The 60,948-nt window shown below is 35.7% G+C and overlaps 4 protein-coding genes across 5 annotated transcripts; 1 reads left to right on the plus strand and 3 right to left on the minus strand.

Moving 5' to 3' along the window:
- The first annotated feature begins 12,716 nt into the window (after positions 1–12,716).
- LOC103440685 (pleiotropic drug resistance protein 1-like) lies at positions 12,717–20,318 on the plus strand. Its single transcript, XM_008379376.3, has 23 exons — positions 12,717–13,218; positions 13,773–13,893; positions 14,005–14,093; positions 14,212–14,296; positions 14,398–14,557; positions 14,669–14,745; positions 15,298–15,351; positions 15,438–15,528; positions 15,626–15,927; positions 16,012–16,293; positions 16,384–16,700; positions 16,783–16,943; positions 17,023–17,126; positions 17,217–17,373; positions 17,449–17,636; positions 17,737–18,069; positions 18,192–18,482; positions 18,568–18,651; positions 18,741–18,874; positions 19,019–19,246; positions 19,336–19,507; positions 19,587–19,841; positions 19,935–20,318. The coding sequence occupies exons 1-23, from the start codon at positions 12,881–12,883 to the stop codon at positions 20,190–20,192; spliced, it is 4,281 nt and encodes a 1,426-aa protein (XP_008377598.1). The 5' UTR covers positions 12,717–12,880; the 3' UTR covers positions 20,193–20,318.
- A 1,936-nt stretch (positions 20,319–22,254) lies between these two features.
- On the minus strand, positions 22,255–26,208 carry LOC103440684 (uncharacterized). The gene has a single exon (XM_008379375.4). It carries the CDS (start codon positions 25,627–25,629, stop codon positions 22,408–22,410), a length of 3,222 nt encoding a protein of 1,073 aa, XP_008377597.2. The 5' UTR covers positions 25,630–26,208; the 3' UTR covers positions 22,255–22,407.
- A 2,435-nt stretch (positions 26,209–28,643) lies between these two features.
- Positions 28,644–32,103, minus strand: LOC103440682 (heat shock 70 kDa protein, mitochondrial-like). Its single transcript, XM_008379374.4, has 6 exons — positions 31,875–32,103; positions 31,140–31,204; positions 30,939–31,017; positions 30,266–30,832; positions 29,562–30,182; positions 28,644–29,459 (listed from the first exon to the last, which is right to left on the minus strand). Exons 1-6 carry the CDS (start codon positions 31,947–31,949, stop codon positions 28,827–28,829), a joined length of 2,040 nt encoding a protein of 679 aa, XP_008377596.1. The 5' UTR covers positions 31,950–32,103; the 3' UTR covers positions 28,644–28,826.
- A 2,745-nt stretch (positions 32,104–34,848) lies between these two features.
- On the minus strand, positions 34,849–52,461 carry LOC103440681 (uncharacterized). Of its 2 annotated transcripts, none has more exons than XM_008379372.4 (31): positions 52,216–52,461; positions 51,981–52,103; positions 51,705–51,862; positions 51,541–51,585; positions 51,264–51,342; positions 51,084–51,157; positions 50,630–50,736; positions 49,935–50,117; positions 49,151–49,354; positions 48,675–48,876; positions 48,500–48,574; positions 48,068–48,414; positions 47,552–47,744; positions 47,178–47,430; positions 46,753–47,092; positions 45,889–46,069; positions 45,630–45,776; positions 45,279–45,540; positions 44,430–44,906; positions 43,109–43,572; positions 42,031–42,167; positions 41,764–41,945; positions 41,280–41,666; positions 40,816–40,941; positions 40,563–40,628; positions 38,646–40,447; positions 38,291–38,570; positions 37,372–37,656; positions 36,123–36,644; positions 35,802–35,934; positions 34,849–35,385 (listed from the first exon to the last, which is right to left on the minus strand). In XM_008379372.4, exons 1-31 carry the CDS (start codon positions 52,282–52,284, stop codon positions 35,117–35,119), a joined length of 8,172 nt encoding a protein of 2,723 aa, XP_008377594.3. In that variant the 5' UTR covers positions 52,285–52,461; the 3' UTR covers positions 34,849–35,116. The 2 variants fall into 2 exon arrangements, with proteins under 2 accessions (XP_008377594.3, XP_070673202.1); XM_070817101.1 differs by having other exon boundaries at positions 47,178–47,433.
- Between the last annotated feature and the right edge of the window lie 8,487 nt (positions 52,462–60,948).

Genomic DNA, 60,948 nt, shown 5'->3' on the forward strand with positions numbered 1-60,948 from the left:
TTTGTGTTATCTAAAAAGATTGAATTTGATGAAGGTCCCAATCTTGAAGGTCTCTACTCTTTTTATAGGCGACGGAGAAGAAAAAACCTTAATCATCTCACTAAGATGGAGCAGAAGCAGATCGGTCATCTGGTGCTAGTAATAACTGCAAGTCCTAGTTGGTGGCCTTCTGCTGTCTTTTGAAGTAGTTCGCACGAGCCCATTTGTAACATCAGCTTGTCGAATGATATGTTCGCTAGCATTTAAGGGGGCAAAATATCTCCAGGCCTTAGTCGTCTATGCATCTCAGATAGGAATATGTCCAAGAGAAGTGAGGTGATCGTCTCGGCCTAGTTTTGGGCTTTGAAGTTGGTGGGCCGAAGTATGTGACATTTGTGTATTTAAGTATTTTGACTTTGAAGATGGTCAATATTATTTATTTCATTAATGTACCTAAATATATTCTCAGCATAAATTTTCATGCATTCATGTGCATATATATATTACAATTAATTCAAAATTTGATCATAAATTTTATGTTTGTATGTATTATACCGCCAGATGTAAAAACTGAAAGCCAGTTGGAAATTGTTTGTCGAGGAATGCACTCAATCAAGCCGGTCATCAAAGCTTATGGGCTAAAGAAAGGAAAAAAACATGGCAACTATGGGTCTCCCACAACAAAGAATGAGAAGGGTTACTTTGAAGCAGTGATCAAAATGTACAACACAATCGAGAAACAAAACGTATCTGAAATCATCTCAAAGGCTAAGATTGAACCGGATGGGCGGAAATTGAAAATGCCAGCTAAGATTGAACCGGATGGGCGGAAATTGAAAATGCCATACGCAAAGGTACAAACAATAAGGCACCAAAACTCAAGTGCGAGTTCAACAACGAGTAATACTACATTTACCATATTTTTCAAGCACATTTGTACCACTTTTGTAATAGATGTAGGGTGCACCAATACATGTAAGTCCTATCTTTATTAGAAAGATGATACAAATATGACATAAAAAATATGATAAGAGTAGCATTTTTGTTCAACAACTAAGACTGGAATGACTGAATTGGCTGAGGTCACTCTTTGTATTGATCACAACAGAAAGCAGTTGACAGACTGCCCCCACCCATCCAAACAATCATCCCGATATTTATGCCCCGCCAAATTATCTAGTATTAACGCCTAGGTAGTACTCCTACTTAGATATTTATGCTCTGCCAAAGGTTATTGTATATGGGAGGGATGAAGAAGGTCACGTGTTGTTTCGCGGTTTAATCTGTTGTTTTTTAATGGAACACTTTGGATGCGGTTTCTAATTATTAATACTCTTAATTGAAAGCTTATCTATTTTTAGTTTTGATCGAAATCTCTGACATTAATGTAATAATGTAAGTTATAGTTTTTAAATTAAAAATTAAAAATTGAAATGTGTATTTGTTTATATTAATGAGATTTTAAATAAAACCCATAATTTGTGGGATTAAAAATAATAAAATATAAATTATACTCTCTATTATATTGTGTGTATATACATATATATATAAGTACATTCATCAAATTAACAAAAAAAAAAGTATTGTACCAAAACATGGGTACATTCTTCAAAAACCACAGGAAAAAAAAAGAAAGTAGGCTTAATAACATTAGTAAATTTCTTCGATTAAATTTGACATGGATACATTCTCAAATTAACGAAAAAGAATGTACCCATATAATTTTAAAAAATGGATTAAAAAAATTTGAGTGGATTTTATATTGAAAAATTGGGTACATTTTATATTAAAAAAGGGTACATTTTACATATAACAAATTGGTATATTTAAGAATGGTACATTTATGATTAAAAAAATTAAAAATTATATGAATGGGTACATTTAAGATTAAAAAATTAAGAATCTTTATATAAAAAAAAATAAACTAATGGGTACAAACTTATTCTAATTTATTATTATTATTTTTTTTTTTGGAAATGTTTGAATCAAAAATTAATTAGGAGTTTAATAGAGGTGTGAGTATTAAAACCCTAAATCAATTACTAATTTTTATTTAAAAAAATTATGTAATTAACATGTAAATTCATTATCACATTAATGCTAGGAACTTCAATCAAAATTTGAAAACTAATAAGGTTTCAGTCAATGAACATTAGTAATTAAGGACCAAATACTAATTTTTTCTTTTTTAATTATATTTTTTATAAATTAAAGTTAATAGTGTTAATTATTTGATTAAGGGGGTAGACACATATCAAGTAATTAGAAAGAAGATATGGATGAGACACTAAAACAAGGACAACACACCCACGACCGATTGACTGATGAGGACCTAAAAAAATATTTAATAATAGTAGGTTGGACGCAAAAAAGTAAGAGGAGCCCTAGGATTACATTGGATTGTGAAACGAATACACAATATGCAAAGACAGATGTTAAGGATGATGATAAAAAAAATTATGGAACGAAAAAGAGTAGATGCCCTTTCCAATAAAAGGATAAGAAGTTACCAACTAATGATGATTGGATATTAGTAATAATTATTGGAGTGTATAATCACACAACAACATGGTATTTGGAGGGTCATTTATTTGTTGTTAGATTATCGTCGAATGAGGCTTCGTTGTTAAGATAATAGCATTTTAATTTTTTAGGAATATAGTGGGTGAAAAAAATAGCATATTAGAGGTTATTTTATGAATATTTGTGGATGGGAAATAACATTTTAATTTTTTTAACATTTTATGGTGGGTGAAATTATATTTTGGCAGGAAAATAAGACAATGTGGTAGATCTAGCAACTCTCTAAAAAATGATCTCAATTTTTGACAAAAAAAAAAAATTGAATGAGAACGATTTTTTTTTTCAATAAGAGAATGTACGACTTGGTAATTACAAAATTGTACTACATATGTCCTGTCATCTCTGACAAATAATGGTTTCAACGTTAATGAAAAACTTCTGGTACTGTTCATTTTAACGAAAAATCACATTTTTACACTAAAATCTCAATCCTGGTATTATTCACTTTACCTTTTATTTTGTCTTTATCATTAAAACTCAAAGTTTTCAAGTTCTTTTCATTAGTTTTCTTTAATTAAAATTTGTTTAATAATATATCAAGAATTTTAGCATATTGTATACACTAAAAGAAACAATACTAGTTAATATTGGACTAGGATTCTCCACCCTCCTCTTTCCATCATCTTCCATCTCCTCCTCTCACATTCTCTATTTTGTCTTTCTTTTCCTATAAAAAATTAATATAAGATGTTGACGTAGTTTAACTGTAACCGTTCAAATAAGAGGGGAGGGAAGGGGAGAAAAAAAAAAGAGAAGAGAATCCTACTCCATTAATATTTCCTAACTTTTTTGAGAAACAACATTCTAATTTTTCGAGAAGAGAGAACTTAACTGTCGTAAGGTATCTTCATATTCTAGCCAACTAGGTTTACACTATAAAATATTTTTCATTATTTGTAAACTGATTATAGGACCACTCTAAAGAAAATTAAAGGACAGTTTTGATGGATGGGTTAGGAATTAGGACCACCAATTAATTATAAGTAAATCTTTTATTATTAAGAGCCAAGGATTGTCGTTATATTCTTGTGCGGGCAATGAAAACATTCCAGGGATTAGTTAGTATAATTGCAATAGCTTATATAAGATATATGAGCAATCAGAAATAATATGTAATAATGAAATTTTTTTCTTGAAATGTCATATAAATGTATACACTTTTATCAATTTCTTATATGAACTAAAATTTTAAACAATTTGTCATATGAAATAAAATTTTAAACAATTTGTCATACTAACTTGGCTTTTTAGCCAAAATACTCCCTGAGATTTGCATAACTCCTCACTTTGGTCTCTGAGATTTGAAATCCATAGAAATGGTCCCTGAGATTGTCCATCATCAATCATTTTGATCCTTGGGTGAAAATTTTATGTTAAGTAAGGATGAAAATGACAAAATTACCCTCAATTTAATAAACAATAGGCCAAAATGATTTGACCAAAGTTGAGGGTATTTTTGTCATTTTATCCTTATTTTATGGAGATTTTTCATGAAATGACCAAAATGTTTGATTGTTGACAAACTTAGGGACCAATTCTATTGATTTCAAATCTCATGGACTAAAATGAGGAGTTATGCAAATCTCAGTGACTATTTTGACTAAAAAGCCTACTAACTTTTCAAAATCATTAATTTGTCATCTCATTTTAACTCTATTAAGTTTTTCATCCAAAATAAATCACGTACTTTGCACATGATTTGTGTTCAAGGTGATTTTAAACATTTCAACCTTAAAAATATCACTCAACTTTATCATAGACTAAAATGACTCTATATTTTTTAAGATCACAAATGGACCTGAAATTATTCCACATCATCACGATAGTCCCTAAAGTTAAAAATCGATTAGTGTAGTCCTTGAAAATAGATGTCGCAAATAAATGTGGTTCTTCAGTCACAATTCTGCCAAAAAAATCTATTATATATTAATATGGCACATAAATGAGTCCCACAAGATTTACGGGTTTTGTATCACAAATGGTCCCTAAATTAACCCACATCATCAAGATGGTCATTGGAATTGAAAATTGACCACTGTAATCCCTGAAAATATGTGTTGCAAATCAATATGGTCCTGCTCGTACAATTTTGTCAAAAATACTTTGTTATGTTTTGATGTGGGTTTAATAATTTAATAATTAATTAAAAATTGTCAAAATACTTTTATGCACAATGAGATTATCTCAAGGCAGAGCTTGTCGTTCTCCACGTCACAAAGATCATCAGGAGAGCGCCTAACAAGCTTTCCAAGATTTAAGGTTTTGAGGTTGTTAATCGCTCAAATGTCAAAGTTTTTTTTCAAAGAAGAGACGGGGAAGTCAACCATAGATGGTGGTAGAGGAGTGTGGATTGGGATCGGAGGTGATTGCGAGACTGCAATTCTAGGTTGAAAGCTTTTTTAATTAATCATTAAACCTATTTCGAACTTATTTTTAATTTAATTAGAATTGCGGAACCCATTTATGGGTCACATCAGCATATAATAGAATTTTTTATAAAATTATGATGGAAGAACCCTATTTCTAAGACTATACTAATCGATTTTCAATTTTAGATATCATATAGGTCAATTTCAGTGTATGATTAATGTTTGCGATATGTTTTCCATCAAAACAAGTGTTTGTAATTTTTTTCATGTCTAATATAATAATGGGAACTTTAACGAAAAGCTCCCGATACTGTTCACTTTAACGAAAAACCACATTTTTACACTAAAAAGTCAATCCTGGTACTATTCACTTTACCCATTATTTTGTCTTTATTGTTAAAACTCAAAGTTTTCAAACCATTTTCATTAGTTTTTCCTATAATATATTAGATTAGGAGGAGTGGGAAATGACATAGGACCTCTGGTATACATGATGCTCTTAATAAATTGAGATATAAATGTTTTGCAATTAACGGAAGTTTCGAAAATATGAAACAAATGATTTATTGGATAATTATACAAGGCTTATTATATTAACACCCTACATTTACTTTTTCAATTAAAAATTATATAAATGCACCCCATAAACTTCCTCATAATACCCTCACACCCCACATTCTCAACATACACCTTACATTTTCTACATACACCTCACATTCTCTATACACCCCACATTTTCATACAAATGCTAGTTTTTATATCTCATTTCGTTTTCTTTTTTGGACATAAATTTTGCAGAGTTGCTGCTTTCCATGGGGCAGAAAATAAGATTGAATTGTTCCTCCAAATTTGTGGGTAAATTATAAGATGTATGGACCTGTAAATATCTTAAAGGCTCTCTGTCCAGGAGGGAGGATTACATTCTTTAAAGTGCATCCATTTTCATCTGTCTAAGCTTGTGTGTTATTTTTCTATTAACAAAGATTTCATAATTCTGATTGGAAATCTTTCTTCTTCTACTTTTGTCATCTTTTTTAGGTGTGTTATTGTGCCATTGTGTTCCCAATTTAACTAGTATATATGGCTGAAAAGACCAGATTATTTGGTTCTATTTCAATATTTAATATTCGTCAATACTTGTCATTTTCTCGAGATGTATTCTCTAAATGATTCTCGCACACTTTTAGTTTACCTCATGTGAAGCTTCTGAAACATCGATTTCGTGTTCCATTCGTCAAAAATAACTTTTCTCAAGCAACATGTTGTAGTTTCGTTAGTTAGGGTTTTGTTCAACAACGGAAGGTGGAAAGGAGTTTTGATAGTTGAAGAAGATAAATCATACATTAAGTGATTTTGGGTGTATTTAGAATCTAATAAGGTTGAAATTGTCATTCCACATTAGAGAACACAAGTCATTTAATATTAAATTTTAATGTGGGGTGCATTCAACATTATTTGGGGTGCTAATAAAAAAAGCCTTATACAATTCTTAGCTTTTACTTTTTTATTTTTCGTTTTTGTTTTGTGATACCATTGCCTTTACTTTCGCATCCCTCTAATCATTATTCCTCCACTTTTCACTGCCTCTCATATCTTCCACATGTTTGTCATCTATTTTTCACACATTTTGACACTCATTTTACAGGTTTTACTTTGTAAAGTATTTCAACGATTTGAACTGTTTATATCTTAGAACATCATTGATAGATCATCCTTGCAAATATTAGACAAATCTAAAATTATTAACACATTCATTTGTAATGAAGAAAATAGACGAATAGAGTTCTATAAAAAACACTAAATTAAATTATATGATTTCAGATATAAGTAATTTTTTTATAGACATAATTTTTAAAGTAAGACATAAAAAAAGACGGTTGAATCATTAAAATATATTGAGGAATAAACTCCACAAAAACGTGTGTAAAAAGTTATGTCCACAAATAAAACCTTATACATGACATCAAAAGAACACTACAACTTTATGTAGATTTCATGCATCCGGCAGAAAAAACCTTATATGACCGATATTTGTGGTCCAAAAACAGGTTAGGACCACTCTCATTTTCGTATTTCGTATTTGCATGCGTTTGTTTTGTTTGCAAATCAAAGATTTAGCTTTTGGATGAATATGTAAGAGCAGGTGGAACATTATTGGATCCTAATCGAATCGTAAGGGCCTGATTTTCTTCTGCATTTTATGTTTTGTTGTCAATTATTATGATAAAAATAATATGTATCGTAGGTCTAGGATTGGATGTAATGCCAAAATCCTTTGAATAACATCAATAAAAAATCTAAAATATTGATAGTACAAATAAATAATTAAATATAAGGGTCCTTCAGCCATGTAATGCTCATAAGTATTTATATGATCCCTTATATTAATTATGATAGATTAAGTTATCAACTTAAATAATTCTTGTTACATAGAAACACAATAATTCTACAAAGTGATTAAATTCAAAAAAAAAAAAATTCTTGTGTGAAAAACCTTATGTCTTCTTCTCCTACCGTCTCAATCCTCTGTATCCCCTTCCTCTCTCCATCCCCTGCTCTCTCAATTGTTCATCCCCCCTTCTATCTTTTGAGTATTTTGTTTTTTCCTTTTCGTGTATGAAAACAGGAGAGGCAATTTTTTCACCGTCGTCGGAAAATTTCATTATGAGAAAAGGGTTCATGTATTCAAGAAGAAGGGAATCCAATTTTGCGAAACCACACAATCTCAAAAAAAAAAATTGTGCTTTGTAACTAACTGGGTTTGAATATTAATAATAAAATATTAGATTAAATTTGATGTGTAAAGTTACTAGGGTTTTATGCAATTGGATTACTGGGTTTAGATATTCGATGAGGAGACTAGGTTTTGCAGATGGAAGGGATTCGACATGACATGAAACCTTCTTCTCCTTTTTTTTTTATTAATTAGTATTTTATTTCTGTCTAACAAGAATTATTTAAGTTGATTGTTTAATCTACCGTAAGATTAACTTGAAAACTTTAGAAGAGCAGCTCTCATGTGTGAAGTACTAGTGTAAGAGAGAATTGCTTCCACCAGATAATAGATTAATGTAAAGGAATCCTAATTCTTCTCTTACTAGAAAACCATAATACATAAAATTCCAAAAATAACCTAGCATAAGAAGTAATCAAATTGCTAGGTTACTAACATTTTCAACACCACCCTTTAAACTCATGACTATGCAAAAAAAAAATTTAATAAAATAATAATAAAATCCGCATACGAGTTGTTGATGCCGGTTCCAATGTGATCCAAAATTTAATCCAAACCAATGCCTATGACAAGTTCTAATGTTTCTAGTGTTGATGCCGATGCCAATGCAAAATTTCAATGCCAATGTAATTGCAAATACCAGGCGAACTTCCAGTTCTTGTGCTAATGTGAACTCCTAACAACAATGTCAATGTGAACTTCCAATGCCAATACCAATGCACTAGGTGTTCTCATTGTTCTAAAAATCTCTGCCTAGGTGTTTGAAAATTAAAAAATGGCACCTAGACTTGCTGAGGCACCCGCCTAGGCACCCACCTAGCCCACCCAAACCCACTTAGGTTGCGACTCACTTAAACATAAAATAGATAACTTTCATTTTGCATTTTTTTTTTCAATAAATTATAAGAGACTTGTTGAATACTTAAATGAACACACATTATATGCTTATTCCCAATGTTTTCATTATGTTCCAATACTTCATAATATATATATAGGGATAGGATCAAGGAACAAATATTTTTACAAATACTTTTACACTCTTTTTAAGCCTTTTGATTACATGGCATCCAATGGTTCTTATTTATTCATTAAATGACATGGATGCTTATGTGGATTTTAACTAATATTAAAGATAAAAAAACTAAAAAAAATTAAATTAAATCTAGAAAATTAAAAATATAATTAAAAAAGAAAGATAATTTAACTGAAATTGGTGCTCCCATTCCCATTTCGATCAAGACTTGGATTCAGACTTTGAACCCGAATAAAAAAATCATGAAACTTCTTCTTTTCCGATGAGGAAGCTTGATAGAATCTCTTCTTTCATTTTATCAAAAATAAACCCTAATAATAACAAAACAAGATATTTTTTCAATTTAAAAAAAAAAAAACGTGATACCAGGCATAGGTAATACCCAACGTAAACAAGGATTGATTTTTTATTTTTATCAAAAATAAACCCTAATTATAACAAAACAACATACTCTTTTCCTTCCTTGGAGCTTTTATCGTACTTATCATCTTGTTTTTGAATTGGTCTGATAAAAACATGCTCGAGTTTATATTTATAGACGGTTTTTTAGACAAGTAATTTTGAAAAATAATCATTCAAATATTCAAGTACCTTCCAAGAAAACAAAACTGAATCCCCATAGCTCAACAACCGAAACACAATTCAAACTGAAATAACATGAACAAGGGTAATATATTCAACTTCATGTAATTGCCATAGGATCATGTATTACCCTTGATGAATAATTGTGCCTTGTATGACGAATATATGAAGTCAAAAGCTTCACTTAAACTGTTCATATTACCCTTGTATGACGAATATCTGATAATAATTGTGCCTTTTTTTCTTCAAGTGTAATATATTCAACTTCGTATCAATCTAGGGTTTCTTCCCCCTTTTAATTATATTTTTAATTTTCCAGATTTTTTTTTCCAGTTTTATTTTATCTTTAATATTTGTTAAAATCCACATAAGCATCCATGTCATTTAATGAATAAATAAGAACCATTGGATGTCATGTAATCAAAAGGTTTAAAAAGAATGTAAAAGTATATGTAAAAATATTTGTCCCTTGATCATATCTCATATATATCATTCTATTTTGTAGTTTATGATGAAATTATATATATTTTAAGTCTAGACAGACACTTATTTACACGGAATATAATAGATTTACTTAAATCCACCTAGTCCGTCTAGACGCATGTCTGGCAGCCAAGGCACTAGGTCCCAACCCGCCGCCGGACTAGCACCTAACGTTGTTATTAGGTGAATTTAGGAAACCTCGGTGATACAAGATGAATTTCATTGATGACGAACTAAAGAACTAGGGGTTGACAAAGGGCCTTCTCTTAAATATACAATATACATAGATAATATATGAATTGAGTAAGATTATACCTATAGATTCTCTTTAGTTTATCTGTGTTTTTTTCTTAATTTGTTCATTTGTATATCGAACTAAGCCCATAACGTGTGGCCCAATCGACATGGGCTGCACCGGAGTTGGATCCAATATAACTGTTTTGGCCCGGTGATATGTATGCTACACTAAGACAACTGCCACTCAACCGTAGTGTGTGTTGTTTTTTGACTCTTTTTATGGAGAGCAACTTCCATGAAATGGGTCATGTGGTGATGAACCATGTTTTATATAAGTCGTTCTCCATTTTATGGAGTTTGAGCACATGAATTATACAAAAGCTTAGGTCTCAACCGCTAGCATAACTAAGACGTACTATTGCTTATTTATATGATTTTTTTTTTCTGGCGTACTTAAGGAGAATGCGGCATGAGCACTTTCCACAAGGTCACCCATCCTAAGAGTTTAAGACTATTTATGTCCAAATCCGCTTAACTACAGAATTGTGATGAGATCTGATGCATCTGAGTTTGGTACGAGACTTTAGTTGGAAAGAGCCTGAAATATGTTCAAGTCTTAGAATCCTTCTTGTTTTGGTTGTTCCAGGCCCAAAGTTCTTATTAGTTTGGTCTTGTTTGGACTTGAGCCCATTGTTCACCAAAGAATACATTAATTATGGCCCATAAATGAAGTGCATGGTGGAACCAAACATGAAAGAAGAGTAAATTGTAGCAGTGGTTCCTCAACTTTAATCAAATTGGAGCAACGGTCTCTCAACTAAAAATCCATTAACATTGGTCCCTCAACTCATCAAAATGTGTAGCTATGGTCCTTTTCGTCAACTTCATCAGAATTTTGTTAAAATGAGTTATTTTGGAAGGACCATTGCTACAATTGGGGTCCCCCAACTCATCAAAACATGTAGCTATGGTCCTCTTCATCAACTTTGTCAGAATTTTGTCAAAATGAGTTATGTTGGAAGGACCATTGCTACAATTGGGTTAAAATTGAGGGACCACTGCTCCAAATAGGTTAAAGTTGAGTGACCAATGATAATGAATTTTTAGTTGATGAACCATGGTTGCACATTTTGATAAATTGAGAGATCAATGGTAATGGATTTTTAGTTGAGGGACCATTGCTCCAATTGAGTTAAAGTTAAGGGATCATTGCTACAATTTACTCCATGAAACAAAGAAATAGAAAGAGTGAGATATAACCTTGGCTGCACGGTAGGGTTTCTTGCATACTACACTTGGATATTCTTTTCATTTATAGTTGCACTTCAACCATTGGATAAAACCCAATGGCTAATAGATATATTGGGAATTGACAAAAAAAAAATAGATATATTGGGTGATAGATATTCTCTTACAAGAAAGTCCAACAATGTAAAATGTTTGTGTTGCAACACCAAATTTAATTAAGAGAAATTTTATTTGAACCCAGTTGTCTTATCTCTACACCCAATTAAAACATTTTTTCTATTAAACTTCCAAGTTAGCCCTTAAATAAATAACAATAAAAAAATAAATATTGGTGTTTTTATCTCTGCACCTAATAACTCAAAACCTAGCACATCACTGCACTCCTCCATTGTTTTCGGCGAAACCCACCAAAGCAACAACAAAAAATTCTATCAAGATCACAAACGACCATGGGCTCCAAAATTTTCGATTAGGATTATTTATTGGAAATTTTAGGGGTAAATTATCAAGACCATATCCAATAATATAATCGAAATTCAAGTCATGTAAATGTAGTTTCATCCACGGCACAATTTGGAGAACCCAAAAAAGAAAATAAGCAAAAGCTGCAAATCAAAACCATTTTTGTGAAGGAGAAGCTAGGGGAAGCCATACCTGCCCCAGTGAACGAGCTTCCGTGGAGAAAAGCAGCAGATGCAACACTAGAGCAGCTGCTTCTGCTTGGAAAAAAAACATTCATATGGTCATATGTTACTTTGGGCACCCTCAGCTTCTTATCAGACATCATATTTTCCATCTCCATAAACTATAAATTGGCGCTACCATTTGGTCTGTTTGTTGGGTGCTTCTTGACTGATGTTTTGAAGGAGACATTGTAGGAAGTGCTTTCCAGGTCGGAGGAGAATGCCAGTGGGGTAGCAGTTTGTTTCGCGGAAAATAATGGAGGGGTGGAGTGGTGCGCTAGGTTTTGGGTTATTGGGTGTAGAGATAGAAACATCAATTTTTATTTTCTTATTTATTTATTTAAGGTTAAACTTGAAAGTTTAGTGGATAAAACTTTTTAGTTGGGTGTAGAGATAAGATAACTGGATCCAAATAAAATTTTCCTTTAATTAATGATCGAGATTCATGTATTGTCTGACAAAAGAACATTTTATGCATCTCAACGCAGTTTAAAGCATTGTATATGTTTGATTAAATGCTTGAATTATATCCTCTCTCTTCTTTTTTCACCAAAAAGGAGGACGATGCTTGAATGTTTTTTAATTTTTTTTTTCCTGGTTTAAAATCATGCATCCACAAAAGAAGGTGGCACCATTTCTGAAAAAAAGCAAAAAGAATAGTTCCCTCTGTATATGGTCACCACATATATCTACAACGCGAGAGAAAAGGCGATGACATCTCGATCCCCCTAGTTTTGTTCCTATTTCCATCAACCGTGGCAACATATATATTCTAACAAGAAAATCTTCTGAAAGTCTTTGGTGTAAAAGCTTTTCTCTCTGCTGGATATAAATGAATCTCACATGCAGTATCTGTATATGTATACTTAATCGTCTTAGGGTTGTTGATACATTAGAGTTTTAACCTTTTTCCTTGCATATTAAAGAATAGATTATAGTTGAGGTTGCAATGGACACAAGAAATCATATTTACGAAGCAAGTCAGAGTTTTCGAGCAAACAGTTCTTCGGTTTGGAGGGACACTGGTATGGAAGTTTTCTCGAGGCCGTCCATGACTTCCAACCATGAAGATGAAGAAGAAGACCTCAAGTGGGCTGCACTTGAAAGACTTCCCACATTCAACCGTTTAAAGAAAGGTTTGCTCACTTCTTCAAGCGGCGAGGCAAGTGAAGTTGATGTCCGTAAACTTGGGTTTCAAGAAAGGAATAATTTAATTCAGAGGCTTGTGAAAGATACCGAAACCCAGAACGAGAAGTTCTTAATGAGGCTGAGAGAGCGACTCGATAGGTAATTAATGTACTAACATATTTATATATCAGTCATACTACAATGCGGTTAACTACAGTTTAAAAAGGTGTAGTCAAGTTTATCGACTGCCTAAGTATCAATAATATCGAATACATATAAGAACTTTAACAAAGTGCAGTTTACCGCACTACAAATGGTTGCTATGGCTACATTGTTTATATTTGGTTGCTCTTCAAGAGAGTATCGAAAAAATGTACCAGTTTCAAGGGATACAAAGCGGAATTTTCCCTTTCAACTATCGTATTACTAATAAACCATTATTCAATGATTCCCTTTAGAATTACTCTTGTTATCAATTAGCGCTGAAGGAATCACATGAATAGAACCACATTATGGGGATGTCAGCTGTTTTGAGAATATCTCACATGTTAGATGGAATACTGCATCAAAAGTTCAAAATTAATTGAACTTCTCCACCCATTGTCAATTGCTTTTGGGTAGATGCTGACATTCTAATGAACCGATTAATTGGTTTTGTATTGTGTTGGATACTTGAACTCTTTAACACCTTTAACTTGTTGGAAATATGTCAGAGCTGGAGTGGAAATTCCAGCACTGGAGGTAAGATACGAGCATGTCAAAGTTGATGCAGAAGCTCATGTAGGAACAAGGGCGTTGCCTTCATTCTTTAACTTTTACATTAATTTTTTTGAGGTAAACCTGCAATCGAATCAAGATTACGTCTTTCTTGCTGTTCGAATTAAACCTGGATTTTCTTAATTCTTCCTCCTGCTTATGTTGCCCTTCAATCTTGTTTTTCTTCAGGGCATCTTGTCTAGTCTCCACTTGCTTAAGAGTAGGAAGAAACACGTGTCTATCCTCCGTGATCTTAGTGGAATCATTAGGCCTAGCAGGTAAAAATGCAAAGACTCTGATCATCTATACCTGAAATTAATGACATGTTATAGCGATTACTTGGTTCCCAAATTTTGTTATTAACTTTTGTTTGGGGGGCTGATGCAAATTTTGCAGAATAACATTGCTTTTAGGTCCTCCAAGTTCTGGAAGGACCTCGTTATTGCTGGCTCTTGCCGGGAAGCTTTCGCCAGATGTAGAGGTAAGTTAATATTGCTACATATAGAGCTTTAGCTGTTCGCGCTGTATTCAGTTAAGTAGCTTCAGAACTAGAATCCATAAGTTTTTGAACTTTACGTACAGTTCTCAGGGAAGGTGACATACAATGGCCTTGACATGAATGAATCTGCACCTTGGAGAGCTTCTGCCTACATCAGTCAGCATGATATCCATAATCCTGAAATGACTGTAAGAGAAACCTTGTCCTTCTCTTCTAGATGCCAGGGGGTCGGACATCGTCATGGTTAGTTTTTTTTTTATGAGTACAGATTCTATTTATCAGAATTCAGATCACTATATCTACTATTTCTAACTTATTCGCAGGATGACTAATTGTTAATATGGCCATCTACAGAATGGTTAGCAGAACTGTCAAGGAGAGAGAAAGCAGCAAATATTCAGCCTGATCCTGATATTGATGTCTTCATGAAGGTAAAAAACTGAAGCTAGATATATTATGTGATTTTCGGGCTAATAAGGATGTCCTCATTGAAAAAATTTATGGACATTCTATTTCCAGAATGTGATTTCAACGATCGTTACCATTCAGTTTTTAGAGTCTTTTTCAAGGATTTTCCCATCCAAAAATTGGCTACATCGATCAGTAATTGTTTAGCTGTTTGATTATCCGTAATTTCTTTTCTGTAATCTGATAAACAATGTTTTCCGCACATTTTGGATGACGGTACAGTATTTTTGTACAGAGATACGCTTGAATAAGGACCTAAGATAAGATATAAACGTTCCAATGAAATGGATTATGTTGTGGCCCTAGGAAGGATGTCCATAACCTAGACTAATGGGACTGGTTGTGACAATCTCATGATTCCATATTTCAAGCTAAAATACGTATGTCAAGATATGTAGCTTGTGTAAATCTTCTCCATTCTTAAAGTCACCAAGATTAAAACCAACTTTTGGTGATTTTGCAATCTTAAGGTGGTATTGTAAATGCCAAGCTTGAGTTGGTTTCAAATATTTCAGGCATCAGCTTTACAAGGCCAGAAGGCAAATGTTTTCACAGATTATGTTCTGAAGGTATCATCTCCACATCACAATCCATTACTATTCATTGGTTTCAAAAATTTATCAGGTTAGTCATTAACTTCGCTTTCCACTCGCAGATTTTAGGACTAGACATATGTGCAGAAACCATGGTCGGGGATGGAATGCTAAGGGGTATTTCGGGTGGTCAAAAGAAGCGTGTCACAACCGGTATTTAGGCACAAGCTTTTATTTCAAGTGATGTGTTGTACTTGTATGTCTCCTGGACCTAGTAATTGTCTGAATAACTCTACCGATTACATTGCAGGTGAGATGCTGGTTGGACCGGCAAAGGTTCTGTTCATGGATGAGATTTCTACTGGTTTGGACAGCTCAACAACTTATCAAATTGTGAACTCACTTAGGCAATCCATGCACATTCTCAACGGAACTGCTGTTATTGCTCTACTCCAGCCGCCACCAGAAACTTATAACCTTTTTGATGACATTATACTCCTCTCCGATGGTCAAATTGTGTACCAGGGGCCCCGTGAACACGTGCTAGAGTTTTTTGAGTCCTTAGGCTTCAAATGTCCTGAAAGAAAAGGCGTGGCCGATTTTCTGCAGGAAGTAAGCTTAGATTTACATGATTGATCTCTTACCTATGTGAGCCCATCTCCTTTATGTTTTCGCATAATTGAATTGTTGTTGTAGGTGACTTCAGAGAAAGATCAGGAGCAATATTGGGCTCATAGGGATAAGGCTTACAAATTTGTCACGGTCAAGGAATTCACTGATACATTTCAGTCTTTCCATGTTGGGAAGAAAATAAAAGAGGACCTTTCGGTTCCATTTGACAAGAGTGACAAGGGTGCAGAACTTTTGGCTCCCCAAAAATATGGTGTTGGAAAGAAAGAACTGCTTAAAGCCTGCATGTCAAGAGAATACTTGCTAATGAAGAGGAACTCATTCGTCTATGTATTCAAGTTTGTACAGGTTAATCAGAATTCTACTTTATTATATTTAGTTTTAGTTATACAGTTTTGTGCGTCTATAATATTCTCTTAATCTTCTTTATTCTAATAGCTTATAGTGATGGCATTCATTACAATGACACTCTTCATACGGACAAGGATGCATCGAGATTCAATAACAGATGGAGGCATTTTCACTGGTGCCTTATTTTTCTGTATGATAATGGTCATGTTCAACGGAATGTCTGAGCTCAGTTTGACCATTGCCAAGCTTTCTGTTTTTTACAAGCAAAGGGACCTCATGTTTTTCCCTGCCTGGGCGTATGCACTTCCCGGATGGTTGATCAAGGTTCCCCTCTCATTCGTGGAAGTTGCAATTTGGGTTTTCATGACGTACTACGTCATTGGTTTCGATCCAAATGTGCATAGGTAATGCTTGGATTTGTAACTGTGTTGGAAATTTTCGTTTACATTTTTTCAATTTCTGTTCTGTTAATCTATGTGTGTGCAGGTTGTTTAGACAATACTTTATATTCATACTTGTCCATCAAATGGCTTCTGGATTATTCCGACTTATTGCAGCACTTGGTAGGAATATGGTTATTGCTACCACAGGCGGATCATTTGCACTACTAGTACTCTTTGTAAACGGTGGCTTTGTTCTTTCAAGAGGTATGGTACATACAAGTTTGACACAAAATTAGACTTGCGAAGCAAGACAATCCTCGTAATGCACATTTCTTTGCTGCAGTGGATATAAAGAAATGGTGGATATGGGCTTACTGGATATCACCAATGATGTATGCGCAGAATGCAGTGGAAGTAAACGAGTTCCTAGGGAATAGCTGGAAACATGTAAACTATTGACTTAGCCATGTATAAAAATTAAAGGTTTTTTGTTTGTCTCGTAATCTCTCTGAAGTTTGGATTGCTTTCGCATGAAAGGTTCTTCCAAACACAGAACAGCCATTGGGAATTTTGGTTTTGAAGTCTAGAGGATTCTTTACAGAACAACGTTGGTATTGGATAGGAGTTGGGGGCCTGATTGGATTTATAATATTATTCAACTTGGCTTATGTCTTGGCCCTCACTTATCTCGACTGTGAGTACCTTACTTTGAATTAATAAATTGAAATGTGAGAGCTCATGTTTTCACATTGTTCAAATAATTGTACAGCTTATGACAAGGCTCAGAGTAGTCAATTGGACGAATCTCAAGAAAATGAACAAGCTCAAAAAACTGCAAATGAAGGGAACAAAGCTAGCGCTGAGATAAACTCCAGTAAGAAAAAAGGAATGACTCTTCCATTTCAACAACAATCTCTCACCTTTAATGACATTGTGTACTCTGTTGACATGCCACCGGTAATTAACAAATTTTCATGTTTACGATTCAGATAGCAAGTTGTTTTTACTTTTAAAATAGCACATTTACAAAACACAGTTGGTTTAATTGAACTTGCAGGAAATGAAGAATCAGGGTGTCAGTGAGGATAAGCTGGTGCTTTTGAAGGGTGTGAGCGGTGCTTTCAGGCCTGGCGTCCTCACCGCTTTGATGGGTGTCAGTGGTGCTGGTAAAACTACTCTCATGGATGTGCTAGCTGGTAGGAAAACTGGGGGTTATATTGACGGTGACATCAAAATTTCTGGATATCCCAAAAAGCAAGAAACCTTTGCTCGTATTTCAGGATACTGTGAACAAAATGACATCCATTCTCCTCATGTTACTGTCTATGAGTCTTTGCTTTTTTCTGCTTGGCTCCGCCTACCCTCTGAAGTCAATTCTACAACAAGAAAGGTTGCATTCTGGAAACCTCGTCCTTGCTCTTTTATCCAGCTAATAAAGGATGGTTTTATAACTTTGACTAAAAGTTCTAGTGTTCAAAAGCTATAGCAATTCTAAATTTTAACTGATGGCAGATGTTTGTGGAGGAGGTGATGGAGCTTGTGGAACTAAAACCTTTGCGGAAAGCGCTAGTTGGCTTGCCAGGTGTGAATGGTCTCTCGACTGAGCAACGGAAGAGGCTCACCATTGCTGTTGAACTAGTGGCAAACCCTTCCATAATATTCATGGACGAGCCAACTTCGGGGCTAGATGCTAGAGCTGCTGCAATTGTCATGAGAACAGTTAGGAACACAGTGGACACTGGAAGAACAGTTGTCTGCACCATTCATCAGCCAAGCATCGACATATTTGAATCTTTTGATGAGGTGAGAAATGTTGGTACATCACTAATACTAAAGCTATATGTTCGCACAATTATCTGACAGTAATACATTCAACAAAATGTTCCAGTTATTGTTGATGAAGCGTGGAGGAGAAGAAATATATGTAGGGCCTTTAGGTCACCATTCTTGTGATTTGATCAAGTATTTTGAGGTATGTGATAACGATAATCTGCAGTGGAACAACGCGTTTTAGTTTTAATCTACATGCTTTTAGTGACGTAGATGATGCATTATGTCTAGGACATTGAAGGAGTCAGTAAAATTAAAGGTGATTACAACCCTGCAACTTGGATGTTGGAAGTTAGCTCTTATGCACAAGAACAAGCTTTGGGAGTTGATTTCTCCAAAGTGTACAAAAATTCTGAACTGTATCGGTAGGTATTATCGTAAATGCATCATCAGACTTTATGGCATAAAACACATCTTACTGTTTGAAATTCTGTATTTATCTTAGCCTTCATGGTAATGCAATTGAAATATAGTAATGAAGTAGTACAACTGTCCGGCGTGTGTCTCAGGAGAAACAAAGAACTTATTAGGCAACTGAGCACGCCTCCTCCCGATTGCAGCGATCTCCATTTCCCTTCTCAATACTCTCAATCATTTTATGCTCAATGCATAGCATGCTTTTGGAAACAAAGATTGTCATATTGGCGCAATCCACCATACACTGCTGTAAGATTTTTGTTCACAGCTATCATAGCCATCATGTTTGGCACAATGTTCTGGGACCTGGGCTCCAAAACGTAAGCTGCATCTATCGTTTATCAACAAAAGTTCAACCTCTTGTAATTCCAATCAACATATAAACACATTTCCATCCTCCCCATTGTAGGAAAAAGCAGCAAGACCTGTTTAATGCAATGGGCTGTATGTATTGTGCTGTTCAATTCATTGGAATCCAAAATGCTGGTAGTGTGCAGCCAGTCGTTTCAGTTGAACGAACGGTTTTCTACAGAGAAAAAGCTGCTGGAATGTATTCACCCTTAGCGTATGCCTTTGCACAGGTAGTCGATTTACACAATTTTCATAATTCTTCTACAATGAGTTAATATTTTATGTAAGCAACTTCAATGTTCTATGCAGATTATAATTGAGCTCCCGTACATTTTTATCCAAACTCTGGTTTACGCTGTCATCGTGTACTCCATGATGGGACATCAATGGACTGCTGCTAAATTCTTTTGGTATTTGTTCTTCATGTACTTCACATTGTTATATTTCACCTTTTATGGGATGATGGCCGTGGCTGTGACGCCAAATTTCCACATTGCTACTATAATTTCCTCCGCATTTTATGGAGTGTGGAACCTCTTTTCCGGATTTATTGTCCCGCGAACTGTAAGTATTGTTTTCAAATGCCACCTTTATTTTGGTCATTTCGCGCATAGACACTAATGGAAGTGTTACTTTGTACTTTCTGGTTCGTAACAGAGAATGCCCGTGTGGTGGAGATGGTACTATTATATATGTCCAGTTTCTTGGACCTTATATGGACTAGTTATATCACAGTATGGAGATATGGACGACATGCTTGACAATGGTGTAACAGTTAAACAGTTTTTGAAAAGTTATTTCGGCTTCGAACACAAGTTTCTAGGACCAGTTGCAGGTATTGTTACAGCGTTTGTTATTCTCTTCGGACTTATTTTTGCCGTTTCCATCAAGGTTTTCAATTTCCAGAAGAGATAGAAATTTATTTACGTTGGATGTCACTGAACTCGTAGATACGATGAAAGTTATCATCAATCTGTAATTTTGCATACCATTTGTAGCATGTATACCTTCGAAATATAAATGGTATTATCAGTTTGTGCATCTTGTATTACCACTGATCTCATTCTTGTACGAAGTATTTACCAAAGCACGAGGTTTTGCAGTTCTTGGATTGGCTCGATTTCTTGCATTACAAGATTTCTCTATCTCCAGGGTTTACTGCAAATTATGAAACTTCAAACCATTTGGATTATCTTCGCGTATCTTCACGGTTAAGATTGATTAAGGGAATTACGATGACTTGATATGTACCTTGTTTTAGTAATCTAAAATTGTTCTTCGCGAATAATACAAAGAAACATCTATCGATTTGAAAATTAAACGCCAGAATAGAGAAGGCAAAGATGAATCCGAAGAGCATTGTAACCCCAACACGCACTGCTGCAACAACTCCCACAAAATCATGTCTGAAACCAAAGTAATGTCTCAGGAATTGTTCACAGCTTGACGGCCATTACTGAGCACATCGTTCAGATCTCCAAACTGTGATGCGATCAATCCATACAAGGTCCAAGCCACCGACTGTGGGATGATGAATCCTGAAAAGAGGTTCCACGTTGAATAAAATGCAGAGGAAACAATCGCAGCAATATGATGGTTTGGCGTCACAGCCACAGTCATCATGCCGTAAAATGTGAAGTACAGCATTTTGTATCCCGAGGAAGAGAACGGCAGCATACAGAGAACCCATTTCATTGAACAAATCTTGTTGCCTTTTTCTGCATCAAATAACACAAAGCAAATTTGAACACAGGAAAAATGGAGAAAAAAGAAAGAAGAAGAAAAGGCTAATGAGTTTTTCCAACTCATTTCTTTATTTCCTTGTTCCAACTTACGTTTTGGAGCCGAGGTTCCAGAACATTGACCACAACATCAATGCTACGACAGTTGCCAAGAGAAATCTCACTGCATTGTATAAAGGTTGCGCCGATATGACCAATGTTGTTTCCATAAGCAAGCAATGGACTGGACGAGGAATGGTTGCGAGTATTGAGTAGGGAAATACAGGTCCCATGAAGAAGGAGCGGGTGTGCTGAATTCAAGTAATTATTTCCTGCAGAGAACGAACCATATAGAGGGAATTGCATGTCCATCTGAATTGGTATTGAAATTGTTCAAAACCATACCGCTTGGTTTATACCTCTTGATTAAGAGACACCACTTCGTATGAAACATGTCTCTTCAATTTGAATTGATATTCAAACTACTAGAACATGTTTCTAATATAATAGAAAGGTTAGGGAGCAGAGCTTGCTGTCTACTTCGCCAGCCTTCACTGTCCCGTTCTGTAACTTCCCTTCTTTCGTCCATCCCCGAGGCTGTAAAAAGAGAGAAAGGGGCGGCTATCCAACGGGAGACGTTTTGGTTGTATGCCACGAGATCCCTATGGACAAGGGGACAAGTGAATCATTGCTTTTTGGGTGCGGGCAGCCCTCTACCATCCATCCCATCGCATTCCATCGTATCATATTGTACTTAAGTGTTTTATGAGTTAGATATGGAGTATCAACCCTTAATACCAAAAGGACACAACTCCACCTTCGAAAAGGAGTGAGAATTTGAAATCTAAAGAGTAGACCGACCGATCGCCCTTGTCCAGGTGCACTGTTTTGTGCTTTAATGCCTAGGCCGACTCGTTAGCCAGAAAAGGCCGACCAGTCACCCGTGTCTGAAGTTCCAGACAGAGGCCACAGCCTTTATTTGACCGGTTGTTCGTTTTACCTCAAATGTAATCCAAAAAACAAGTCACAAGGTTGGTTAGTAACAAGTAACAACCATACCTTGAAGTCTACTGTATATTACATTGTCCTGAGTAATACAAATTAGGGTTTTGGTCTTGAGACAAAATGGTGAACGCGGCCGGCCTGGGTGAAGAAAAAATCGAACACCAAACTTCGAGTGCAAGAGTAGACGCTTTTAACAAAGAAAAAAAAGGCACACAGAATCTAAAGCAGCAGCACAAGACAGAACAGGTAAATTGGAGAATTTGTGTCTTATCATTATTCTTTTAGAAGCCAACATGAACATGCCAAAGTGAGAACAAACTTCAAAGTAACATCAACCGTGCATATATTTTTACAACACCACCTTTTTCTGTATGTAATCTTAAAGGGTTTTACACATTACGATTCTACTCACCATCATCATTCTCTTTCTCTTTCTCGTGTCTAGCATTACCATTGACACTCGAAACAAGCTCAGCTTCAAATGCCATGGAACTTGAAGGCAACCTCTCATACATTCTCGAACCCAAAGGAAGAAGCCTATATTGCCCCACGGTAAGAGTCTGGCTGATCCTCTCGTAACTCCACCTCTGCTGAGCATAGACTATACCTGCAAGTATGATTGCTGTAACCGGTATGGCAATATCCCCAAACTTGGAGTAAAAATCCATAGTCGGGTTGACAAGCTCGTAGTCCTCTGCAAAGTAAGGATTGAGAGCAGGAGCTCTAATATAATCATAAATGTGAGGGAAGATTCTGACCAATGTGATTGCAAAGAAATAGAACTTTCTGAGCGGTTTGCAATCCATCTGCCACACAAGGTTGCCAATGATTTGTGGGAGAAGGAAAAAATCTTGAACAAGACCGACATACTCCTCTAGCTCAGTTTCCCACTCCCACAGTGCATGAGAATTTGCTCTAGCTATTCTATAGCTTTTTGTCCGAATATATCTTCTGCTAGTTGTCATACTATGAATGATTAAAACAATGATATAGCCAATAAAATGTATTGCAAAGGTAGTCAGAAGCACCCGTTTATCACTAGGTACACGATGTGGCTCAAGAGGAGTTTGCGTAAGTAATCTGATTCGAGATTTCCACACCTTCTGACAAAGCCTTAAAGTGAGTAAAAGTGAAACCATCACCAGAAACTTTACCGTGTAATCAAGTATATGGAACCACTGATTGTTCTCAAGGTCATACGAAGATGTTGCATTGGAGTCGGAAGATATCCTCTTGAAGAGCGCTTCAGCATCAGTGACCAGAGGAATGCTGTACCCAATGGCTTGGATACCTAGCATGACCAGAGACATGTAAGGAACAGTATCCACATTATGCCTGATGTAAAACAGTTGGCTTAAAATGCCAGAAATTGCCAGGGAAAGAGTCAAAATCCGGAGGATTCCCTCAATGCCTCGACGAGAGAGGATGCTTTCCCGCTGTTTTCTGTACATAATTGGAAGAGTTCTGAGCTTGACTGTACTAAAGAAAAGGGGGTCATCTTCATTCCTTTGACTGGCTACGGAAATACTTGCTGTTGGATTGCCTAACCATAGAGATGTAGTGGGAGGATACGACACAACCACCTCAATTAAACAATCAAGCCCAGCCTCAAGATCCATGCTCTCATACAAGATCTTCCACGAGGCTCGAACATCCCTGCAGCCAACTAGATACATCTTTCCCACATGTGGGTCATAAAGACCCTCCAGAAAGAGAACTGAAAAATTGCTGAAACCTTTCCCAGTGATGGTGAGTTGTGCAGATATATTCATAAGGAGCTGCTTTTCAGTGTATTCAGCCTTCGTGTGGTAAGGAGTCCCCTCTTCTGCAGTTGAACTGTTTTGTGGAGACCAAAAGCGCCCAAACAAGGGACCGACTGACAGAATCTCCATCTGAATATCTATTCTTGGAGAGTGAAGATCTCGGATTGGATCGAGAAATGCAGACTCGTGAAGGGTTAGGTCTTCCGAGAGAAGAGAAAGACTGACTTGAAAAGATTCTGTATCTTCCAGTTTGGGAAAATTCAGCAGTGATTTTTTTATGACAGTTCCAACACTAAAGGCCTCATTTTTTTCCAAGATAATAGCAGCTGAATCAAGTTTTGTGTACCTGTAGTTTGGACTGGAGGTTCTGAAGTAATTCCACAGCTCTGTAGGTTGCACTAGCTTTTCAAAGGAGAGAGGAAAATACAATGCACCACTGTTATTGATGCTGGATAAACTTCCATAAATAATGCTTCGTTGCTTTATGGAAAAAGAGACTGGTATGTACAGGCAGATTCGACTATTGCATTGACCTCCTTGAACATCAGCAAGTCCAAGGCAACCAGCCATGCAAAGCTGCCCACTGGTAGACTTCCATATTCCTTCCGCTGCAACAGTCATGTTGTTAAGCCCAGATCTCTTTGCCGCAGTATACTCATTCTCTAGCGGGGAAACAGCTCTAAACACAGCTGAAACCGTTGCTGAACTGGCATTTCCTGCGGCATTTTTTTGTTCACACTTGATATCCTGCATAAAAATTTTAACACCTTTAAAGCTTCCATTTGATGCCCTAATCTCTTTATCTGCCACAAATGGACCCAGCTTGCTGCAAAAATCACCCGGGAAATTACATCTCCAGTTTGGCAAGACAGTGAAAGCTTGTTCCCGTGTAACTTCTTGGAGGATTTCACAAAACGAAGGACCTTTGTAAATGCTAATGCCACCATATATCAAGTTATCATTAGAAGGGTACGGATCACATGCTCTTGACACGATCTTTTCAGCTCCAAACTCATACGTTGCGGACTTTCCCAACTGTGATGAAATGTGAACCGTATCAAAGTACTTTGAGTTTGACTTTGAATTTAAGCTTCTTAATTCTCCTTGGATAACCCTATTTGTCAATGAGAAAGTCGCTGGATAATGAAGAATTAGTAGAATCTGATCATCTTCGGAAAGAGGAGGTTGGTCGTAATTTTCATCAGAAGCCTTCAACCACTCCCAGGGATTAGCAGAATCAGTCTCCCGGGACGGCAACATTGTACTCCCCAACAAACACATTACTCTTTCCCCACCATTTTTCTTGGATTCAGTGTAAATCCCTTGGAAGGAAACTGTGAGCTGAGAATGGCCGGGCCATATTTGAAATTTTGGATTTCCTTCGTACCTATAATCCGCAAAGCTACCGCCTTTAGTAATGCCCAAAACCATGACCCCACTAACACTCACTGACTTCTTGGATCGATGGGCACGATCAACATCCATAACCCAAAATGAAACCAAGTTCGATGACGTACGATTAATATCCTCCACCAAGCTCATTTCAAATTCTCTATCATCAAATGGGATAATTGGAGCATCACCCACCTCCTGCCTCCAGTCCCCATTGACAAAAAAGAGCTCAGTTTTTATGCTATAAATTCGATTATCTTCAGCTTTCAGTTCAGAAGCAGAAGAAAGAACAAAACGACATTCTTTCTTCACTTCATCGATCCGATCATAGCTGTAAGTAACAGGGCTTCCACTTCTTCCATTTGTAAATTCGAATCCTGGTTCTGATTGTTCTGAATAAGTGAGCCCCAAACTAAACAGCAACCCATAAACGCTCCAAACCACAACAACCAAACATGCAAACTTCATCATCTCAAACTTTCTACAATTCCTATCACTTTCTTCAAGGTTTCTCAGCCGCCCAGAGCCTTAAACTACTCAAATTTGAAAACCCAAGTCTTCAAATCTCAAATTTCTACTCAGTTTCCACAAATTTCATCCATCCACAGAGGTCAAGTCAATGAACAATATAACACAATATCCTTGAAAGGGTACTCAATCTTAAGCCTATACTTTCATGGATAGTGTTTGAATCCAACCGAAATTTTAAAGTAAGGAACACAAACCTGAATCTGTCCACTCTTGCATGGATTACTGTGAAGAAGATGAACCCCACTTGCCGAAACTTGGATCTAGAGAGAGAGAGAGAGAGAGAGAGAGAGAGAGAGCAAGCAGAGTTGATTGGATCTAGAGAGATGGAGAAAGTGAGACGGTTGAGTGAATCTGAAGCTGAACTGGTTTCTGGTGGAACACCAAACAGTGAATGTTTTTCTCAAGTTTTTGGCTTTTCGTGATTTTTTTTTCCGCATGAACTTGAAGATATTTCTCTCTTTCTAGAAATAACGGTCAACTCCTTTAAACAAACGATTGAACTCCAGACGTTCCCTAAATTTTTTTTTTTTTTTTTTTTCTGACAAAACGATGGCGATTTTACATAGAATATTATTTTACATTTGTTACAAAAATCGCAACTGGCCTTTTATTACAAGGAATCTTAATGAAAAGAGTTTGGGCTAAGTTTATTTTAACAAAAAATCATGTTATAACTTTATTTAATGAAAAAGAATCAAAATTTAATGAAAAATCCTTAAATTTTAATAAAAATGATAAAAAAAACTTAATTTTTAATGAAAAAGACACAATTAAAAAAAAATAAAAATCTTACGCGCGTGCATGACCTTTACACTATTTATGAAATTAAAAGATATTATACTATTTATTGGTCCAATTCATAAATAGTGCCTAGTTTTTTGTCCACTTTCATAAGTAGTGTCTAGTTATTGATCATGTTTCATAAATAATGTATAGTATATGGTACAGTTTCATTAATAGTATCTCTTTCTTGGTTCGGTTTCATAAATAATGTTTAGTTATTGGTCCACTTTCATAAATAGTATCTAGTTATTGGCCATGTTTCATAAATATTGTTTAGTTCTTACTCTAGTTTCATAAATAGTGTATAGTACAGTTTCATATATAGTTTCCACCTATTGGTTTAGTTTTGGAAATAATGCCTAATTCTTGTTTTTGTTTCATAAATAGTGTATACTTATTGATCCTGTTTCATAAATAGTGTATACTTATTGGTCTAGTTTCATTAATAGTGTTTACTTATTTGTGAAATTTTATAAATAGTGTTTCATTCTTGATTCAGTTTCATAAGGTTTGAAACTTAGACTCTTTTTGGTCCTGTAAAAGCACCCATTGCGTCGAAAACGATGAACCCAAAAGTGACTCTTTAGATTAAAACCTTTAGAAGATTATGTTCTCAGTAATTATATTTAAAAAGCTGTTTTCAATTACCAAATTAAAATTTCCTCACTTTTTTCATATACCTACACTAATAAATGTAGCTCTCGATCCAATTTCTTGAGTTTGAGTGTCATCTTGGAGAAACTTTTCCGTGTGCCCGTAACACAAATGCTATACCATGTGTTATTATATAAGTGGGGTGGAAAATTTTATTTTTTATGTTATTAATTTTTTAACATAAGAATCTCGCAACTTGTATGGATTGTATCATCCCGTATTCTGGGCACATGGAAAAGTTTTTCGTCCTCATGACTACTATTAGAAAACAACACCACAAAAATAAAACAAAAGAATGTAATTCAATTCAAAGTATTTTTCTTATTCTATTCAACAACAAAACAAACAAACAAACAAACAAACAAAAAACTACTAATAATGTAGCTGACGATGGGACAAAAGGTAGGAGAAAAAAAGTGGACTGTTTGAATTTGGTTTTTTTTTTTGGGGGGGGGGGGGGTGAGGTATGCGCCCAACGCAATGGGATTTCTTAAGTTTTTTTTTAGTCTTTTGTCCTTGTTATTAAAATAAAGTTAGTTGGTGGTTTTTTATTAAAATGTAAAGATTTGAAGTCCTTTTCATTAATTTTTCTAATTGTGAAAATGTGTTGTGTTCTTTTATGACGGCATAAGTTCAAACTATGTCGGTAACTAACTAACGTTATCGCTTGACTCAAAAAAAAAATATTTATTACAAAAATCTATTATCTCTCTCTTTCCATTTTCCCACTACCATTTAAATTCGTTAAAAATGCATCTTCTATAATTCTTTTGTTATTTTTTAAGTAAGCTCATAGTTGCCAGTCAAAATTCTAATTAAGATATTAATATTAGTGCACTGACTATAACAAAAATGGTTTATACCAAAAGAGTAATATGACAGCTTGCTAACAAATATGATTTATACCAAAATTACAAGTTTAGGAAGATTGTAGAATTAAATCTAAAAAACACTACAAGTGGTGGACTGTCTTTGTTGTTAATCTTAAAACCACTACGTTCTGAGTTCAAACCCAGTTTATAGCAAGATTATTATTATTTTGCATTTTTTTAAGTGATGAAAAAAGATTAGGAAAAAATAAATAAAAGATTAACGCGTGTGTGGCTCAAACAAACTCTGAGTCGCGTGCATTGTTAGTTGGGAAAAAGGGCAAGTAAGATTGCAAGAGAAGCAAAAGTCACCATCTCTGGATTTATTCATCTACCTTACTATTTTGCTAATTTCTTCTTCTCTTGGAAAAGTTTATTGAGTTGCCTTTCTATTGGGTTAGTTTGTTCTGTTGTTTAAGATTGTATTCGATAAGTAACTAGATTCAGCGATGAAACAAATGGACATTATCCTTCAAATTTTATCTCGACCAATCTTACTATTTACGTAGAAATGAAAAAGGAAACCAAACTAGTCTATTTTTTCGTTCAACATACTGCTAAATCCAATCCATCCAATCTTTGACAGCAAACGAAGCGTCTAGAGATTTTTAGACAATGACTGAATAATTCCCACAAATCAGTGAACCATTCACGACTAAAAAATTTCAATTACTAATTTAAAAATAAAATTCAATCGATAATGTATTGAAAGTGGCATATGACTAAGGCAAGTAGATGATACTCAATAGTCTAATTACATGAAAGTCGTCTTTTATCCCACCTTCATAACTGAGACAAGTTAAAAATAGTTACTGCTTCACTACTCACTACTCACTTCTTCATCTCTTGGTACTCTGCCTCAGGAACTCCGTCTCCTCCGTCCTGTGAGCCTCCAGACGAAGAGTCACCACTGCCTCCGGAACCCTTCGACATATGCTCACCGATCTTGGACACGGCTTTGTTTGCAATGTCAAGCTTCGACTTAATCTCATCAGCACTGTCCCCTCCGATTGCCGTCCTCAAGTCAGCAACTGCATCCTCAATTTCTTTAGCGATTTCGCTCGGAACTTTGTCACGGTACTCGTTCAAACTCTTCTCAATGCTGTAGATGCTGGTGTCCGCGCTGTTTTTTATATCAACGAGAGCTTTCCTCTCCTGATCCTTTTGAGCATGAAGCTCGGCGTCCTTGATCATTCTCTGAATTTCCTCCTCCGTAGGCCCTGCGCTTGAGCGGATGGTAACCTGTTGCTCCTTACCAGTGGCCTTGTCCCTTGCAGAAACAGTTACTATACCGTTGGCATCAATGTCAAATGTAACTTCAATCTGAGGCAGTCCCCTCGGTGCTGGAGGGATGCCTTGAAGGTCAAACTCTCCGAGAAGCTTGTTGTCAGCAGCCATTTCTCTCTCCCCTTGTAGCACCTTGATACCGACCTGAGTTTGGTTGTCAGCAGCTGTCGAAAATACCTGCACAATTCCATAACAAAAGGTAAAATAAGATGCAAACAGTTCAGCAACACGCACAGTTAAGTAATTTATGTAAGTATAAACATTTTCTTCAAGACTGACCTGACTCTTCTTTGTTGGAATTGTAGTGTTTCTAGCAATCAGCTTGGCAAATATACCACCCAGTGTTTCAATACCAAGTGATAGAGGAGTAACATCAAGAAGAAGCAACTCCTTAACATCACCGCGAAGAATACCACCTTGGATGGCAGCTCCCAAAGCAACTGCCTCATCTGGATTGACTCCTTTGCTTGGGCTCTTTCCAAATATTTCTGCAACTACCTCTTGCACTTTAGGAACACGAGTCATTCCTCCAACAAGAAGGACCTCATCCACATCCTTAATAGACGTGTTGGCATCCCTCAAACAATTCTTGCACGGTACCTTTGTCCTCTCAATCAGGTGATTAACCAGGCTTTCAAACTTTGATCGGGTCAGCGTGATGTTCAGATGCTTAGCGCCCGAAGCATCAGCTGTGATGAACGGAAGGTTTATCTCAGTTTGAGATGAAGATGAAAGTTCAATCTTAGCTTTCTCAGCTGCCTCCCGAAGCCTCTGCAAGGCAAGCCTATCCTTTGTAAGTTCAATCCCCTCAGTTCTCTTGAATTCACTCACTAAGAAGTCCAGCAAAGCATTGTCGAAATCCTCTCCTCCCAAGAATGTATCACCATTTGTTGCTTTCACCTACATAAGAGAGAGTTCTTACTAGGTCTTCCAAAATAAAGGAAAAGAAGACAGGATCTAACAGTATGGCAAACCGTGCATACCTCAAAAACACCATTGGATATCTCCAGAATGGATACGTCAAATGTCCCACCACCAAGATCAAATACAGCAATTAGGCCTTCCTTGCTGGTCATACCATAGGAAAGAGCAGCAGCAGTTGGCTCGTTTATGATTCTCTCTACAGTTAGCCCTGCAATTCTTCCAGCATCCTTTGTGGCCTGTCTCTGAGCATCATTGAAATAAGCTGGAACCGTGATCACAGCTCTAGAAACAGACTTTCCAAGGTAAGCCTCAGCAGTTTCTTTCATCTTTGTCAGAACAAAAGCTCCAATCTGGCCTGGAGCGTACTGCTGTCCATTGACTTCAACCCATGCTTCTCCATTTGGAGCTTTGACAATCTTGTATGGAACCATCTTCATTTCCTTTTGTGTTTGGGCATCGTTAAAGTGTCTCCCAATCAGACGCTTGGTTCCAGAAACTGTGTTCGTTGGGTTTGTCACAGCCTGACGTTTTGCTGGAGTACCAACAAGAAGTTCTCCTTTCTGGTTCATGGCAACTACTGATGGTGTGGTCCGAGCTCCTTCAGAGTTCTCGATAACTTTGGGATTCTGTGATAATCCACAATTAATCATCAAATACAAAAACACGCAACCAAAAGAATACTTAAACAAGTAATTCAACCATCACAAATACGAGAACATAATGAAGGGTTACCTTGCCCTCCATCACCGCAACACATGAGTTGGTTGTGCCCAAATCGATCCCAATTATATCGTTCCCAGCAGGTCTAGAACTGTTTCAAGCAGAACATGTTATTAATAAGCTAAATAGACTGGGAAAAAATCCAAATTAAAAACCGAAAAAAAAATCTGCTATAGTAAAACTAAAAATCGACTATCCAAAATTCCAAATTACCTGAAGGGTCTTGCTAAGCTTGCCCACTTCTGGCTCAAAGGTGATGGCTTGGCAATGCTAGTAAACTTTTGCACCGAAAAAGAAAACAAACAAACAAACAAACAGATAATTAAGCTTCTTAATGTTAATTGTTCAATTCATATTGCGTTATCCTATAAAACTTCAAATCAATGAATTCCACAATGTAAAAAACACAAACCCCCAAAATACTATCTTTTTTCTTTAGAACTTAACAATAACTAGCAACTTATAAAAACCCATTTCATCAAAGTAGCACATATTTGTCAAAATGTAGTGTCAAGATACAATTAAGGTGAAGATCATACTAGTCTCTCGGCACGCGCTGACGCACACGTAAAACCAAAACCACATCTTGACCAACTGATCTTATTAATCAGACACTTTCAAGCTATACAATAATTTGTACAAAACAAAAAGAAGAATTCCATCAAATGTTCAATTAAATATAATTAAAAACCACTATTTTCAAACAGCCCTCTTTCACTGCCAAAATATCAATCATGTCAGACAACAGTATGAATTCAGAAAAAGACAGAAAATCAAATATCTACCAAATTTAAGAGCTCATAGCTATCAAACAACCCGAAACAAAAATCAATTTACAATTAAATAACCACAAGCGACAGAGAGAGATGAAATACATAGATATTCATCGTCCCAGAAAACGAAGTAAAAACCAAAAGATTGAAAATTTAATGAGAATGTGCGACGTACGGAACGGTAGGCGGAGAGGGAGGCCGACGCGACGTCGCTGCGCCGGAAGTTACGGAGCAAAGCAATGGCTGCCATGGCTCTGATTCGAGCAGCAACAGAGAAACAATGAGAGAGAAGGAGAGAGAGCGAGAAGAACAGAGGGTTTGCAGTGAGTGTTGGGATTGTGTAGGGTTTAGGGTTTTGCGGTATATATGAGGCGGAGAGATGAGCAGGGCCGGAAGGACGACGGCCCAAGAAAACTCGCTTTTCTTGCTGCGAAAGTTAATTGACTTGACCGAAAAGAAATTTAATAAATTAAATATTTTATATCAATAATCAGTATTACGGTCTAGTAGTATTCTCTTCACTTATAAGTAAGAGGTTTTAAGTTCGATTCTTACCCAAAAGTGAGTCTGAACCACATTATTGCTAGCCCATTGTGAGGCTAAGGGCTGGTTTGGTATTGCTGTGCTTTGAAAAAAAGATGCTTCTACTGTGATGTGAGAATAAGCAGCTGTGAAATAAAGCAGCAGAGTGTTTAGTAAATTTTTTTGTAAAAGTGCTTTTGAAAAAAAAAGCAGTATTATAGTGTTTGGTAAACTTTTATATAAAACAGATGTGAAAAAAAACCAGTTTTTCAAAGCTGGGTTTTGCAGCTTCTTATTTTTGGCTTTTTTCACCCAAAACTGTGAAAAAAAACTGAAGCTGAATGTTTACCAAACACAAAAACAGCTCCCAGCTTTTTTCATAATCACATCAGTACCAAACCAAGCCTAAGTCCACCCCCCTAACGCTATTTATTTACTAAAATTCACCAACTTTACATAGTTTAAGAGCTCGTTTGGATGTACTTTTAAAATGACTATAAACGTTTTTGATGAAAATATTTTTAGATACAATCCTTAGTAAAAATGTTAGTAAATCCTACAAAAGCACTTAAATTGCTTTATGGAAAAAGCAAATAACTGGTGTTTCTTGTAAAAAACACTTAAAGTGCTTTTGAAACCCCAAAACTTTTTCTCTAAAAACGTTTTCAATCATTTTAAAAGCACATCCAAAAAAGCTATTGCTCATTTTTCGTGTATTCAACAAAAACAACTGAAGATTTTGAAGATTTTCAATTACGAATTATGTAACCTCTAGATTCACTTGACAACTACTAAATATTATGAGTAGCCAAACACAAATTGGAGCCCCTTTTTTTCACCCTTGCTTATAAAAAAAGTTAAGCAGTCCCAAACTAGTACTTAGTAAGTTTCCTTTTATGGTTTATTACTCTTATCTCTCCGTCTTCTTCGTTAATTCCGTCGACCAAATCATAAAACTCACCCAAAGAATACCTAAACTGGTATTCGACTTATTGCATTCTGCCGCAAAATCCGAAGTTTTAATTTGTTCCACTTTTCCCACTATTTGCGTCTAAACCAAGAAATGTTTCTTAAATTCAAATAATTGTATAATATCTCTATAAAATCGAACTTCTCTTCAATATTAAATGTGATATGAGTTGCCAACACCAAAAGGAAGCAACAACTAAAAGCTTGGGTCTTTCGCTTTGTTTTGAGTTGGGTTATGAGAATCGTGGTGCGCTAAAGAGACAGAGAGATGCGGGGCCTCCTAAGTCACTTCAGTTCCCAAACAAAACACTTTCATTACATTTTTCTTTTGTCCTTCCATGTAATTTTGCAATAACATAAACTTTTCTTTAAAACTTTCATTAAAAAGTGGGTCGAATGATAAGATAATAGGATGGGCATAGTAGCACTCTAAAATGAAGGAGAGAATACAAAACTATGAGGATTTTTATCACAAAAAGTTCTTAAAATTAATCAAACTTTTCACTTTAGTTTGTCATTTACAAACAATTATTCAAAATAAGGGATGATAATTAGTCGAAGTGGTGGTGGGCAATGGTGGATTCAAGATTCTAACATCGGGTAATCCTAATCAAGGAACGTTAATCAAGGAACGTTAAGTGCTAGTCCGACGGCGAGCTGGGCGCCTATGCGCCTAAACATGGTCTAGGCAAAGGACTAGATGGATTTAATGAAACTTAGTATGTGTCATACAAGTAATTGCCTATTTACACTTACAAAAAAACTATACTTGTATTGAGAATTTGGGATTATTATTTTAATTATGTTTATTATCCGGCATATAACATACAAAAATATCACAATTATTGCTTTAGTATTTTAGTAAATTTGATGGTATGAGATTATCCAAATCGTACTACCGGTACGTCAATCCCCAGAAATCCCATATTTATTGTCCTTGATTAATCCTGCCTCTACCTTTTTATTGTCTTTGATTAATTCTGCCTCTTGGATTTTGATCATTTTATTATTTTATAATTTTTAAAATCTTGGATTGTTTTTTTTATCATTTCTTCAAATGAGTTTGTTTTATTTGCTCTGATTTGTATGTAAAGTCAAAAGGATTGGTGAAATTTTTTGTGTATGTAGTGGGGATTTCAGGTTTCAGTGTGTTTTTTTTTTTTGTATGAGTTTGCACTTGCTTTCTTTCCTTTCCTTTTTTTTTTCTTTTTGGGGATCTGTGGAAAAATAGTAGATCTGTTTTTGGCTTAAAATTTAATGAATTTAATTAACTATTGAAATTATTGAATTTGGTATTTCTATATTATATTGGAGTTACAATAGGTTTGTATGCTCTGTTCGGTATTGAGATTCGAGATGCAAACTGAAAAACTTATTTTAACATGTGGATTCACTTGCTTTGTTTGATTTATGAAATTGTGGTTACAATTTCCAAACCCATAGCGGAGCACGGGTATTCTTACTAATTCGTAACTATTTTATTTGTTACTATTCTTCCTTAATTTTTCATAGAATTAGAATTTTTTTTAAATAAATAATGATTTACTTCATAAATCACATGACGCTATATTATTAGACTTGTGAGACGACGTGTGGCACCAAATTTTGGTGACGGCACTTTCAGGGATTATTTGTAATAAAAAGTAAAGACTCAGAAGTATAAATACTGCCAGTTCATCGTGTCTCCTCACCTTAAAATGTTATTTACATCAAGTTCGGACTTGACAAAAAATAACGAGGGAAAAAGGAAACAAAAATAAGTGCCACCAAGCCTCTCAACATTTCTCATGAAATCTACCTTAAGCAAAACTGTTAATACCGTAACCAACCGCCTAACCACCGAAGCCGACAGAGTCACCGGAGTTAGGGCCGGAGTTAGGGCCGCCTACGTGCTCGTCCAAGAAGTGCATCGGTTTTTTGCAACATTTACTTCGGCTTCGAATGTGTCCACCTCCCCATTTTCATCGACATTATTTTCCTTTTCTTGTTGGCACGATGCTTCTCTGCTATCCTCAGTTTCCTCTTAGCATTCCGCATGGGATCAACGACAGCCATGCGCTTTTCTTCGTTTTTCCTCTTATCCCTTTTCGCCTTGAGATTCTTCCTGATGTCACCGTAAACTAGTACAAACTTTTGGGTGCCTAGTTTCTTTCGTATGCTGTCTGTAACTTCTTGTGCTAACTGCTTCGTATTTTCTGGTACACAAAGGAAAGCAACTTGTCAGATAGCAAATGAAAAACAATAGGAACATGGGGTTCAGCCAATATGCCGTAAATGAAACTAACTTCAGGTTTCCATGATACTAAACCCCTCGAGGATTCGACCAGAACACTACTTGAAACAATGGGGTAATTTGGTTTAGGTCACAGAATATTTTCAATGTTAAGATTGGGCCAATCAACATTTTGTGTTTTCCAAAGGAAAATGAAGATAAATTTTAGCAAGTGGTATAGGGGAAATGATCATTGCAGATATGACATGCAAAGAGCCCGAGCGCAAGCTATTTACTGAGGCATCGGAGCCAATAGCTTTCAGGATATGCAGGAGCAACTTTCTTACTTATATGCAACAAAACTGGGCATTGGGAAATAGCATGAGACAAAAAACTCACCATGAATCACTCTCCCAGAAAATCCTTCGCCAACTTTATACAACGGCAGCAGGATTTCATAGGCATAAAGCCGGCAGTCTTCCTCACTTAAATAGGAAGAAACTTTTTGAAAACTATCAAAGACAATTTTCATCTGCATAGAACAATCACAATTACATTATAAAATATTTGATCGGAACAGAAAACACATGCGAATGACAATATTAACCTTAGTAATAGCTATTGTAGAAAATATAGACAAATAAAAAATGCTTTTAGTATGCTAATAAACATTCCCAAATACCACAAAAAAAATTAGGAAATCAGTCCTTTTGTACAAACCTGAATTGCCTCCATTTGAAGGGCAGTCTTGCCCATTTTTTTGAGCAGGTTAGAGACGAGCAAGTATCGGATATTCTTAGAGGCGCTTTCATCATTTGGGTCGCATATACCAGAGGTAAGGGATAAAAACATGCTCCTTCCTTTTCTAGCATCGAGCAACTCAAAAGCTCGAAGAAAATGGGCTTGCTCATGCTGTTCAAGGTTGGACCAGAATTGATGTGGATCAGCACACTCTGTTTGTCCAATCAATGAATGCACATGACAAACACTGAACGCAAGATTTTCAGTAATCAGATTGCTGGCAGCATCATCATTGAGCTGTGTCTTCATTTGGCAGCAGAGAGATGCAGCTATCATGAAAAGTCTACTTGGTCTAATAAGATAGTAAATTCCAAATGGTTTTCCATCGTCTTTAGAGGCGGCTTTGGCAGCATCAAAGTACAAAGCTACAAGGCGACTGGAAATGCAGCGTAACCACATGTGTGGATGCAGAAGTAATTCACAAATTGCTGCCCATATATCCTAAATTTTTGCAAAAGAATGGACTTGTGAGAGAAAAAGATTACAACAACTTCAATGTCCAGAGAATAAGTTAAGATTTATATACCATGAGCATCTTTTATGATAATTTACGATGAATGATAGTATGTTTGACAAACTTGAACCATCCTGTTTCTGATTACCAAAATATGAATTTGCACTTCGTTTGAGGGACTTTTGATAAACCATATTAGATACCACCAACATTAATCACATGGAATATGACAGAAAATTAACATTTTCATGGTAAAAAATATCCGAAGACATTAAAACCATATTCTGAGATGGTTATATATGTATGAGAGATTATGTAGGATTTTATTTTTTCTTTCTTTCGAACTAAGGAGATTCTTAGATTTCTAAGTGACACTGACAAGATCCACAGGCAGCATAGACAGTCCAAGATTTCTCCTACATCTAGAAACTAAAAGTAATAGGATTATGATTGCTCCCACTATAGAATCTCTTTCTAGAAATGAAACTTAAGTGAATCTTGCTTTCTTTATGTAAAGAACATGGAAATGAAACTTATCAATTCACAGATCGCCTTCCCCCCCCCCCCCCCTCTTCTAACTAAAAAAGAAAACAAAAAATAACAGGCAAGAACCTTGTGCAACAGTAACAGTGTATCACATACAACTATACCATATGAAAAATTTAGGGAAAAAAAATAAAATGAAATGTTTATGATGTTTGTCTAATAACATACCTCAAGATCCCTATCAAAGCATAAACTATGAAACTGATGCAGCATTTTCTCCAGCATAACTAACGAATAATATGCCTCCTTCCACAAAGGAATGCTAGTTTCATTAGAAAAGTCTAGTTGCTCATCAGTGACTGTATCAATGGCAGACAGTAAGATACTCTTAGTCGCTGGCAATATTCTGTTGATATGCTTAAGAAATTCTTTCTCCACGTCTTCAACTGGCAATAATTTATTGACATGCTTCTGAAATTCTTTATCCATGACTTCAACCAGAAGTCCCAAAACCTGCCAAATACACAAGGGCATTAAGCAAGAGCAATGCTGCACACCCCACCAAAAGTAGACTTACTGCTATCAGGATTGGGAGACAATCTCCTCAACTATAGGATTATAATGTTTGACGCTATAACATGAGATAGCACAGACAGATATAAGGATGATGCAGATCAAATTTTTGTACACAGTAATGAATCCCTTCCCTCAGCAAAACACATGCAGTCTTCATACAAAACCTCAATCAAATTGACGGTCATTTCTACATTCTTTTCCTACTCAACCAATTCCAGAAGGAAAAGTTTAAGAGAGCTTTGGGGTATAGGACAGAGAATTGGGCATATTGTATCAGTTAGGCTCCCCCCACACACCAACCACTTTCTTATAAAAGTTCTAGTAACATTAACATACTGAAATCTTGCCAGAGAAATACATCTGAAACAATAGTGTTTCAAGGTTACTATTCTAGATAACACCATTGCATATACCTATTCTGTGGTAATTAATTCAATAAACTAATTGTTCTCTACAATTGGCGGGGAATTAATATGATGAGACAGTTCACAGAAGAAGAGCAAGAAATCGTAGCATTCAAATGAGTAGACTAAATAACTTTAAATTTGAAAAGTTAACGTGAAAACTTTACCTGTGCTGCAGCGCTCCATAGTTGCTGCTTCCCACCCAAATACCAAGATAGGCTGTACTCAAGAATGGAACGAAATGAATGTGAGCTTATATAGCCAATGAGACATTTTATAGCAACTCCAGCCAAGGAACGAACTTCATTATCTTGATCATTAGCCAAGCAAATCACCAAATGGACAAAAAAGGTCTGTGACTGCTCATCTACAACGTTTTGTGGAAATTTAACAATAATTGTGTGGAGCATCTCAAGCACAGTTTTCCTTCCACTTGAATGCTCATACCTGCAACAAGAGTCAAGCCATCATCAAAACACAAATAAGGAAAGACAGTCTTCCAAGTCACTATTAGGCACTCACCTCAGATTTGACAGCAGAAAATCCAAATGTTGTTGCAAACGTTTTGTGGAGAGACGATATTCAAGTAAGAATTGCAATAAAATCTTGCTACACTTGTGACGAATTGGTTCTACTTGACTTGTTACCATCAAATTTGCAACTCTTGTTACAAGATCATATATCTCAGGAACAACTAGCCTGCGGTTAACAATTGCCTTTAGAAGTGAAAGAGCAACAAAGGAGGGATTCCTCTCGAGATCAACAAACAATGGAAGCTGAATTAGCAGATGTAGCTGGTCGGAGGAAAGAGTGATTTTGGTGCCGCGCAGAAGTTCTGTTAACAACCTCAGGCATGACTCCATTTGAGAACTTCCAGTATTACCCGTACTTCCAGCAATACCAAACAGCGCGGCTTTAATACTATCTGCCTGAGATTCGATGGCAGGTAAAGGCAACCTGACCAGTCGAGTGAGGCATCTAAGTGATGCAGATACGACATCTTCATACTTGGATTTCAAGCACTTCCCTAACAGTAAGACAAAAGGATCCAACATCGACAACATTTGTACATCAGCTTTTCCCAATTTCACATTCTTTATGCGTTTCAGCAATATCCCAAGAGCAAAAACTGAAATAAGATGAGAACATACTGATTTACCACCTGAGACACCCCCCGAGGAAATATCTTTTCCAGTCATAACATTTCGCCGACGTCCATTTACCCATGTAATAAACAAATTCTCACTCTGACCATTTTCTTCTTTTATTCCATCTTCAATCAGGCCATGTATGAATATAAATAGGTCTGTCTGGTCAACAGTTGGATTGCATTCAATACCAGCACCTATGTGAGTTAACATACTTTCCAATTTTGTCTTGGTTTTTGGTGTCAAATGTTTCTCGAATTGAGCTGTAACAGGTGACAGAAGCTTCAACGCGTGGCTTTTGAATGTTATGCTTTGAGAAATCAATTTCAGGGTTTCAAAAGACTTCTGTTTCTTAGTTTCTTTCATCTTGGAAGCAATCTTTTCAACATCTTTTTCCTCAGCAACATCTCCAAGAACATCATTCTGTACAATATAAAGGAGATCTTCCAAACAATAGTCCAATTTTCCACTAATTGGAGTAACAAGAAACTTTGACAAAATAAAGTTTAGTGTGTAACCGAGCACATGTAACTCATATCCCCGTTTCAAGGTAGCTCGCAAAACCTTGACTATAAAATGCAAGTATTCCAGCCCCAACTCCTTCAAACAAGCAGCCAAAGCGGACCTAGCTTCATCACGGATGCTTTCCAATCGATTCTTCAAAAAATTTGAAACTCGATGAACAATGCTAGGCAGCTGTGAGTCCATTACATCTCCAGGAAGCAACCTTAATACTCTTAGTGCAGCAAGACTGATGTTAGCATTGACCTTTTCAGAATCACTCAGTAACTTTTGTATCTTAGGCAGCACGACTTTTTGAAGGCAAGTCTGTATTTCATTTATCGAAACAGAATTGCTACACTTACGCAAGATTGTAGAGCCAGTATCAGTGGTCCCTGTGTTGGAATCATTGTCCAAGGAGTCTTTGGCATCTGAAAAGTGAAACTTGTCCAAGATGGAACAGATTAGCCGCAGAAGGAGCTTTTGTTTATTAGGATTCTTGTTCATCTCATTAAAGCATCTCATCAACAACGAGTAGTATGAATTCCATTCCATGTGACTCGAAATCGAAGCAAGGGCCTCTATGCACATATTTTTGACATGTTCCCCTTTTCCTTCATGCTCCTCCAACAACATATTGAAAAAGAGGGGTACAAACACTTTCTTTGTGATGCCCTGGGAGTGATATCAGGAAGTAGACTTTAGGGACTGAGTTGAAAAAAATTACGAGAAGTGAAACAAATCAAGAAATTCTATTTTGAGAAGAAAAAAAGGAGAGGCAGAGAGAGACCTCTGGCATATAGCTGGCACTGATAACATTCCTAAAGCGTGTCAATGCCCTTGCTCTCCTATGTTTCTGCAGAAGCAAAAGTAAATATGTGAGAACAATTTTGTCACTCCTTTTCCAAACAATTGCTCTCTCTGAAATGATCAACGATTGGTTTACAAAAAGAATATTGCAAGTAAATATCACTTTTAAAAGTAATTTTTGTTTAAAAAGATGACCCATAAAGAGCCATAGTAGATATAATAAAAAACTCAACCTGTAGGTGAACGATATTGTTGAAAAAATCTATTTCAGCATCATCATCACAAAGATCCTTCAATGAACCCAGATTTGCCACTTCTGGTAGATTTTTCACCATTTGTCTTAGTAAATCAACCCATTCCTGAAACACACCAAATAACCATAAATAGTGTGAAATTTATTAAGCCATGTAGCTTGGAGTTGCAATAAATCATTATTCCTTTGCTTTGCTTTTTTCCCCCATTTTTGCCAGTAATTGGGCATTTTTATGAAATTTGAACACATTTTGTAAGACTACTTAAAGATTCCATTGGCAGCGACTCTCTGCCTAGCTGTAGTTAGAGATGCATATGCATAAGCAGGTATATGCAGATTCTGTTAGTGTATTTACAAGATTGTGTGATAGTGCAGAGTTGACGTTGTGTTTCCTTGCCATTTATATACCGTCAGACCTGAAGGAACACAAAAACAACTTAATACCTTTCTGACAGAAGTTCCTCTCTTCAAAGCATTGCCCATATGCTTCAAAAGAAACTTGTTTGTTATTCTCTGAATGCACGCTCTGGTCCAACAATGATCATCAGATGCCGACATCTTGTCAGGCATTTCACAGTGGTCTACTTGGCCAAGAATTAGGGCAGCAAATTCAACAAATGAGCGCAATGAATTGTATGCACTGTGCCTCAAGATTAATTCTTCAGATGACATGTCATAGACACAATGAGACAAAATGACTAATGCATGATCCTCTCGGACTGTATAGAAGATATCAACACTGATCTTTTCATAAGCATTGACAACTTTGTCATAATCAAGGCTACCCAGTTCAGTAACAGATGTTGCATTCAAGTCCTGTAACAGTTTTGCCTGCATTTGTTTGAAGAGTTACGAGAAAGTAAGGACAACATAAAAAATAACAAAGCCAATGCAACACTACTAAAAGAGAAAAAGGGTCACACGATACCACAAATTGAACAGAAGGGTCTGCTCTAGCAACAGCCTCAAGAAGATCACAAATAAAAACACGTTTATCTAGATCAGTAGAAGTAAGTAGTGGAGATACTGCATTAAGAATTTTATTTGTAATCTCATTCCCCAGTATTGGAACCATATCACGAATTACTTGCACTGCTTCAAAACAGAAATCTGCAAGATAAATAGAAGATTTTAAGTATTGCAGGCGGAAATTTTTCACTAAGTACAAAAGCTGAGATTTCCAAGATAGTACTACCTGAATTCTGAGCTCCATTCGCTAAAACTGGAAGCAAGATATCCAAAAATTTCCTGGCTGGCAAAGCATGTTCTATATACTTAGGTAAGAACTGAAAAATTCTTTTCTCTGTCTCTCCTGGGTGTTTATATAATTTCCTGGCACAATAGTAAGTGATGGAGACAACATATCAGATGACATCCTTTCCTTTCCACAAAATTCAACTGGAAAATGACCAGTGCAGAATATAAATGAAAGATGAGGTACAAGGGTAATGCAGAAATCCAAATAGGGGCAAGGCTATCAATTCCTAAATACTATATGGGATCTTTAAAAAGGGAGACGATTTGAATCAACTTGAAGCACTGACTAGGCCACAAAGGTATTCCAAATTATAAGATCAAGGACGCAATCACACTTAACAGCAAGAGATGATCACCTGAGTTTATCTTGTGAAAGTTAAACAAATATTCCAAATGCAGACTGGGAAATGCTATCGTTTATCTAACTTCATTTTAGTACTAATAGATAATACATGGTGGTAGCCAACTCAGCATCAGCTAGGCAGCAAGACAGTAAATATGCCTACTTCAGACAAGGATCCCAAGTCCAATCAACAAAAGTGCAACAAACTATTTGAAAAGATAGAACCTTTTGATTATGAGAAGAGAGCATCCCAAAGGTATTATGCATATTTGATATGTAAAAAGTTTTGGGCACACCTTACAACGGGACTCACTGTCTGTACTCAGCCCACAATATATTTCACGGGCATTTAACAACCAAACAATGTCATTCGAGTTTCCATGTTGTTTTTAATCATCTTAACTGAATTCTGAAGCAAAAATGCGTGCAGAGTCAATGTAATAAGGGTCATAACTCTTAAGATGATATATGCATTAATAAAAAAAATAGCAAATCAGCTGCCTATGAACTAGCATCCGTACTAGCTCCAAACTAAGGTGGCTTTAGAAAATGGATTCGCACAAGCAACAGAGAAAATGTGTCATTGCAAGCACATCAAGAAGGCGGCAAGTCCATTTTATACTTTTGTATGTGTGTGTGTGTTTCCATGTACACATAAAATGAACCATATTACCTCTTGGCAGCATTATTACTCTGAAAAAGACAATGCAGGCTATCGATGAGTGCTTCAAGGTTTGGGAGTATAACTCTTTTCACAGCACTATCTTCATCACCCCACTCGTGATCAAGAGTCAACAGGTTATCAACAAACTTGAGAACACAAGATACAATAGCTTCGGATGTTGATGTGACCGTTAGAATTGAGAGTATATCAGGAACAAGTTTTTGTTCCCTGCAAAGTAGTGGTACAAGTTTTTGGCTTCTAGACAGCGCAAGAAAACAAGAGAAGAGCGAACTAGGTTTCTGGCCGCTAGATCCTTCCTGCTTGAAACGATCAATTAAAGGCTTGACTGACACAAAGAATAGGTCCCAGAACTCACTACTAAAATCATGATCTTCATACTTGTTGAGAACGAAGGAGACAATTTTAAGGCATAAAGACCTGAGATCCCTAAGCTGCCCCAAAGCTGGGGAGATCTGCAGATAGACCATAAATTTCTCCGTAAATTGCAATAAATTTGTTGACTCAAATTGCAGAAAGAAAACAAAAGTAGGTTTCATGTGCCAAGTAACATAAAATTAACTTCCTGGAAAATGGAACAAAACCGAGAAGGCAACCAGCAAAAAAAATTTACATATATCTTGCCATAAGAAAAACTAGTACATTGTGGTAACAAAAGATGTTTCTTTCGTGTTTTGATCAAATCTAAGCACATGCATGTACGTACAAACACTACAGAAAAAGCAAGGACTACAAAAGGACAAATATGAACCAACCAAAATGCTCTTAGAAGTGTTATAAGTGTTCGCAAGGCAGTACTTTTTCAGTCTCTACAATTTGTTGATAAAATCGAATATAGATAGGCTTCTATATATGATATGAAATTTAACAAAGCCGCACACAGCATCTCAGCATAACTGGAATTTTAGGAGTCAAAACGCTTGAACCTCATTATGACAAATATCAGATCACTTCAGTTACGGCCCTGAAGAACGTACTAATAAAAAATATTATCTTGTCACAAACATGGTATGAGTATTAGGCATATATACAATTTTAATAACATTAAGTAATTTTCTTTGGTTTCAGACTAAAATAATGGAAGCAGATATCTATTAACTATACAACACAGTAAACATTCCACTCGAGACTTGGCATCCAGTAAAGTAATACCAGTTTGTGCATCATTGGACAATATTGTGTCACAAAATAAATAAATAAAATTGTGGTAGTATCAAGATAGTGGACATCATCTGCACGACCTGACACAAATCATAATTCACAAACTATAGCTTTGTTTTATCTGAAAATAGATGGACACATGAAGTATTACCGAAACATTAGTCTCCACTGCACTATCTTTTCCAAGCAAAGTACGGTTCACATCCAGATTATTTTCCAATGAAGATCCCTTGGCCTTCCCCGCCTCTTTGGTCTTTGCCACCTCAATACTTAAACTGCAGCTTTCTAATAACCGGGCGACGCATCCCATAAGAAAATCAAGAAAGGGACCAACACGCAATATATCAAAAACTCCAAGGATATCTTCGATCACATGCAGAAAACCAGATCTTTTCTTCCAAGACAGGGCTGATATACTGCTAACAGTGAAATATTTTAGGAAATGCGATGCTTGAAATTCGGCCAGAGAAACATTTGGCAAAGTCCAAAACCAGTTTGCAGCACCATCACTTCCCATTGGAACAATTTGCAAAGGCTTTACCAACAATACAAAGAAAAGAGGAAGTTCTTCAACATCAACTTGAGATATGAAACCAAGAACTGACTTCCGATGATTTACTCCAGAATGCTGACACAAACAATAGAGAAAGAAAGCAAGTCATACATGGTAATATAAACCGCAACAATGATGCAAATGAAAAAAGAAATACAATGATGCAGCACATACAAACTCGCACACGTGCATTGATCTGCTGGAAATATTCACAGTCCAACTACATGGAATTGACAAAAGAAATATGGAGCTTTCGGAATTGTTATATCATACATAATACCAGTCCACACAAAGCCCCTTCTATGCATATCCTCTATTTTATAGAGGAATCCTACATATAATAACTATAACTAAATGAAAATATACATGCAAGCAATCTACAGACAACGTTGAGAACTACAGGTCCAGAATGATTAAGAATAAATCATATTGAAGGTTCAAACATACCTTCTGATTAGCATGTTTCTTCAACTTGCGGACTTTGGGCATCAGAAGACGGATAACTATAGGCACAAGGTAAGCTCTGTGATGTTCCTCAATTAGATTAGACTCTCTGGATAAACTCCACGTTGTTAATTCCTCTCTCAAATTATGAAAGCTGGCTAGGTTTTTCAATTGTTGACAGTATGGAAGCAGGAAATCATCTTTCCATATGAACAGACAATCAAGAACCTTTGTTTGTATTTCATCATCATTTTCATCTAAAAGTCTGACAAACAGGAAAATAAATAAATAAATAATCAATAGGCCAACCAAAGGACGACAAATGGAGAGTATATATCTGGAATTTGTACCAACCTAATTTGTAAAACCTCTTTAAGGAACTGATTTTGATAGAAGGACTTAAGGTTGTGCATCAGTTTCAGCAGGTTTAACCATTCTTTAAGGACACCTTTCCACTCTTTGCCTCTACAAACACTTGGATTGAAAGACCCGATGTTGCAGCTACAAGATAAAGACAAATGTGCACACAAAATATTTTGACTAAAGCCTGTTCAAGTTCACAATATCCAAGAGCAAGTATTCACTAACTAACACAATTCCAAGTGAGAATTACCTTCTAAAGTCTTCGCAACTGTAGCCCATAAACTTCAAAAACAAAGGTAAAATCTGGCGAGACTTAGATTCAATTAGGGTCGGAATTCTTTGTAAAGACTGGAGCAATGAAGATAACACGGCCGCAGAAGGTGTACTAGTAGACGTGGACTTAACACATGAATCAAAGTGTCCGAGCAGGCCTGCAATACAAAAAGAGGATAAAGTTGAGCATACAAGAGAACAACTCGATTGCCATTCAGAGTTGAATATAACTGATGGGTAGAAGTCATCCTTGAAAACCGGGTTACTAAAGAGTGTCCATGTGTTTATACTCTACACAATAAACATCTTAAAGATACCTAGGGGATGTATATTCCAACACACCTCCTAAGCGGCAAGGCTAGTCAGCTCTCCCCATCCAAACAGGGCGAGTGCCACCAAACACAACTCATCCTTCCTGTCTACCTATGATAATACAATGTCAAACCCATGGGTAGAACTGCTCCATGAAATCCAGCTTATAAAGAAAGGGTTATCGTGTGTTTGTATACCATACATCCCAAATGTACCCTTGCAATATTACAAAGGAATCATGTCCAACCAATACAATGAAAACTTATAGGTTGGATATTGGTCAAAAAAGAAAAACAGAGAGAAACTGAAGTAACTTATTACCAATATTGCACAACCTGCTTATGAGTACCATAAACCTTCCAGACATATTTTTTTTAATTACCTGGACAATGAGATTTTCCTAAATTTATAAAGGTTGTCTGGAACACACAAAAATTCAGAAACCTAACTAAATGACCATAGGATAATTAGAGTCTGGATATTCATTCTGGATATAAAATATAATAGGAAATATCAAGTTGTTACATACCAATTGACTTGTTGGTCGTCTTAGAATTTACTTTGTCAATTTGATCAAAGGATGCTTGAAATCTCGATTGGCATTGTTCAAAATAACTAACAAAATTTTCCCACACAAGTCCAATGTTTTGGCTAATCAGAACTGCAAGGCACTCTGATGCAGGATTCCAAAGGTAACTAAACCGGTTATGGAAGATACCAATCATCCCATTCAAAACAAGGGGCAGATAAGCTTCAGCTATTCTACCAGCAGAGAGGGCCATCTGTATTCTAGAAATCAAAAGAGTAACTTTCCTGCTGGTAGAAATTGAAAGAGGAGTTGACTCAATGGAGAGAAGGAGCGCAAGAACCTGACATTTGAAGCAAAATCAGTATGGAAGTTCATAAACAGAATATTGATTCCAACAAGAATAGCATAAAGAAAGAGAAGCATACATTTAAGCCTTGTTTATCCACATGACAAGTTGGAAAAACTTCGGTTCTCATTTTCTTTGCAACTGGGTAATCCTCTGTGAAAGTATTGCAATTTAGAGTTTCAAAGTGGCACAATATTCGAAGAGTTGAAGCGCGAATCTCTCTGTCTGACTGGCATAAATTATCAGCAAATATGTCTAAAGCCTCTACAGCCATATCTGCTTTTAATTCTGGATGATATGTTCTAGACTCGGTGTCTCCTTCCATCATAGACCTACTATTTGTAATAGCAAGAGGTCATGTAATGCATGATTTTATACAGAACTGATTTATAACTCAATACCATACTTAACTTTTAAAAAGGGGAAAAATCTACATTACAGTAATAGTCATACCCGTACACTGAATCCAAAAAATCAGCAACAGCAACCAACACTTGCGCACATGATTTGTGTCTTTTTCCAAGATGCAAAAATCTGCTTGTTTCGTCAAGCTCAGATTTTTTACCACGTATCATTTTATAATAGGAATTCAGGGTAGCACCAATTAGGCTCTCCCAAGTGTGCTTAGGAAAACCTGCAACATTGTCTGCCAGAGTAACACATGAACAAAATGTCAAGGGCTAGAAATGGTCCAGGCATATCTGTAAACATTCCCTAAATACTTCACAAACATACTTAACTCAACCAAACCAACAGATCAAACCATCAGTCATTCAGACAAAGAATACACGGTGAAAATAATAAAATACTGATAAAAATAACAGTGCATTCTAATACACCATCTAAACACAGATTCTCCTAATACTCAAGTTTAAAAAACAATATATATATTACACTTGAAACAGAAAGGAACAGGGCATCAAAGAATTATCAAGCAACAAACTAATAATAAAAGATGAGGTAGTGTACCAGCTTCAATCATCAGAATTTGATCATATGCATCTATTAAATCCTTTAACAAGGATAAATCATTTTCAGATTCTACTACTTGGGGAAAGCAGTTGATGGTTCCCCACAGCAGAGCCAAGTCAACTTCAAGAATTATTGTGGATGATGAGTCCCCATTTCCAATACCCTTTAAAACCCCAACCCAGTTGTTGATAGTCCCACGCAGAAAATCTTGAATCCTTGAAACTCTTTCAGGTGTTTCATCTAAGAAGGTCAAGCTTTGGATTTCCGTTTGCTGTTTTTCACAGAAGGTGAGTAACAAATAAATAACATCTTCCTGGGAAGTTTCTATTAAATCATTCATCGCCCTGAAAATTCAATTAAAAATGTTAAAAGCCAGATAATAGATATAATACAGAAACACTCTAGAGAAAGTTAAAATATCAATCTTACCTTAAAATGTAAGCTCTGAAGATATTTACTATGCAAACATCCTCTTTTAATAATTCTCGAACAAAACCCAACAAGCTGTAGCACCAAGCTTTATATGTCAAATAAACTAATCCAATAAAAAGAGAAAAACAGAAAAGCAACTCCAGAAACCCAAAGACTTTGTTCGAGGCAGTACCTTGGGTTCTTTAGATCAAATACAGGAGCCCACTGCAATGAACAGCTAGAGATGGTTGACATATCACTTAAATTGTGTAGTCCCCTAAGAATACAGAGCATTAACTCTAAAAGCTTATCAACAACATCAGATGAAGACTCCTCTGCCATTGTAATGCCCTTAGGCATGACCAACCCCACAATTTCAATCATATGTTGGTAATCTGTCAAATGTGGCAGTACAAAGAACAGACAAACACATCATTACTTTCTTCTCTTTTTTTTTTGCTAAAGAGAATTATATTAGGAGAGGGAAAAAGCAAACAGAGAGGCTGGTCCAGCATACCAGACCAAACACCCCAGCCACAACAAGGAACAGAAAACCAACTAATGAAAACAATCGACAGCCTAAAACATAAACACATCATTACTAAAGAGCAAGGAATGCTTGACAGTAAAATAAAGGACTCGGCAAACAAAAACATTCATATCACTCACCAGAAACCCTTTGGCCATTCTTAACTTGCACAGTAGAAACAAGCAACGACAACAGGCGGCTTAAGCGTTCAACACCTCCATTAATCACACAGTCAGTTATTTCCCGATATAAGCAATTGAACATTAAGTTCAATTCCTTGGAGTCCAAATCCACACATAAACTTTCTAACGCAGACTTTAAGACTTCAAGAACAGTCTCTGAACCTGCAGGAGAAAGAGAGAGGGTCAAAGACAGGCAAAACCAATATAACTCCCAAATATATAGTTTATGGTCCAATAATATTTTATAAACATACTGCTGCATTATACATAACATACAAATTAAAGAGAGAACAACAAAGTCAATGTACAAATGAAAAATTAAACCCAAAAAAACATATAATTTAGAATTTACTACCAACATCATTTTTCTCTTAAACCACACAATCATTCTCGCATAACTTTAATTATTATTTGCACACCACACTTTAGCAAGCCATAATTGCTAACATACTCAGGTAGTCTTGGATTAGTATCAGATGAACCTTGACCGACAACACGGTATTCATGCATCGACTGTGAATATAGAAAAAAAAATACACTTTTACCATAAACAATAATTAATAGCAAAATGATATAAAAATAGGTAAAAGCATAGTGAACAAGCTTTCCACTGACTCTACATGAGTGAGCTTTAAAATCCATCTACCATAGACATTCAATAACATCCAAAAATATATCTAATCAATTTTTCAAGACATCTAAAATAAACATACATAAAGCCTTTGTTTAGAGAAAAACTTGCCTTCGTTGAATTGTTCACCAATGCAAAGTATCAAGTCGTCCATCAGGAAATGCAACATTCTCTCAGCTCTAGAATGGAACCTTGATGAGGTTCCTCTCATGACAAAATACAGTAATTTACTGACTCCCTCTTTTCTGGTATCAGTTGATTTCTTCACAACTTCAAACATGATCTTTCTGACACCTGTGCCAATTCAATGAGGACAAAAATTTATCAATTCCCATTAAAGGTACTTACTTCAAGTCTTCAATAGAACACTAGAATATATGGCAATATGGCCAACAATTTACTGTTATCTAAACTAAAATTACATAACCAGCTACAAGTGCTTAGAATCATAAAATATTAATTAAGACATAAAGGAAGTCAGTTTTCCATCAGATGTATGTAGTGCATATCAAGTTAGAAACTACAGATTATTATTCATTAATCACAGTATATCACAAATTTGATTGTATCATGGGAAAAACACAAACATCTAGATGATAATTGTCACCACATTAAACATGAGATGAAGAGTCAGTTAAAACACATAGAATTGCATTGTTTTGAAGTAAAAAACAGGTCCTTCAATCATTCAAAATAAATAAGCTATAAAGCATGCTTCAAGGGGACCTGTATAGAGATAATCCTACTTTTCCCATCAAAAAATCCAACAGGCTAAAAGTGAAAACATAAAATATGCAAGGTTGTACCTTCTTTAAGTTGTTCAAAAGGTGCATTTCTCAGCAAGAATGAGACCGCTTCTGCCATAAATTTTTGGATGTGATATTTTGGATAGTACCTCAATTTTACAGTAACCCTGCAAAATGCATATATATATTATATACATATATTTATATATATCATAAGAACTGAGATTATGAGAGGAAAGAGAGTAAATATGCATCCTCACATGAAATTGCAATGTAACAATCACTCATTCGTACAAATTGGACCAAAGGGAACTCAATACCAAAATTTTCAAAACTCAAAGAAAACACTAACTAAGCCTGATTAACATATTTTTCAAATAATCTGAAATTTCTCAAAGAAATATTTTCACCATCAAATTCTGAAAGTTAAAATGGACATATTTTTGTCTACAATAAATGCACATGGTTTGCTTCAACGTAATAATCAAAGTAACTAAATGATACAGGAACTTACTTTAGTATATGCTTAATCTTTTGTACAAGATATTTTTGCAAGTACATCATAATAGATGACCAAGATGTAAAGATCTGCACAAAAACACCGTACACTATGAGTTCATGTCGAAATTAAAATGCCAACCTGTAAACCCAATAAAAATAAAAATTAAATAACAATCCTTAAAATAAATTGGACCTGCTCAATGATCTCTGGCTCCCTATCTGCACCACTTTCTAGAAGAGACACTAGAGAATCAGCAATCCTCGGCAAGAAACTGGAAGAAGAAGAAGAAGAAGAAGAAAAACCACGTAGAGTGACCATAAATACATGCATCAAAAGCAAAAGGCATGATGGGATTCTACAGTACACTGGAGCAAGTCGCCTCGAATATTCAATACCAATTAAGGAAGTAAAAGCAACAAACAACCAGCAGCTACAAGTTAAATTCATTCTAAAGGATGACGAAACTCACGGGATAAAGTCCTCCAGGATATCTCTCGACAGAGCGGCGATTAACCTGCCCAAGAACACAGCTTATTGAGAAAGAAAACAAAAATCTCCAATCTCGGAAAACATTAAATTCCAACTAAACAATCAAATATCTCAAAAGGGTTGGCGTCAAATAAGCTAACATACGTGAGAATGGGCTCAAGCGACAGCCTTGCATCCATCTGTAATCTCGAAACGAGTTCTGAGATTATGGTTTCCTTGTGCAACAGAATCAAAGGCAACGTTTGGACCAACGGCGTCATTTGCTCATAGAAAGAGATGAAATCCTCAGCCGTGTTCAGTTCCTACAACCCCGAACCAGCAAAACAATCATGAAACCAAAAACCCAGAAAGAAAAAAATACATATACATACACACATATATACATATGGAGCAAAATCTTAAGCAAGTTTGACGACTTACCCTCCATTCGACGAGGCAGTCTCGGAAAAAAGTAGAGCCCTCATGCGGCTCCGACTTAATTTTATCGAGGCTTCGGAAAACATCGATTTCGACATCATCAAGTCTCTCAGAGAAATTCTTGAACTGCAAATACAAAACCCAGCAAATAAAATTACCAAAAAAAGAATTTGAAGCATGAAATAAGACGAACAAAGAGCAGGAAGCTTCAAACGGCGGCGTGAGAAAGAGGGCTTACTACGAAACGGCGGCGTCCGGGGGATTTGTTGAGGGACTTGACGGCCTGAGCTTGGGAGAGAGTGGCCATGGTGGACTGAGAAAGCGGGTGGAGAAGAAGGGGGAGGCTTTTGGTTCGGGGAGGCTGCTCGCCTCTCTTCTTCTTGTAGTTCAGCAGCGCTGCTGGAGAATCAGACCTTCGACTTTTGGAATGGGGTTTAACAACCCGAGAAGGAGGCTATTGGGTTTTGGGTCGGGGCAGGTCGGTTTTTGAATTTTTGTTTTTAATTTTTTACTGGATCGTGGATCGGCTTCAAAATGTAAGTCGGGCAATTGGGCTCAAGAATTGCAAAACTCATTTTCAGCCCACACCTAAAAGTGGGGCGACTGCTGAGCCCCAGTTTGCGGGACTGTCCGATCAGACAATTTCTTGCCCGACCGTTCGCCCGAGTTTGATCTAACATCATGCTGACGTTAGCATGACGTCAGTCGCGATCAAAACCCAAATCTGCCGCAGCCTATCATTGACTCCCACCCATCATTATTAGCCAAACAGAAAATGTAGCAGAAACAGAATTTAGAGAGAGAAAAAGAGGGGGGAGAGAGAGACTTACGCGAACACAGAACTATGGAGATAGGTCTCATTGAAGCCTCACTATGAGGGTGAGGTGGTGGTGGGGTGAGGAGGAGGGTGCCATGGTGCCATGGTGGTGAGGGGATTCGAAGCATAATTATACAATAGCTACGTACAAAGCATTAAAAGTACACATGCATGCGGTAAGAATGAATGAATGATAAAAAAACCATATTCCTTTTAACATTGTGAAATATCGAGCTTTCTAGATGGGGTATATATACGAATGCTTTTGGTGGCCTTCATTTAGTTTATTACTAATATGACCTCAACCATTTTAATTTTTTTTACAGCCCTCTCACTCGAACATGGCCAGCCCTGACCAGGGCTAGCAGTGAGATCGTCCAGGGCCTAAAAATTCGAGGAGCACCAAAAATTGATAGGGTAGTATATTCATATATATTTCCATAAGCATATAAATTTTGAAACCTTGGTTAAATCAACAAGAACTTTAGGCAGGAGCGGTGGTGTTTCGCTGCTTACTTAACAAGACGATGTCGTTTTCGAAACCTGATGTGTTCATTTTTTTTTTCCAATCTTTTACGATATTCTGTTTGGGATCAAAGCAAGGCACGTTATGCTTTTCCTTTCATGCCTTTCCCCTCACCATTTAACATCGGGATGTAATTTGCACAACAAACTAAAATACAAATAAGTTAAAACAATAAATTAAAAATATGGTGCCCAACACCGGGATGTATTTTAATAAAACAATAAATTAGAAATATGGTGCCCAACATATATTAATGTTCTTCCTCAACCCTTTTGTCGTTTCTTTTAACTTCCCTAGGCAGCGGCCATAAGCCATGCCTCTCAATTTCTCTTATTTTATTTATAAAGAAATATAATTCTTGAAAAAATAAATTAGAAATATGGTGCCCAACATCTATTAATTTTCTTCCTCAACCCTTTTGTCGTTTCTTTTAACTTCCCTGGGCAGCGGCCATAAGCCATGCATCTCAATTTCTCTTATTTTATTTATAAAGAAATATAATTCTTGAAAAAATAATTTTACAGTAACAATCACATATGATTGTAGGTCGGAGAAAATTGCAAAGGCATAGGGAGGAAGAGGTAGAATTGGAGAAGGATTTTGATGACAAATTTACCTAGCTAATGAATTTCAAAAAAAATTACGAAAAAAATGTCATTAGTTCTACAAGATTTAGGGGTAGAAATGTGAACGATGATGAGAGATTCCATGTCGAGAGGCATAGCTGTTGCGACCCGTGGAGGAAGTGAAAGAGATAAAAGTTAAAGTTTGAGAAAGAACAAAGATAGGTGGTGGGACTCAGAATTTTAATTATTTTTAATTATCTCATATATTGCTTATACATTTCAATTAAAAACTCAAAAAATGATATATTTTTTTAGTCACATATTGACAAAGTAAGTAAATAAGAAAAAACACCTCACAGTTTTATATAAAAGCACTCCAAAATTTCGAGGGGAAACATCTACTTGTAAGTCAAGATTTTTTGGTTCCCTTCTCTCAAACCAAATGTTGTGTCATCATTAGAAATAAGCACGTTAATCAACCCTTAAATAATAATCCAATCATCAACTTCCATGTCATTTAGTTTACCATATTTTGTCTACAAATTTAGTCTTCTTAACATTACCCTTTCTAAATTATTAAATTTGGTGTGCTTTTCTAAGTGTTATTTTATTGAAGTCTTACCTGTAAAAACAAATCATTTTTATTATATGGAGTTAGGGCATATTTTTTGACATTATCCTGGGCCTCAAAAATCTCAGGACCGGCCCTGCGAACATATAGGGCTAGTTTGGTATTGCTGTGTTTTTTAACAAAAGCTGCTACTGGTGTGTTAAGAATAAACATATGTAAAATAAAGCAATTGAGTGTTTGGTAAACATTTTTTGTAAAATAAAGCAATTGAGTGTTTGGTAAACATTTTTTGTAAAATTGCTTTTAACGAAAAAAAAATAGTATTGAAGTGCTTGGTAAATTTTATATAAACTATTGTGACTATAGTAAATGAATACAAATGATATGATGTTGGAGGTGACATAATAATTTATTTTTTTATATCTATAAACTTTATCTTCTCTCTTTACATAAACCCTCTTCATCTTCTCTCCCTCAATAAGATTATCATGAAATTGAAAGATATGGATAATAAAATTGATGATGAGGATCAATCTTAGATTTTGTTGTTCTTTAGCTCCTTGGTAAGCGAATTTTGTGGAAATCTTGTGGCCAAACTAAACTCAAGTCCAAACGAGTTATTATGTCAGGAGCAGCTAATATATCTTGACTATTAGGTTGATTTTATATGCAGGCTTTATACCTCTTACACTTATTATTTAGTCATGATTTTATATTAAATTGGTGAGTTTAATGTGTCTTGTGTGAATTTTTTGTAGAAAAGATGATTTGTGAATAAAGCAGGGAATTGGAAGCTTAAATTAGAGAAACATGAAGAATCATCGAGTGGGATGTGAACTGATGGGCTGGATCAAAGAATGGAATAGTACATCATATAGAAAATTGGATCATTAAAGGAAGCCCAATTTAATTAGGCGGTGCAAAGCATTCGGTGTTGTTTTTCCCAAAAGGGGATTGGGTTTTTGAGAGTCCAAAAGGCGGTGGATTAGTTAAGAAGAGCAGGGGAAGTTAAAAGGAAAAAAGAGCAGATATAAAAAGGGAGTAGAACCCAGCCGCAAGGGAGGTGAGACATTCAGGAGGATTCTCATAACCTCAGGGATAGACATCGGCCCTCGAAAGGAAGAAATTGTGGATTAAAGCATTGCCGAGAAATCGAGATTGAAGTTTTGGTTGCTTCTTTCCATGTCATCGAATTCATCCATGTTTGTTATTAGTTTGATCATGAACTAAGTCTTTTTGCTAGGACTAGGGTGTACTTTTATCATGAACATCTAATTCTCGTTATTATATATTAATCTCAGTTATTTTCCATGTTGAGTAATTGTTATTGTGCTTCGTTGTTATCAAATAACTGGCCGTTATTTGTATGAAGAACTAAATTGTGACTGATAGGTTAAGTTTAGTAGATTGTTTCTCATAACAATTACCATGAATTACATAATTGAGTAGACATACTGGTTATGATTTGTGTAGTATCGTGTAATTATCTATTGAGCATAAAGGTTTCAGCTATCTATATCTGTGGCTAGACTTAGCATGGGTAGATGGTTAGAAACACAATTAGTATATTCTGACAGGAAATATTGACGAATCAAGGGATAATTGCTAGCAACTTGAGAATAATTTGATGTTATATGAATAACGGGATTATATGGGATTGAGAATGAAGAACCTAATGTCCTAGTGCTTCCATATATTAATCTTTTATAATCCATTCAATTTTACTTCGTGGTCAATCAAATGTTATTTTTACTTTGGGTAAAAGACTGTTTACTACCCTCATATTTCATGGTTTTCAACATTTAGTACATCAAGTTTCTTTCGTCTCAGAGTCATACCTAAATTGTAAATTTTGGGACAGTCTCATACATCCGTTAGTCAAACTGTTAAATCTGCCGTTAATTGTGACGTGGCGCCCATGTGGACAATGACTGGGCGCCACGTGTCAGCCACGTTTTTTTTTTGTTCTTCTTTCTTATTCTTCTTCTTCTTCTTCTTCTTCTTACTCGGACTGCAACTTTTTTTTTTCTTCCTCATTCTTCCTTCCCCTTCTTCTCCTTCTTCCTTCTCCATTCTCCCTTCTCCTTCTCCTTCTTCTTCCTCCAAATCTGGGGAAGTTTTTTTTTTTTTATTCTTCTTCTTCCTCCTTCCTCCTTCTTCCTTCTTTCTTCTCCTTCCTTCTTCTTCCTTCTTCCTTCTTCTTCCTCCGAATCTGCCCAGATTCGGTTTTTTCTTTTTCTTTTTTTTCTTCTTCTTTCTTCTTTTTCCTCCTTCTTCCTTCCCCTTCTCCTTCTTCTTCTTCTTCTTCCTCCAAATCTAGGGAAGTTTTTTTTTCTCCTTCTTCTTTCTCCTTCCTCCTTCTTCCTTCTTCCTTCTTCTTCTTCTTCCTCCGAATCTGCCCATATTCGGCTTTTTTTTTCTTCTTTGTTCTTCTTTCTTCTTCTTCTTCTTCTTCCTCCGACTGCAACTTTTTTTTTTCTTCTTTCTCCTTCTTCCTCCTTCTTCCTTCTTTTTCTTCTTCTTCCTTCCTCCTTCTTCCTTCCCCTTCTTCTCATTCTTCCTTCTTCCTTCTTCTTCATCTTCCTCAAAAAAAAAAAAAAAAAAAACCTTCATCTTCCCAGATTCGGAGGAAGAAGAAAGAAGAAGGAGAAGAAAGGGAAGGAAGAAGGAGGAAGGGGGAAGGAAGAAGAAAAAAAAAAACCGAATCTGGGCAGATTCGGAGGAATAAGAAGAAGAAGAGGAAGGAAGAAGGAGGAAGGAGAAGGAAGAAGGAAGGAGGAAGGAGGAGGAAGAAGGAAAAAAAAAAAAAACTTCCCCAGATTCGGAGGAAGAAGAAGGAGAAGGAGAAGGGAGAAGGAAGAAGAAGGAAGAAGGAAGAAGGAGAAAAAGGAAGAAGGAAGAAGGAGAAGAAGGAAGAAGGAAGAATGAGGAAGGAAGAAGGAGAAGGAAGAAGAAAAAAAAAGTTGCAGTCGGAGGAAGAAGAAGAAGAAGAAAGAAGGAAAAAAAAAACGTGGTTGACACGTGGTGCCCAGTCATTGTCCACATGGGCGCCATGTCATAATTAACGGCACATTTAACAGTTTGACTAACGGATGTATGAAACTGTCCCAAAATTTAGGTATGACTCTGAGACGAAAAAAACTTGATGTACTAAATGTTGAAAACGACGAAACATGATGGTAGTAAATAGTCTTTTACCCTTTTACTTTTCTTTCATTTCTTTGCATATTTGAATTTGTCAATGTAATCCTTCTTTTATTTACGTTTAGTTTGGAGTCAATCTAAATAGTAAATTTAGGTTAATCCGATCCTTGTTTGAACGACACTCTACTTATCACTATATTACTTGGACGATATTGTACACTTGCAATTATCAACAACATTGACCACTGCATCAGCTCGATGTCAAAAGTATTCTCTTTGTGTGGAGAATGCAAAACTGGTTTTCAAGAGTTAAAGAAAAAAGTATTTGGAAATTTGAATGATGCTCATTCTGAGACTTTGGTAGGATGAGGCAGAGATAAAGAATATGGTTTAAATAGTAATAGAGGAAATTCAAGATCTAAACCTAAGACCAGAAACAATACATGCATTTATTCTCGCAAAGAAGGGCATTGGAAAGTCGATTGCCTTAAACTCGAAGATAAATATTATAGTTCCTCCAATTTTGGTGCTAGTGTGAACGTCGTTGACAAGGCCGTCAAATTTGTTCTATGATGAATGTTCGGCTGCACCAAATTTGAAACAAGGAATTTGCTGTTTTAGGTACTCTTGAATCTCTCTGCTACACATGGAGATTTAAGAATTTGTAACAATTTTTTCTTATGATTTGAAAAATAATTCTTGGTAGCCTCTATGTATAATGGAGTAGCAAAATTATTAGGGTTGTTAGTTGCCTCTTCATCAATTTTTATTTTTGGATATTGGTATAGTTTAGTCTTTTGGTAAAGTTGTATTCAATGAAGGCCAAATTTTCAAGTTCTACGAAGTTGGGATAGGGAGACACCACATTATTTTGGAGACACGACATGTAATTGCGGAATAATTGTGTAGAGCCCTCTTATAAAAGGCAAGTTGTATGTACCATTAGCATTAATAGTTTTTAAATGATGAAAAAATAGCTTTAGTATATGAACGGCAATTCTTCAAGAAATAATTGTATATCAATCATCGATTAGATAAAATTACATATCAATTAAGCATGCAACAAATCATGTGAAGGCAAGCACTGCACAATAGTCCATTAAGACATTCTGTCAAACATTTGGAAAGTAGTGTTCAAGGGATGCATAGAAACTCAAAGTGGCAACTCTTAAGGCCTTCAATTACATTCACTCAATAATTCAAAATTTTCATGTCAAATTACAATATGTTTGTCAATTGTATTTGATATTTCTTTGTGTAAGACAATCGTTTTTGTTATAGACGTGAAAGATAAAGAAAGCTCTAAAGAATTGGAAAAGCAAAAATGTCGTTGAAGTAGTTGGAGTCGTCATTCGATTTGCAACCACATTTAAAAAATTGATTAGCTTATTCACTTTCCTTTTGTTTTTGGGTGATTTTTTCTAGGAAAAATTAGGTTCTCATCCTTCATTTTGCTACTCCATTGATTAAAATCTTATTCCTTTTCAATTTTTGATCAAGGTCCTTGGAGAAATAATATCATTAATTATTTCAATAATAAAATATATTTTTTATTTCTAAATATATTCATTTAATGTTAAAAATGTTACAATTAGTATATTTATATTTATAACTAAATTTTTTATCATATATTTTTAGTTTTAGTTTGTACCCATTTTTAATTTGTAATTTTTTTTTAATTTGTACCAATTTTTTTTCAATTTTAATTTGTACCCATATATTAAATTTTTTTTTTCCCATATTTTTAAAGTTTATTTGTATTTGTACCCATATATATTATTTTTTACTTTTTATTTTGCTAAATGTACCCATGCTAATTATATGTACCCATTCATGTAAAACTTTTTAATGTTAAAATATACTCATTCTTAAATATACCAATTTGTTATATGTAAAATGTACCCCTTTTTTTTTATATAAAATCTATTCAATTTTTTTTTCTAATCCTTTTTTAAACTAATATGGGTACATTCTTTTTTCTTTGATTTTAAAATGTATCCATGTCAAGTTTAATCCAAGAAATTTACTAATGTTGTTAAGCCTAATATCTTTTTTTTTTTTTTGGTCATTTTGAAGAATGTACACCAACTTTTGATACAATAATATTTTTGGTTAATTTTGATGAATGTACCCATGTTTATATATATATATATATACACACACACACACACAATAGTATATTTATATTTTAATATTTTTAATCCCACAAATTATGGTTTTTTATTTAAAATCTCATTTATATAATCAACTAAAATTTCTAATTTTTAATTTAAAAAATATAGTAACGTACATAGAAATAAATTATCACATTAATTTCAGGGACCTCGATCAAAAATTAAAAACCAACAAGGTTTCAATCAAAGAATATTCATAGCTAAGGACCGCATTCAAAGTCTCCCTTTTTTCTATCAATAAATGTTTAGTGTTAACAATAATTTCAACAATATTTATACATTAGATCAATCATGTATTGAGATATATTAAGACCAACTCAACATTGGCCAAGGCCAGTACTTTTAGGCCTTTCGCCTTTTGACCTTGGCAAAATAATTGGCCCAAGCAAAAGAAAAAAAAACATGAAAAATGAAAAAGCAAGATCTAGGCCACGACCAAAATGAGTAGGAGCCACCTTTGAGCGTAAGTTCCACGTTTTGCCTAGCACAACGACACGCTAAAGGGCCCACTACTGACAGGCACGTCGGCCACCATTAATAGCTTTGCATATCGTGCGGCTAAAATTAATGATCGTTGATTGATCAACAATCATATTTCAAAAAGGGTTTTTAATCAAAATAGTCCCTGAGATTTCATAACTCCTCACTTTGATCCCTGAGATTTCAAATCAATAGAAGTGGTCCCTGAGATTGCCCACCATCCATCATTTTGGTCATTCCGTTAAAAACTCCGTTAAGTGTCTCGGAGTTCTTGGCAGGAAGTTTGGGCAATTTTCAAAGCTTCGTAACTCAATCGTTTCTTAACCAAATTCGACCCATAATATATCAAAATGAAGATAGGAAATGGTAGAATAAGATTATACTTATTTGGAAGCCCAATGATTGCCGAAGATGGTCGGAAAATAGCCTCAAAGTTGACTGGTCTGATGAAAAACTCGCCGGAAACTAGATAAACTTTAAACGTTCATAACTTCTTCAATACTCAACGAAATCAAGTGATTCAAAAAACGAAAATCATACTTCTAGACGAGAAGAAGATAATGGTACATTTTTCAGAGGCTAACTCACAGTGGTTTGACCAGAAAATGGGTTGAAATTGGTTATCATGGTCTCGAGTTTGCCACTTTTGAGCCATTGTTTCGACCAAATCATGGCCAGTTAGCCGAAAAAAGG

Source organism: Malus domestica, chromosome 17 (genome assembly GCF_042453785.1).
Source record: "Malus domestica chromosome 17, GDT2T_hap1".
NCBI lineage: Eukaryota > Viridiplantae > Streptophyta > Magnoliopsida > Rosales > Rosaceae > Malus > Malus domestica.

What these genes read in the sequence shown, in the direction of transcription:
- LOC103440684 (XM_008379375.4), bottom strand. Translation starts at nt 25,629, where the DNA reads ATGATGAAGTTTGCATGTTTGGTTGTTGTGGTTTGGAGCGTTTATGGG.
- LOC103440685 (XM_008379376.3), top strand. Translation starts at nt 12,881, where the DNA reads ATGGACACAAGAAATCATATTTACGAAGCAAGTCAGAGTTTTCGAGCA. An exon ending in TAGCGTATGCCTTTGCACAG is followed by an intron (nt 19,508 to 19,586) that starts GTAGTCGATTTA and finishes TGTTCTATGCAG; the next exon opens with ATTATAATTGAGCTCCCGTA. An exon ending in GATTTATTGTCCCGCGAACT is followed by an intron (nt 19,842 to 19,934) that starts GTAAGTATTGTT and finishes GGTTCGTAACAG; the next exon opens with AGAATGCCCGTGTGGTGGAG.
- LOC103440681 (XM_070817101.1), bottom strand. Translation starts at nt 52,284, where the DNA reads ATGGCCACTCTCTCCCAAGCTCAGGCCGTCAAGTCCCTCAACAAATCC. An exon ending in AAGATTAAGCATATACTAAA is followed by an intron (nt 50,737 to 51,083) that starts GTAAGTTCCTGT and finishes TGCATTTTGCAG; the next exon opens with GGTTACTGTAAAATTGAGGT. An exon ending in GCTTTGATAGGGATCTTGAG is followed by an intron (nt 36,645 to 37,371) that starts GTATGTTATTAG and finishes GCAAAAATTTAG; the next exon opens with GATATATGGGCAGCAATTTG.
- LOC103440682 (XM_008379374.4), bottom strand. Translation starts at nt 31,949, where the DNA reads ATGGCAGCCATTGCTTTGCTCCGTAACTTCCGGCGCAGCGACGTCGCG. An exon ending in TTGCGGTGATGGAGGGCAAG is followed by an intron (nt 30,833 to 30,938) that starts GTAACCCTTCAT and finishes GGATTATCACAG; the next exon opens with AATCCCAAAGTTATCGAGAA. An exon ending in TATCCAATGGTGTTTTTGAG is followed by an intron (nt 30,183 to 30,265) that starts GTATGCACGGTT and finishes TCTCTTATGTAG; the next exon opens with GTGAAAGCAACAAATGGTGA.